General features: G+C 35.8%; 3 protein-coding genes and 1 pseudogene across 3 annotated transcripts; 2 read left to right on the forward strand and 2 right to left on the reverse strand.

The window, feature by feature from the left end:
• The first annotated feature begins 16,547 nt into the window (after nt 1–16,547).
• On the forward strand, nt 16,548–25,752 carry LOC120199811 (annotated as a pseudogene).
• A 1,380-nt stretch (nt 25,753–27,132) lies between these two features.
• Nucleotides 27,133–27,982, forward strand: LOC120199807. Its single transcript, XM_039200812.1, has one exon. It carries the CDS (start codon nt 27,520–27,522, stop codon nt 27,856–27,858), a length of 339 nt encoding a protein of 112 aa, XP_039056743.1. The 5' UTR covers nt 27,133–27,519; the 3' UTR covers nt 27,859–27,982.
• A 1,121-nt stretch (nt 27,983–29,103) lies between these two features.
• On the reverse strand, nt 29,104–34,389 carry LOC120199813 (protein DEFECTIVE IN EXINE FORMATION 1-like). The gene is made up of 13 exons (XM_039200816.1): nt 34,029–34,389; nt 33,813–33,923; nt 33,558–33,640; nt 33,335–33,452; nt 33,066–33,226; nt 32,212–32,708; nt 32,026–32,096; nt 31,556–31,812; nt 30,872–31,053; nt 30,255–30,538; nt 30,046–30,163; nt 29,784–29,966; nt 29,104–29,654 (listed from the first exon to the last, which is right to left on the reverse strand). Exons 1-13 carry the CDS (start codon nt 34,340–34,342, stop codon nt 29,337–29,339), a joined length of 2,697 nt encoding a protein of 898 aa, XP_039056747.1. The 5' UTR covers nt 34,343–34,389; the 3' UTR covers nt 29,104–29,336.
• Nucleotides 34,390–35,356: 967 nt separating this feature from the next.
• Nucleotides 35,357–37,537, reverse strand: LOC120199814 (E3 ubiquitin-protein ligase HAKAI homolog). Its single transcript, XM_039200817.1, has 3 exons — nt 37,205–37,537; nt 36,859–36,917; nt 35,357–36,555 (listed from the first exon to the last, which is right to left on the reverse strand). The coding sequence occupies exons 1-3, from the start codon at nt 37,457–37,459 to the stop codon at nt 35,439–35,441; spliced, it is 1,431 nt and encodes a 476-aa protein (XP_039056748.1). The 5' UTR covers nt 37,460–37,537; the 3' UTR covers nt 35,357–35,438.
• Nucleotides 37,538–72,089: the final 34,552 nt, after the last annotated feature.

Raw genomic sequence — 72,089 nt, forward strand, 5'->3', positions numbered from 1 at the left:
GTATTTTCGTAATTTTACCCTACCGGAGTATTCTCATAATTTCTCATCCAAGTACCTTTAACATTTAACCTTTGATGAAATAAATTATAAGTTGCAGATACAGGGCTGATTTCTTTATCAATAATCACAAACTTGTAATTTAATCTAATAATTCCTCAATCTCTTATATTAGTCATTCGATCCGTAATCAGTTACAGAATTTCTACCACATCATATCGAGTGTTTAAATTATTCAACTTCACCAAAGTGACCAACATTATCTTGTTCATGCATTTATCAATATAAACATGTTCCATAAAACATAAAGAGGTAGTAAAGTATTACCTCGATTTCCTTGTCATATTGCTCGACCATTTAAATTAAATTCGAACGCCCTCAATCTTGAAATCAACTTCCAATAATTCCTCAGATACATATTAACAAAAAATTTTATCAAAAACGGAACTTAATTCCAAAAAACGGATAATTTATCGTACAAAAACGACTTCCAATAATTTTCCTTTCCATAAAAAAATAACTTATTAGAATCTAATTAATAATTTGGAAACCCAATTTGCATAACTAAAAACTTGAAGAGCTAGTAATATTTAATTACTAACATCATGGACTAAATTGATCTTGTAAAAACAATTATGTCATAACTATAAACACTTGGAAATTAAGAGGCAAAGTAAAGATCTCACCAAACTTGGATGACATACCTTATGGTTTACCCCTTTATTTTCCTAGACAACACCAACGTGAATTTTCATGTTGGAATCATAACCCCATTTTCCCTTTGTCTTCATATGATATTCCTTTTTGTTTTCCCTTAATTTTTGAATTTCCAAGAATCTCTTGGATCTCATTCTGTCTCTCTTAAAAAGGCAAACTGCCTTTTCTTTCTTGGTTTTAACGGGGCAGTAGTAGTAACCATAGTAGAGCCATCATTAGCTGCTTCATCTTCTTCCTCTGTAGTTTGAACCCCTCGGTTTGCTTGCTGGTAACTATGACCACCACAGAACTTAAAGCTGCTACAAATAGTAAGATCCGAAGAGCAACATCGACTAGCGAATAATTAAAAGTGAACTTAATCGGCGCTGCGACTGCTTCTTCTTCCGGCACTTCTTTACCAACAACATTTTCTCCGATAAAACCTTGAAAATAGTAAGTTTTTTTTTCTGAACAAGGTCGACAATACCCTTAAAGTTTTCTTCTAAGCCAATCGGAGCTTACACAGCTGCAGCATGATGCCGGAGCTTGGACGTAAACTGGTTGAGAACTTTCCATGGTTCAGCAGAGCTCGTAGAGAACAACGAATCATGAGAACGTGTGAAGATAAGGATAAGTTTGGGTTTGTATTTTGTCCTCCAAAATGATTTCCTCCATTACGTATATACACTATATAAAAGAGAGACTTTCAAAATATCTCAATTGTATGGTTCATGGAAATCTAAATAAAATAATAATATATAAAAAATAATAAAATTCTCATCTCACCCAACAATTTGTCCACATTCAACCTAATTCTTAACCAACCACGTGAATGTTATAATTAACTAAAAATTGAGGTGTTACATAAAGATTCTCTTAATAGCTAGTAAATGTGATTCCTTAGGACATGATTGAAATCTAGCACATAAGCAAACACTAAACATAATGTACGGTCTACTTGCAATTAGATAGAGCAAAGAGTTAATCATTGACATATATAATTTAACATCCACATATTTACCTCATTCATCTATGTCAAGCTTTGTTGATGAGCTCATTGGAGTGTCATGAGGTTTCCCATTTTCCAGTCCAAACTTCTTGAGCATATTTTTAACGTACTTAGCTTGATTGATGAAGATGTCATCTTTTCTTTGCTTGATTTAGAGTCCCAAGAAAAATGAAAGCTCTCCCATCATGCTCATCTCGAATTCACTTTGCATTAGCTTAGAAAATTCTTGGCAAAGAACATCATTAGTAGACCCAAATATTATATCATCAACATAAATTTAAACTACTAATAAATCTTTACCTCTATGCCTTAAAAACAATGTAATGTCAACCTTCCCTTTTGAAAAATCTTCTTCAATTAAAAAATTTGACAATCTTTCATACCAAGCTCTTGGAGCTTATTTTAAACCATAAAGTGTTTTTGTCAATTTAAGAACATGATTAGGAAATTTTGAATCTTCAAAACCAAGAGGTTGTTCCACATACAGTTCTTCTTTTATAAAATTATTTAAAAATACACTTTTAACATTCATTTGATATAATTTAAATTCATTGAAGTATGCAAATGCTAATAACATTCTAATTGCTTCCATCCTAGCTATGGGAGCGTATGTTTCATCATAGTCTATGCCTTCTTCTTAAGTATAACCTTGAGCAACAAATCTAGCCTTGTTTCTCACTATATTACCACTTTCATTAAGCTTATTTTTAAATACACATCTAGTACCTACAGTAGATTTATTACTAGGCCTTTCAATTAATGTTCATACTTTACTTCTCTCAAATTGATTTAACTCTTCTTGCATAACCATAATCCAATGTTCTTTATTTAATGCTTCTTTAATATTCTTAGGCTCTATGTATGAGATAAATGCAACATAATTACAAATATTTCTAAGAGAAGATCAAGTTGTTACCTCTTTGGATGGATCACCTATAATCTCACAATCCTTGACATAGTTGTACTCTCTTGGGTAAGATATTTCCCTTTCTTCAATGGTTGGATTCTCGAGAAGATCTTGAGTTTCCTCATCTTTCGTTTCTTCCTTTGATGGTGGTTCTCCAACGTCATGTTCAACGTCATTTACATTTATAATACCTACATCATCATTCACACAAGAATCCTTCCTCAAAAGGGGATTATCATCGAAAACAACATGTATATACTCTTCTACAACTAAATTTCTTTTATTAAATACTCGATAAGCTTTAGAATTTAAAGAATATCCCAGAAAAATTTTCTCATCACTTTTAGCATCAAATTTGCCAAGATTGACTTTACTGTTATTTAAAACAAAACATTTACATCCAAAAGGATAAAAATAGCTAATGTTAGGCTTTTTATTTTTAAAAAATTAATATTGAGTTTTCTTCAAAATAGGTATAATCATTACTCGATTAATAACATAACAAGCTGTATTTGTGGCTTCCGCCCAAAAATATTTTGGCAAATTGTTTTCACAAAGCATTGTTCTAGCCATTTCTTCTAAAGTTCGATTTTTCCTCTCAACAACTCTATTTTGTTGAGGGGTTCTAGATGCTGAAAAATTATGGCTAATACCATTAGAATTAGAAAATTTAGTAAATCCAAGATTTTTAAATTCAATTACATGATCACTCTAATGCTTCATCTTTAGTACTTAAAAATAGAACACATGTATATCTAGAATAATCATCTACCAAAATAAATGCATATTATTTTCTACCCAAGCTAGTAGTTCTAGATGGCCCAAAAAGATTTAAATGGATTAATTGTAATACTATACTAGTGGATACTTCATTAATGGATTTAAAAGAAACTCGCTTTTGTTTTCTTTTAGCATAAGCATCAAAGATTTTATCATTATCAAATTTTATCTTAGGCAACCCTCGAACTAAATTTTCTTGAATTAGCCGTTGCAAAACACTCATACTAGCATGTCCTAGTCTCCTATGTCATAACCAACTATCATGCTCATCCTTAGTAACTAAGCATAAATTAGTCATATCTATGAATCTAAATGCATCATGTATATGTTTCCTATTCTATGACCAACAAGCATAATCTGATTAGATGCAATGTTAATAACTTTACAACCATTAATTTCAAACATGACATTGAATCCCTTATCACAAAATTGACTAATACTCAAAAGATTATGCTTTAATCTATTCACATATAAAACATTCTTAATTTGTATGGAAGAGGTATTACATATAGTTTCTATACCTTCAATATGACCTTTTGAGTTATCACCAAAAGTCACATCTTCTTCATTTTTGGCGTTGAGCTCTATGAACCGACTTTTGTCTTCGGTCATGTGTCTTGAGCATCCACTATCAAGATACCATGAGTTTGAGTTTGTTTCTTGTGCTTTGTAGCAATGCTCCTTTTCCTACAAACATAGATTAATTTTATATTTTTGGTACCCAAATTCTTTGGGGTTTATATTCATTAGTTTCCAAAATCATAGTCCCCTTAGGTGTCCATTTGAATAGGATATCCTTATTTTTAGTAGTAATGGGTTCTTTAAGAACCCATATACTTCTAACGATTTTTTCATTAGAGGTTCTTTGGGGACCTCTATGATTGTAGTTTTTAAAACTTTTACTAACAAAGTTGAATTTTGAATTTTCTCCTTTTTCAAAACGTTTTGTTCCAACTTTATCAAAAAAACTTTAAGATCATCAATTTTCTTTTGATGATCTCCATTGACCTTTGAAAGTAAATTTTGTAAATCCGAATTTTTCTTTTCAGACTCTTCTAGTTTGATTTACAAATCTTTGATTTTACTTTCAAGATCGTTGTTGGTTTTGAATATGAGTTTATTTTCATTTTTCAATTTTGAAACATCATTTTTTTATTTTAAAAACAATTTCTCATAATCCGAAGCCAACCCATTATATTCCTCTAATAACTCATCATAAGATAAATCGTCTAATTCAAATTAGTTAGAGGTTACCTTAGAATCTTCCCAGAATGCCATCAAGCACAAGTTTGCTACTTCTTGTTCCTCTTCATCGCTCCATGTAGCCACATGAGCCTTATGCAAATGATCAGGTCCTTCTCTTTTGGTTCATTTTTGAAGCCTTCATTTCGTTTGAATTTTCTTCCTCGGTGCCTCATCATTTTTCTGAACCGCTTGGCAAACAATGTCATCTCCTCGTCATCTTCATCCGAATCACTCTCATCTCTTGTTGATTTGAGAGCAACTCCCATGTTCTTCTTTTTCTCCGTCTCCTTTTTTGGCTCGTTTCTTTTCTCATGGTCTTCCTCTTCTTTAAGCATCATTTCATGCGTGAAGAGAGAGCCAATAAATTCATCGAGGGTCAAGGATTTTAAGTTCTTAGCCTTGATGATCGTCGTCTTCTTTGATTGCCAAGCTTTTGGAAGAGTAAACTAACTTCCTTAAAAGCTTGTCATTTGGAATGATTTCTCCATATGATTTGAGACTATTGACAATCGTGGAAAAATCTATCCTTAATAGCTTTAACATCTTCATCCGGTTTCATTCTGAAATTTTCATAGCTACGAGTTAGAAGACTAATTTTAGATTCTTTTACCTCGTTTGTGCCTTCATAAGTGACTTGTAGTTTGTCTCATATCTCCTTGGTGGTTGTACAAGATGAAACTCTCCCATATTCATCCGGTCCAAGAGCATAAAAGATAATATGGATAGCTTTGGAATTGAGCTGGAACATTCTTGTCTCTCCTTCACTCCACAATATTGGGTGAGTGGAGGGTTTGATGTATCTGTCTTCTATAATATTCCATGCTCCCATGTAACTTGCTTGAATGAAATACGCCATCCTATTCTTCCAATAAGCATAATTTGCTCCATTGAAGAAAAGAAGCTTGTTGACGGGCAATGAATCAAGACCAAAGTCGGAGTTTGAAGTAGAGGTCATTGATGACTTAATTATCGATGTAACTCTTCCCGAATCGACTCAAGAGGTGATTAAACCTTCAAATGAGTAAGGCTTTGATACCAATTATTGAGTTAATCGATCGATGGAATCGGCCAAGAGGGGGTGAATTGGCAATTAAAAAGTTGGTAGAAGCTTTTGCAGAAATTTGAAAGAAGTTGCACAGTAATTTAGAGTGGTTCGACTTTCTCAACAAAAGTCTACGTCCACTACCTTAGCTATCCACACTAAATATTTTCCAACAAATTCACTAATTTGTTCTTTCTTTTGAGGCCAAAGAGATGACCTTACAACTCACTCAAGAATATACCCCAATTCTTGAGAACACTCTTTCTCAAAGAGAAGATTACAAATTCGCAAACTTAATGAAAAACCTCACAAGGCAAATGTGTTTGCACAATTCTAAAACAAAGAAAAGAACACTCAAGAATGAATACAATTGAGTACAAGTAGTGTTCTTGAAAGCAAAATGAATATTGAATGAAAAATAGGCTTGAAGTGCTCAAACAATGAGTTTGATGCTTTCTATTTGATTCTCACTTGATTCTAGTTTCTTGTTTTTGATCAATGGCTTCTAAGCTTCTTTAAATACTCCTTCAATTGATTCTGAACGTTGGGGATTATTAGTGGAGTCAATAGAGCCGTTTAAGTGTGAAAACAATTAATAAAATCAGTTAGGAGCGTCAGTGCATCGATGCATACACAAGGTGTATCGGTGCATCAAGTGTAAAATTCAAATATTTTAACCGTTGGAACACTTAATGCATCGATGCACTAAGTGTGCATCGATGCATTAAATGCATTCGATGTTTCAAAATAGCCTTAGTGCATCGATGCATGTCTTGTGCATCGATGCATCAAATGCATTTGATGTTTTCATAAAACCCTGAGTACATCGATGCATAAAATGCATTCGATGTCCATTTTTATCAATGATGCATCGATGCATGGATTGGTGCATCTGTGCATCCCTTTGAAAAATTGATTTTAGGCTTAATTTTGGTTCAAAATACTTTGTGAAAATTGTTTCAAAAATATAGTAAGTATAAAACACAATTTTACACATTTAGCAAGATTGGTGCATCGGTGCATCCCTTTGAATATACTTATAAAAATCTTGTGTAAAATCTTAAAATTCATTTATACTTAGTTTGTTATATTGTAACATCAAAATGTTTTCATCACTTTTGTAATCATTAATTTCAAATATGAATCATAATTTTTTTAAAATAGTACAAGGTAATAATAACGCAATATTTGTTTAAAAGTTTATTAGTTTATTGAGAATGTACAAAGTACATACACTCTGTAAAAATAACTATTCATCCTCAAATAAAAATGAGAGGATAATATTCTCTCTAAAGATTTTTCCATTCCATGAGTTCAATTGTAAAATAAATTTAAACGGTATAAGAAACAAAATAATTTAATTATATTTGATTAGCATAAAACGCTTCATTTTACAACCAAATGTCAACCCCAATTCAATATAGATTTCCTTATTGAGCTAAAAGATGAGAAAATAAATTCCAAAGATAACAAGAAAAATCAAAATGTTTAACTAGAAACAGATTCTTTACGAAATTATAATCCTACAAATAATTACAAATGTAACTTTTTTTTTGACGTTTTGCTTAATTTTGGAAAAGTTTCCACTTTTAAGATTGCCATTAACTCGTCCAGATAGTCAACCTATATTGGGAATATTCAGGTTTAATAACCCAATTACAGGAAATGCCACCTAATCAGTATTTATTGTTTTTCACACTAGTCCCCTAAGAATCTGGCTAAACTATTTGTTTAGTCCCCTATTCATTGGATTATGGTCAATAGTTTTATAATGAAACTTTTGATCGACCATGATTTTCGATAATAAAATGATAATACATCAAGAATATAGAATTAAATTTTATAATATTTTTTGGATATAATCAAGTGGTTTTAATGATAAAAAGGAAATGTTATTTTTAAGAAATTCTGAATAAATATTACCTTATTTATTTTTTTAATGGCAGATGATTAAAATATAACATTTAATATGAATAAAAATAGTTGAATTATCAAAACATAACCATAAAAATAGGTGAGTGATTAAATACGTAAATTGTTGTAATTACTATGATGTGGGACGAGAATGCAAAGAATCTGAACAAGAGTCATAATCAATGATAATCAGCCTTTGGCTGGTGTCAAAGTACACCATAACCAAGAGGTGCAAATAATTCTACTCACTAATATAATTATTGTTCTAGGATCGACGAAGAGTTGAAGATTAATCATCTTCTAAATTAGGAAAATAATAATGAACAATCAGATGAAAAATGGAATATGAATCATGTTAAAAATGAAAGTTACCTCGGAAAATTAAGTGTAAAGAAATCAATAATGATAGAAGCAAAATCAATGATTCAACCTTAGTGAATGATAATACATGTGAGATAGATATAAAAAAAATATTTTTTTAGAATAATCATAACTAAAAATTTCTAGTAGATTCATTACAATAGGCTCAACTAAATCACTTCACCTATAACAATGATATTTTTATATTTACGATCATTTTCTTTCTTAAATTTTAGATTCGATGATGAATCCTTTTGAGGATTAAAACGATTATACGAGACTAACAGAAACTAAATGCTCATTCGATATATTAATGAAGTAATTTATTCAAGTTAAAACATCTGAAAACTAACAACACTTGTTCAAATCATAAACTCTATTAATATTTTCTCTTCTTTTTCTTCCCTTTTCTTTTTGCTCAATTAAGTATATTTGTGGATATTTCTTTTAACGTCATTACCAGTGCATTGAACATTAACCTTTTCAAGAATCATATATTATTAATGCATCAAATATTATTGTTTCTAATATAGGATAAGAACAAATGATAGCTTCATAATTATGTTTGTAGAATTTTTTTAAACTACTGTTAAAACACATTATAACCTAAAGTTTTTTAATTTTATTAAAAATTAATTCTAAAAGCACACCCACTAAATGTGACTGCATTTGGAAAAAAGATAAATCCAAGTAAAAATTGTAGATCCCTGACCAATTGATTATATAGTTTTCGAAACATGCTAATAATTAACGAAAATGAAGAAATTCACACCAAGAAGTTAGATGCATTAAGCTCCAAATACCAACGAAATAAAAAGCATGAGAATGGGTTGATGGTATCTTATGAGGCAAGAAAATGAAAGGTTGAGAAATGGCTTTCAAGATGGGAATCAAACAAATTAAGTGTATAATGGCTTATTTGAAAGCCAATACCTAAAGCAAGCAAAGATCACCGCACCGGCCGCGGGAAAACCCAAACTAACCCCAAAAATTCACCGATCACAATTCAAGCCTCCTAAAGTCTATCCTAAGGCTTAAAACACCAAAAAAACGACCCCAAATCACGCTAAATCCGGCCAAAACCATTCGGCTCCAATGGACTACAGCAACGCTCCGACTACCCAGGTAAGACCGATTTACCTTTTTTATTTTTTTATATTATTGTTGAATGGTTTATTTATCTGATTTGGTCGATTATATTCGAAATAAAATATTAATATATATATATATATATATCTTGGTTGCTTTCTTTTTATTCGATACATGCACGTTGTTCGAAACAATGTTTTTAGGGGAAAATAAAGCCATGTTTGTTTCGAGAAAAAGAAAGAAAAAAGTTCTACTTCGGAGGCAGTATCGAAAACAAACGCTGAGGAAAGAAAAAAACAAAACAAATAGGGCACTATTCGAATATATAAAAAAAAATACCAAAAACAAACAAAAGAGCCTGAATGTGATTAGCAGTGAGTGAGGAAGTGAGGAGAGTTGAAAGATCATACCTTTGAAGGAGTTAATATAAGAGAAACAAGGAGAAGCAAGGAGTCCGGTTCCAACTCCAGTAACCAACAAAAGAGTAGAACATTTGTTTCTTTTTTTTTCTCGAAACACTTGATTTAGGAGCAATAACAACAACGATTGAAAGGTTATCTTATTTCTGGTATTTTTTTTTATATTTGAATAGTACCCTATTTAGTGGGTGCACTTTTAAAATTAATTTTCAATAAAGTTAAAAAACTTTAGGTTATAATGTGTTTTAGTAGTAGTTTAAAAAAAGTTTACAAATATAATTATGAAGTTATCATTTGTTCTTATCCTATATTAGAAACAATAATATCTGATGCATTAATAATATATGATTCTTGAAAAGGTTAATGTTCAATGCACTGGCAATGGTATTAAAAGAAATATCCACAAATATACTTAATTGAGCGGAAAGAAAAGGGAAGAAAAAAAAGAGAAAAATATTAATAGAGTTTATAATTTGAACAAGTGTCGTTAGTTTTCGGATGTTTTAACTTGAATAAATCACTTCACTAATATATCGACTGAGCATTTAATTTCTATTAGTCTTTTATAATCGTTTTAATCCTCAAAAGGATTCATCATCGAATCTAAAATTTAAGAAAAAAAATGATCGTAAATATAAAAATATCATTGTTATAGGTGAAGTGACTTAGTTGAGCCTATTGTAATGAATCTACTAGAAAATTTTGAGTTATGATTATTCCAAAAAATATTTCTTTTATATACATCTCACATATATTATCAATCACTAAGGTTGGACCATTGATTTAGCTTCTATAATTATTGATTTCTTTACACTCGATCTTCTGAGGTAACTTTCATTTTAACATGATTTATATGTCCTTTTTCATCTGATGGTTCATTATTATTTTTCTAATTTAGAAGATGATTAATCTTCAACTCTTAGTCGATGCTAGAACAATAATTATATTAGTGGGTATAATTATTAGTACCTCTTGGTTATGATGTACTTTGACACCAGCCGACGGTCGATTATCATTGATTATGACTCTTGTTCAGATTCTTTGCATTCTCGTCCCACACCATAGTAATTACAACAATTTACATATTCAATCACTCACCTATTTTTATGGTTATGTTTTGATAATTCAACTATTTGTATTCATATTAAATGTTATATTTTAATCATCCACCGTTAAAAAAATAAACAAGATAGTATTTATTCAGAATTTTTTTAAAAATAACATTTTCGTTTTACTCATATTTGAAATATTTTGATTATAAATAATATAATATTATTTTAAAGATTTTAAAGATTCAAATCAATCTACCTCATCATTATACTCAAAACTTATTTATTATATGAGTAAATCACAAACTTAATATCCCAACTATTATTTTTATTTTGTTTTTGTCACTAAATTATTTTTTGTTTTAAAATTATACATGATATTACGTCTTGGTTTTAATTTAGTCACCCACCTCTAAAAAATTAACAGTGTGCTGACATATCACTATAAGGTAATACCACGTCAGTAGTTTTGTTAATTTTTAACATCAAATGACCAAAATGAAACCAAAATATAACATTATGTATAATGATCCAAAAATAATTTTGAGGGTTGACACATATATGTTAACGATATAAATTTTTTGAACGAGGTAGGCATAAATAAAAATTTAGAGTGGACACCATCAATAAAATAGGTCATTATCGAAGAAAATTCAGATTTCAAGGTGAGTACCATCAATAAAATATGTTACTAATTGAAACAAATTTAAATTTTATGGTGGGCACGTCCGCCACTGATTTGTATGATTTTGAAAATAATCTTAACAGGATTAAGTGTTTGCAAACTTAAGCTCACAACCAAGAACAAGAACACTTGGAAAAAAATATAGTGAAAGATCACACGTGTTTAATAAAAAATATAACAAAAAGAACTAAAGATGAAAATTGATTTTATGAGAATATCTTAATTTAAATTCACTCTCACAAATATATTGTAACAATCTAAATTTTTAGATATGAATGTTGAACTGGTTCGAAAGTATGATTAGATTCATTACTCAAGGCTTCAATCTAATCACATGAGAATTGAGTTCAATTAACTATAAAAGAAGAGTTTTTAAGTTGAAATTAAAAGAAGAGATTAAAAGTATAAGGGTGTGTTTTGGTTTTAAAAAATAGAAAACGTTGAAGAAAATTTGTGTGGTTGTAAGATTGAAAAATGATTTTTAAAAAATGAAAACAAAAATGAGTGAAAATATGAAAACGTAAAAAAGATATTTTCAATATTTTCATTAAAATTGTTTTTAAAATTTAGAAAAATAGGGAAATATAATATCTAGATTTTTAACTTAACTTATACAAGTTTAAATCATTCTAACAATAATTTTTTGATTTAATGATAATTGAAACTCCCAAACTTTTGTAAAAAAATAAATATAATCCCTAAACTTTTTTACAGTCAATATAATCCTTAAATTAGATTTTTTTAATAATTTAATTTTGTAGTATTTTTATATTTAATGTATTGAATATCTAAAAATTTGTTTATATTTTTTAAGCTAAATAAATCTTTTTAATTTTTTAAAATTTAAATAAGTCCTCAAACTTTCTAAAATAATCAATTAAGTATATCTATCACATCGTCGTCCATTGAGTATTACCCCAACAGTATCATGAACTATCACATTAATATTTTGGATTTTCATGTAAGTTTGTGAACTGTCATATAAGCTTCATACGGTCAATGTTTGATTCTGCTATTATAAAGGATTAGATTAATTTTTTCTAAGTTTAAGGATCATATTTGGTACAAAAAAATATTCAGGAACTACACTAATTATTTTTCTCAAAAGTTTGAGGGTCTCAATTATCACTAAACATATTTTGTACGTTAATGAAACTTTTGTATTCTATTGCTTATAACAATATTTTTGTGTATTTTTTAAAGTTAATTGATGTCCAATATGTATTAATATTATATTCTTATTATAAATTAAAATAAATTTTCCGTTATGAAATTTCTTATCAATTTTTTTTTTATATTTACATAACTCACATGTTAAATTTATGTAATGAATTTTTTAATAATTATAGTTTAATTTAATTATTTAATAATTATTTGTTTATTTTTATATTTTAAAAAATTAGATACCACATACATTTTTACTATTGTAGTTTTAAACTCAAGTTTTCATTTATATAAACCAAACATGTTTACCCTAGGAGCTGGACTTATATTTAAAAAAAATCAAGACAGAACAGTGAAGGTTTATACGGATGCAAGCTGGGGAGGTGAATTAACTGATAGAAGGTCAGTTACTGACTATTGTACCTACGTTTGGGGTAATTTGGTGACTTGGAGAAGTAAGAAACAAGCCGTTGTCTCTCGAAGTAGTGTTGAATCAGAGTTTAGAACAATGGCTCTTGGAATATGTAAAGGAATGTAGATTAAAAGACCACTCACAGAACTGGACTTAGATGACAATAAGAATTTTGAGATTTTTTGTGACAGATAATCAGCTATGATTATAGCAAAAAACCCAGTGCAGCATGAGAGAATGAAACACATTGAAATAGACAGACATTTTATTTACGAGAAGGTCAACAATGGAGTTGCAAAACTGCAGTACATTTCGACGAAGAAACAGCTGGCAGATATCTTCACCAAAGTCCTTCCACGAGTGACTTTTGATGAGTTGTCATTCAAACTGGGTATATACAACATATATACACCAGTTTGAGGGGGAGTGTAGGTTATGTAAGTGTAAGGTTTTAGGAATTATAGAAATGAGTTGTTCAATTCCTTAAGTTAAGAGATTCTATAATTATTCTTTGTTTTTCAATCCCTTGTTTCAAGGGATTACATCTCCTAGGATTAGTATCTTTCTTAACTTAGAGTTTCCTAGTTTAGAGACATAATTTGTATATAAATATGTAATATGATTCTACTGAATGAAATAAGAATAAAAATAACAGACTTACTCTGTTTTCTACAGTATCCCCGGTGGTGATATCTCAAAACTTCCAGCAGTCACTGCATCAAATAAGAGAAATAAATAAAATCCAAAAGTTTTGAGGTGGAAAATACAAATATAAATCAACTTACTGAAACACATTTAGCAGAAAGAACATGAAAAACTCGCTATAAATCAGTTCATAATAAATCCAAAAGAAATAAAGTGCCTGGAATGAAAACTAAATAAATCTGTACATTTTAACATGATTCCAACTTATGTTGGGACCTATTATATCTTAGGCCTTTACCTATATTAATGCCCTCTGATTCAGTGATCAAATAATTATTTTCAGCAGTATCCCTTGATAAATCGGGTTGGGAGACAAGATCCCATAACCTAACTGCGCCATCAGCTGAACAGGTTGCGAAGGAGACTCCTCCAGAACATCCCTTTGCAGTACACGTTAGAGATGGATCGTGCATTTTTTCACAACAGAGATTCTTGCTGTCCCATATACAAACTGAATGAGAAATAAGAGCAAATGAGCTGGTAGCCTGGAATGATGCCAATAAAAGTTCGCTTAATCAAGTTCTAATCTAATAATAAGCTCAAAATACAAACTTAAGGAGAAGAATTTAGTTTGTAACTAATTTTGTTATAGAATTCGGATAACAGTTTAAGCTTTCTTCCATGGTACAAATCAAAAACTGAATATCACTAATCTTATATGGAAAAATCACCTCATTCTCTTGATGGAAGTTCCATATATGGAGACTATGATCTCCATAGACAACAACCGCAAAAGAAAAAGATAGAAAATTGGCCGTTATGTGTACAACAAAGATGGAATATCAAGAGCCAGAAGAACTAATTGAATTAAAAGCTCACCAAGCATTTCTGAGATGAACTGACAAGCAACTGCATCAGGAAGAGTATAAGTCTACAAATCTTGGCTTAGTATAAACAAAATTTAGGATCCACTGGCATCAAACCGCTACTTACCTTGGAGGACGATGGATCTGATTTCTTGAGCTTTCAATTAGTTTTCATATTGAACTTGAAAGGAAAAAAAGGGTGCCAAAAAACAAAATGCTAGTAAAGGAAAGTTGCTTATGTTTTGTCGGTAACGTTCGAAACTTCGAATGACTTTGGGGCGGGAAATCTTTGCAAATCAAAACAAAAACATTTATCACTTTTTAAAAGAAATAAAAATTATGCGTCATGAAAATGTAACACGTGTGACCGGATATACATATGGATCAACTGCACTTATGGTCACTAAAGTTACCGTAAAAAAAATAAATTTATCTTCCACGTTAATAAAAATGATTAATATCCAATTTAATTTCAAAATTCTAATTAAAATATCAATTTGATATTTAATAAAAAATTAAATCTATCTTTTTTTAAAAAATCTACATTTTATCGACAAACTCATCATCAGCCCTCGTCATTGAATCATCAAATCACTATAAATGAAATTAGATAGATCGTGAGCAACTAAAGCTTAACTTAGTTAAAATTCGATAAATACTCAACTCGAATGTATTGGATTCGAGATCGAACTCCACTCGAATTCTTAGTTAGCCAAAACGAGCTTCTTGATATTCAACTCGAAAAGCTCGTGAGCAACTCGAAAAATAACATATCAAAATTTTATTTTTAAAAAAATTAAATTATTAATTATAATAATATTTATGTATTCATTTAAAAAAATACAGTTTAAGATTTTAATGTACTTAAGGAGTTAAGGTTTAAGTTCAGTTTGAGTTTCAACCGAATTAAGTTTAAGAATTTTTCTATTTAAAACTTTTTCTAGCTTTTTTAATCTTCAAATCATGATTTCAAATTTAAATCGATAAGAATTTTAAGCTCGCGAATTTTCGAGTCAAGTTGAACTTTATTCTAAAATTTTTGAGTCGAGTTGAAATCGACCCTACTGTATCTCAAGCCAACTCGTTTACGTCCCTATTCCCAACCCTATATATAAAACAAAGGAGAAGCAACCATGGCACAAGAAATAGATAAATTTCTTTGTAAATCCCTCATTTTTTATAGAAATGCACAAATTCCCCATTTAACCCAAATGGGCCTAAAACCCAACTGGACAAAAGCCTATTCCTTAATCTAACAAGTCAGTAATTCATGAAGATAGGGTCAAAAAATAATTTGACTAAATTGGGGCAAAACCCAATCAAAGTACTAGAGAGAGATGAGGAGTAGAGGAAGGAGATTGGGATACTGATAAACGAAGAAGAAAAAATAATTTGATTCAAGAATAACGACGGAATTGATAGAATTTTTAAATTTAAAAATTAATTTAAATTATGACTAAATTGATAAAATATAAAAAGTTAGAGGACTACAATTATTATTATACGAGATTTTGTCAAGCGACCATTTTATTTTTAATAGAGGATTGATTCAATTGCAACAAATTTTAAATTAAATGATTCAATTATAACGTTTTTGAAATTAAATGATATTTTCATAACTTGATTAATAATTAGTGACCTAAAATGTATTTTAGACTCGATGATGGAAACAAATGTGTCTTCATGGACGGAGTCAAGATTTTAGTTCAATTGGACAAAATATAATTAACACTAAAATATAGGGACAAAATCAAAATAAATCAAAATTTAAAGGCCTAATCATTCATATATTTTTAATGGTAAAAAAAATTGAGAGGACAATGCCCCCCCTCCATGGCCTACATGGCTCCATTCCTGTTTGTCTCAAGCTTATTTTGATAATGATTGAATTCAAAGTTGAGACTGTAATCAGTAATATTATTCGAAGAAAAACAAAAGTGGAACTTAATCATGTGATTGGAAGCACGACTAACTTAGAGGACGACACCATTACCACGACCACCAACTACAAAAGGAAAATAAATTCCAAGGGGCCGGCAAATCCCAACGCCACATGAAAGCGCACGGGGTTGTTGGAGAAGTAGGTTGAGTTAGGTACCAAATGCCATTGTGCATTTGTGCACCACACATTGCCCTTCGCCCGTCAAAAACACAAGCAACCCTACACAAACACATCTATATTTAATGCACCATAATATATTTTACCAAAAGTTGAAATGTTTTAAATTAAGCCGACGGATTTTGTAGCTGTGCATGTCTCTCCCACCAATGGCTGCTCAATCTCTACTACTTCAATCTTCCCAACCCACCAAATCTTGTTGTTCTTTGAGCAGTCCTCGATCACGTTGGACCAAAACCAACCTCGGGTTGCAGACTACAGTTGTAAAGCAGGTCAAATGGGAGAGCTTGGGGTTGGCATCAAGAAGAAGATCGGAGGGTTCGGTTTCGAAGAAGAAAGAGAGAGGAACGGTGGTGAGGTGTACGGCGGAGGGGATTGAAAGAAGGACGTTGATCCCACTTGAAGCCGTCGTGAGGGTGCCGGAAAGGTTCAAGGTGGTGGCTTTAGTGGCGTTTGTCATGTGTTTGTGTAATGCTGATCGAGTTGTCATGTCGGTTGCCGTTGTTCCACTCGCTGATCAGTTTGGTTGGTCGAGTTCTTTCCTCGGCGTTGTTCAGGTAAATCCAAGATCATAAGATCATCTCTCTTCTTCTTCTTCTTTTCTCGTTTATGACGACTTCTAAAACGGATATATCAAAATTGTTAATTTGTTTCATGTAAAATTCAGAAGAAAAGTAAATTAAAAACAGAATGTGGTGGTAGGTGAGAAAATTCGGCGGTGGTTGAGAGCGGTACAAGGACAAAAACTAAAATTTAACCTAAAATATTTCTGGTTTGGACTATGAACCAAACCCAGTGAAACATGTTTCTTCAAAACCTTTCCTTTAACATCATCGTGTTTTCTTCCACCGGTAAAAGCTTACGAGTGAATTTTAATTGTTTGAAGTCATCTTTTCTATGGGGATACATATTCTCTTCCGTGATCGGAGGAGCTTTGGTCGACAAATATGGAGGCAAACTAGTGATGGCATGGGGTGCAGCCTTATGGTCTTTAGCCACACTTCTCACTCCTTGGGCAGCCAATCACTCCACCGTCGCTCTATTGGCCGTTCGATCCTTCTTCGGTCTAGCTCAAGGCGTCGCCCTTCCGTCCATGAGCACCATCTTATCATGGTAATACCAACATCACGAGTCATATAATATACAGCAATGGATAAAGAAACTAAGCCTTGATTTGTTGTATAGATGGTTTCCGGGACACGAAAGAGCAAGTGCGGTCGGGATATCGATGGCAGGATTCCATCTCGGAAACGTTGCGGGCCTAATCTTGGCACCGATCATGTTGTCAAGCATCGGAATCTCTGCGCCTTTCGTTCTGTTTTCGTCACTCGGGCTGCTGTGGTTGTCATCATGGGTTTATAAGGTTACTTGTGATCCAAGCGACAGTTCATTCATCAGCAAATCCGAGTTAAGATCGATCCAGGCTGGGAACACTTCCGAGTTAAGATCGATCCAGGCTGGGAACACTGATCCTCCTACAACTACTACTACAGCCAAGCTTTCACCTATAGCCCTCCTATTGAAGTTGGGCAATCATATTTGCTAATATAACCAACAATTGGGTGAGCCTTTGCATTAGCTTCATTTGTTCCTTTTGTAACATACTAAAGCTGTGCTTTTTTTTCTTTTTAATTTCAGGGATACTTTGTTCTCCTCTCATGGATGCCAGTTTATTTCAAGACTGTGTTCGATGTTGATGCAGGGAGATCCGAGACAGATGATGCTGAGCTGTCAGATTGCACGTTGATGGCGCTGAGATACCATGAGTTGGCAGATCAGCGCAAAGGCGGGAATTGATTGTGACATGTTCCTCATTGGGGTCGTTTTGAGTATGTTTCAGTCTTTTGGCCATAACTTTGGCTACAGGTGTCAGAATCGCGCATAAGACCCATTGTGCATTCCAGATTGTTCATTGAGGCAGCAAATTATAAGTGAACTCCATAATGAGGGACACTTTGGCCGAGATAAGACATTGGCCCTTATCTCTTCTGAATTTTATTGGCCCAAGTTGACTAGTGATGTGGCCCATTATGTGGACCGTTGTTATGTGTGCCAGCGGTCTAAGGGAGTTCTCACCAATGCGGGATTGTACACTCCCTTACCTGTTCCTGAAGCTCCTTGGTTCGATGTCAGCATGGATTTTGTACTAGGCTTACCCCGCACCCAAAGGGCCTCTGATTCTATCTTTGTTGTGGTTGACAGGTTTTCCAAGATGGCTCATTTTGTAGCTTGCAGAAAGACTATGGATGCTGACCGGATTGCCCATCTCTATTTCAAGGAGATTGTGCGTTTACATGGTGTTCCTCGATCCATCACTTCAGATCGTGATACTAAGTTCATCAGCCATTTCTGGAAGAGCCTGTGGGGGAAACTGGGAACACATTTGAATTTCAGTAGCGCCTACCACCCCCAGACGGATGGCCAGACTGAGGTGGTGAACCGAAGTTTGGAAACCTTTTAAGGTGTTTGGCAGGAACGAAGCCGAAGCAGTGGGATTTGGCATTGCCTCAGGCAGAATTTGCCTACACAGATCAAAAAACAGAACCACAGGTTTAAGCCCATTTGAGATTGTCTATGGTCAGAACCCATCCGGGGTGTTGGACTTAGCCCCTATTCCACGTATAGGACGTTTCAGTCCTAAAGCAGATGAGATGCAAAGTATCTTCGGGGTATCCATGAGCAGGTGAAACAGACCATTCATGAAAGCAATACCAAGTACAAGACTCGGGTCGACAATCATCGTCGTCAGGTACTTTTTGATGTTGGTGATTTTGTTTGGGCTGTATTAACTCGTGATCGTTTTCCTGTTGGTGAGTATAATAAGCTTAAGGATCGGAAGATTGGACCTTGTGAGGTCGTGCAGAAGATCAATGATAATGCTTACAGGTTGCGACTTCCCAGTCACTTGAAGACTTCTGATGTCTTTAATGTGAAGCACCTGAGTCATTGTTTTGTGGATCCTGATGACACTACTCTGAACTCGAGGACGAGTTCTTTCCAACCCGGGGCGACTGATGCAGGGAGATCCGAGACAGATGATGCTGAGCTGTCAGATTGCACGTTGATGGCGCTGAGATACCATGAGTTGGCAGATCAGCGCAAAGGCGGGAATTGATTGTGACATGTTCCTCATTGGGGTCGTTTTGAGTATGTTTCAGTCTTTTGGCCATAACTTTGGCTACAGGTGTCAGAATCGCGCATAAGACCCCAATCCGGAAAGCTCTTTTCGACGCGCACGCTCTCCACATTGAGCTATGCTCCATGTGGCCTTTTTTTCAACCTCAAATTCTTCCGTTTTCCCCTCCGAATCACTAGATTTAGTTATTTTTTACTATTTATGGTAATATTTCGATTGTTAATTAGGAAGTCAATTTAAATCCGATTTAGGCCGGATTTTTGGGAGATTGCTTATTTTATTTCGAATTTTAATTTAGAGTGATTTTCGGGATTTTGCTATTTTTGGCAAAATTCTAATAAAGACGATTTTTGGCTATAACAGTCCGGCTTGTGGACTGCTTTTTGGCATTATTGATTTTATAATATTTTATTAAACCCTAGAGACTTTTTTCTCTGGTTTTTGGGCGAATTTTCTCTTGTGAATCGTCTGTCGGAGCTAGCCTACAGGATAATCACTATTCTGTCTGGCGTCAGTTGGTATCAGAGCTTCAACATCTTCTTGGGAAATTTCACCAGTTTCAATGGCTGGAGGTCGTGGTCATGGTCGTCGTGAGCAGGTTCCGAATGAGGAAGCCCAACGCCGTGATCGCAGCGTTCAGGATGTGATGATTGCGGATTTGCAGAGGCAAGTCGCAGAATTAACCCAGCGCCTGACGGCGCAGGATTTCGAGGATCGTGAGGCCTCTGATCACGATACCAATTCCACTTTCGAAAACCCATATCACAATCGCGCAGGATTCCGGGGCGCAGGATTCCGGGAGCACCGTGGTCGGGAGGAGCGTCATAGAGACCTCGGTTTTCGGGTCGATCTCCCTGAGTTTTCTGGTACGTTACAGGCCGAGGGATTCGTGGATTGGATTAATGAAGTGGAGCGTATTTTTGAATATAAGGAAGTCCCCGATCGTGTGAAAGTGAAACTGATCGCCATCAAACTCAAGGGCAGAGCATCTGCGTGGTGGGAACAGTTACGACGTTCACGAGAAAGACAGGGCAAAGCCAAGATCACTGATTGGGAGAAGATGAAAAGAAGATGAAGGGCCACTTCCTTCCCTTCGGCTACACGCAAACCTTATTTCAGCGACTTCATGCGTTGAGGCAGGGCGCGCGATCAGTCGATGATTACACGGAGGAGTTTTACCAATTGATCGCCCGGAACGATTTATCTGAGACGGAGGAGCAGATGGTGGCGCGATATTTGGGGGGTTTACGCCAGCCCTTGCAAGATGTCCTCAGCCTTCATTCATTGTGGAGTGTTTCGGAAGCATACCAGCGTGCACTTGCTGTTGAAAAACAGCAAAACAGGAGACCAGTGATCAGGAGCGATCACAACAGTCGACCAGTTCGCCCTCAAGAGTCCCGTCCTGCTCAGCAGCCACCGCAGGGTAATTCTAACCCTACTATTAGATGTTTTCGTTGTGGTGAACAAGGGCATAGGGCGACTGATTGCAGGAAGCCTGCTAGTCAAAAGGGCAAAAATTTGTTGATTGAGGAAAACGTGGAAGACGAGACTGAGGAGATTGGCGAACCCGTGTATGACGATGATGAGATCGATGATGTGCTGTATGGAGATGGTCATGAGACTCTGGTCGTTCGCAAGAGTCTACTTACCCCCAAGGGCGATTCAGGGACGATTGGTTGAGAACCAATATTTTCCACACGACTTGCACAGTTGCAGATAAAGTCTGCAAAATGATCATTGACAGCGGCAGTTGTGAGAATGTAGTGTCCGAGGAGGTTGTCCAGAAATTGCAGTTGAAGACGGACCGTCATCCTAAGCCATACAAGTTGTCATGGCTAAATAAAGACAGTGAGGTAACAGTTGATAGGCGATGCCTCGTGTCTTTTTCAATTGGTAGAAAATATTTTGATAATGCCTGGTGTGATGTTGTGTCTATGGATGCGTGTCATATATTGTTGGGTCGACCTTGGCAGTATGATCGCAGTGTCATTCATGATGGACGGAAGAATACATATTCCCTTAGCATCAAGGGAAAAAAGATTGTGTTAGCACCCCGGCGGGAAGGACTTACTCCTACCCCAGTAACCCATAATACTAATCTGCTTTCTATGTCCAGGTTTTTAGATGAGATTGAGCATGGCGGCGTGGTCTATGCCTTGCTACCTTGCGAGAACAATGCAGTAGACGTGGATACAGATTTACCAGTAGAGGTGCAGCGGCTGCTAGCAGAATTCTCTAACTTGATGCCAGAGGATCTTCCTCCTGGACTACCACCTATGAGGGATATTCAGCATCAAATTGACCTTGTTCCTGGGTCAAGTTTGCCAAATCGACCAGCATATCGCCTCAGTCCCAAGGAGGCCGAAGAGTTGCAGCGACAGGTGGAAGAGTTATTGGAGAGGGGCTATATCCGAGAGAGTATGAGCCCATGTGCAGTCCCTGCTCTGTTAGTGCCAAAGAAAGATGGTTCTTGGCGTATGTGTGTTGACAGCCGAGCGATCAACAGAATTACAGTGAAGTACCGGTTTCCAATTCCCCGTCTAGATGATATGTTGGATCAGCTATCTGGTTCTAAGATCTTCTCAAAAATTGACCTTAAGAGCGGTTACCACCAAATCAGAATAAGGCCTGGAGATGAGTGGAAGACGGCATTTAAAACGCCACAAGGGTTGTATGAGTGGATGGTCATGCCTTTTGGTTATCCAATGCGCCCAGTACATTCATGAGATTTATGCATCAGGTCTTGCGGCCTTTTATGGGGAAATTTGTTGTAGTTTACTTCGATGATATCCTCGTTTATAGTCCGACATGGACTTCACACTTCGATCACCTCCGTGCTGTTTTTGAGATGCTGAAAACGGAGTGCTTGTTTGTCAATCAAAAGAAGTGTTCTTTCTTCACTACTTCTGTGACTTTTCTTGGTTTTGTTGTGTCTACTGATGGTGTTCATGCAGATCAGTCAAAGATAGATGCAGTCTTGGAGTGGCCCAGACCAAGAACCTTACATGACATCCGAAGTTTCCATGGCTTGGCGTCTTTTTACCGTCGATTCATTAGAAATTTCAGTACTCTGATCGCCCCTATCACAGAGTGCCTCAAGGGGCGTGATTTCCAGTGGTCTGAGGAGGCAGAGGCCAGTTTTCAACTGGTCAAGCAGAAGATGACCGAGGCTCCAGTTTTGGCACTTCCAGATTTTGACAAAGTGTTCGAGGTAAATTGTGATGCATCTGGCGTTGGCATTGGTGGTGTTCTGAGTCAGGCAGGTCGTCCGGTTGCTTTTTTTCAGTGAGAAGCTATCGGGATCAAAGAAAAATTATTCCACTTATGATCTGGAGTTCTATGCCATAGTTCAGTCCCTGAAGCATTGGCGTCACTACCTAGTACAGAAGGAGTTTATTCTGTTTACCGATCATGAGGCCTTGAAGTACATCAATGGCCAACACAAGCTGAGTAGACGTCATGCCAAGTGGGTAGCATACTTGCAAGAATTCACTTTTACGCTGAGGCACCAAGCAGGAGTTTGAACCGCGTCGCAGATGCCCTGAGCCGTCGTACCTTACTTCTCACCACCATGAGTACTAAAGTTGCAGGATTTGAGACGTTCACAGATATGTATGCAGCTGATCCTTCCTTTGGAAGGATATTTCAGGAGGTAACTGAGGGTCACCGTCATGATTTTGTTTTGCATAATGGGTATCTGTTTCGTGGATTACAATTGTGCATTCCAGATTGTTCATTGAGGCAGCAAATTATAAGTGAACTCCATAATGAGGGACACTTTGGCCGAGATAAGACATTGGCCCTTATCTCTTCTGAATTTTATTGGCCCAAGTTGACTAGTGATGTGGCCCATTATGTGGACCGTTGTTATGTGTGCCAGCGGTCTAAGGGAGTTCTCACCAATGCGGGATTGTACACTCCCTTACCTGTTCCTGAAGCTCCTTGGTTCGATGTCAGCATGGATTTTGTACTAGGCTTACCCCGCACCCAAAGGGCCTCTGATTCTATCTTTGTTGTGGTTGACAGGTTTTCCAAGATGGCTCATTTTGTAGCTTGCAGAAAGACTATGGATGCTGACCGGATTGCCCATCTCTATTTCAAGGAGATTGTGCGTTTACATGGTGTTCCTCGATCCATCACTTCAGATCGTGATACTAAGTTCATCAGCCATTTCTGGAAGAGCCTGTGGGGGAAACTGGGAACACATTTGAATTTCAGTAGCGCCTACCACCCCCAGACGGATGGCCAGACTGAGGTGGTGAACCGAAGTTTGGGAAACCTTTTAAGGTGTTTGGCAGGAACGAAGCCGAAGCAGTGGGATTTGGCATTGCCTCAGGCAGAATTTGCCTACAACAGATCAAAAAACAGAACCACAGGTTTAAGCCCATTTGAGATTGTCTATGGTCAGAACCCATCCGGGTGTTGGACTTAGCCCCTATTCCACGTATAGGACGTTTCAGTCCTAAAGCAGATGAGATGGCAAAGTATCTTCGGGGTATCCATGAGCAGGTGAAACAGACCATTCATGAAAGCAATACCAAGTACAAGACTCGGGTCGACAATCATCGTCGTCAGGTACTTTTTGATGTTGGTGATTTTGTTTGGCTGTATTAACTCGTGATCGTTTTCCTGTTGGTGAGTATAATAAGCTTAAGGATCGAAGATTGGACCTTGTGAGGTCGTGCAGAAGATCAATGATAATGCTTACAGGTTGCGACTTCCCAGTCACTTGAAGACTTCTGATGTCTTTAATGTGAAGCACCTGAGTCATTGTTTTGTGGATCCTGATGACACTACTCTGAACTCGAGGACGAGTTCTTTCCAACCCGGGGCGACTGATGCAGGGAGATCCGAGACAGATGATGCTGAGCTGTCAGATTGCACGTTGATGGCGCTGAGATACCATGAGTTGGCAGATCAGCGCAAAGGCGGGAATTGATTGTGACATGTTCCTCATTGGGGTCGTTTTGAGTATGTTTCAGTCTTTTGGCCATAACTTTGGCTACAGGTGTCAGAATCGCGCATAAGACCCCAATCCGGAAAGCTCTTTTCGACGCGCACGCTCTCCACATTGAGCTATGCTCCATGTGGCCTTTTTTTCAACCTCAAATTCTTCCGTTTTCCCCTCCGAATCACTAGATTTAGTTATTTTTTACTATTTATGGTAATATTTCGATTGTTAATTAGGAAGTCAATTTAAATCCGATTTAGGCCGGATTTTTGGGAGATTGCTTATTTTATTTCGAATTTTAATTTAGAGTGATTTTCGGGATTTTGCTATTTTTGGCAAAATTCTAATAAAGACGATTTTTGGCTATAACAGTCCGGCTTGTGGACTGCTTTTTGGCATTATTGATTTTATAATATTTTATTAAACCCTAGAGACTTTTTTTCTCTGGTTTTTGGGCGAATTTTCTCTTGTGAATCGTCTGTCGGAGCTAGCCTACAGGATAATCACTATTCTGTCTGGCGTCAGATGTGAACTTGAAACAAGCAGCTTGGTTTAGCGCAGTCCCATGGGGGACGATGGCCGTTTCGAGTTACGTCGCGGGAGCAATATTAGATTCTCTAATCAAGGCCGGCTACTCCATAACATCGGTTCGCAAGATCATGCAGGTACATACATCCAATCCAAAGCTACTTAAACATCACACTGTTTTGAAAAATGGCAAACGGTTGATGTGCAAGTGTAAATGTTAACAGTCCACAGGCTTCATCGGCCCCGGGGTGTCCCTGCTCTGCTTGAACTTCTCAAAGTCACCCGAAATCGCTTCCGTATTGATGACAGCAGCTCTGAGCTTGAGTTCTTTCAGCCAAGCTGGTTTCCTTCTCAACATAGAAGTAAGTTCTCAACCATGAAACAATATATAAATTTGTCCGAACGAAGGGATCTACCGACGACCATTAAACTGAACGCTATTTGTTCGGTTTATTTCATCAGGATATTGCACCTCAGTATGCAGGATTTCTGCATGGTGTATCAAATTCAGCAGGGACAGTGGCGGCCATTATCAGCACCATTGGGACCGGCTATTTTGTAGAGTGGTTAGGATCATTCCAAGCATTCCTCTCGGTCACGGCTTGCCTCTATTTCATCACAACCATTTTCTGGAATCTGTTTGCAACTGGGGACCAAGTTCTCTAGTGTCGTCGATGATGAACATAAATCATCACAAATACAGGGTTCCTGCAGTTTTGGTGGTGTAAACTTATATAGGCTTGATTGATATAGCGAGTGTATTTATCTGTTTCGAGTTTACATCTTTCTCCATTATACTTGATGTATTTATCCATAAGAAATTTCTTCAGATCTTAGTAGAATGAATATAAGATTTGCTAGATAGTTATTTTAAATTTTAATCCTTATTATTATTATTATTAAATATTTTGACTTACAACATCTTATTTTAAGATAAAAAAACGTTTAATATTTGACTAAATAATTATTTTAGTCCTTATTCTTATTTTTGGAATATTTTAATCCCGACGTTTCATTTTGGGGGCAACAAGACTTATTTTGAAGCATTAGCAATTTATTGACTAAGAGGGACTTTTGATTATCTCAAAATGAAATATTAAGCATCAGAATGATAATTTAATCGAATGTTAAGGGTCATAATTCCATTTTTTTCTTACACCTTGCTCATATATTTGATTGATTTCCTGCTACTGGAACTTGGTAATGAAATCATGAAAATGAAATAAAACCAAATTTCATTCTCTCTCTTTGTTTTTCCTTCTTTCATGTCGACAAACAAGTTGGACAAGTTGGGACCATTGACCAGAGTTTAAGTCAACTGTGCAACTTTATAAAAAATGAGGCATTTACCTGTCATTAATGAAACTAAAGAGTAAGATGCCAAGAAAAAGGTGATTCTAGATCAAATTTTTTTTCAATGAATTCTTCCCCTCCAAAAGAAAATTCATCCATAGCATCTATGGGCTATGACTTCTGAAAAAAATTAATAATAATTTAATATAAAATATTTCAACTTTTTGTTAAATGAAAAACTTAGATTTTTAATATTAAAACATCATCCTATGATGAATTTTCAAATGAAATTCAAACATTTTTAGGTTAAAATGTTTGTTGTCTATTATTTTTAATACATTTTAAACTACCTCAATCGAACATTTTAAATATACGATAATTTTATTTAAAAAAGGACAGTACAACAAAATTTTTCTACAAAAAATAAGATAAAAGTTGAAAATTTGGTTAATAATATAACATATTGAACTTTGAAAACAAAGACAGATGATTATTTAAATATCAAAGTCTCCTTTACACGAAATTAAACATGTTATGGTAATTTACTCCACCAAAACTCTATCAGCTTCGTAAACGGCAAAAAGAAATTATTTTGTATATTTGAAATTCAATACTCTTATTAAATTAAAATCGAGATAATTTTAAAATTCAGCATAGTTAATATTACTAAAAGTTAAAAACCAGAATTTAAGCACAAAATGTATGCATATTATTAACTAAAAAATAACAAAAAATAAAGTGGAAAACCATAAAAAGAAAAGTCCAAATTCTTATCCATCACGTATCTCAGCTGACAAAACCAATTATAATTGTTGCAGAAGACCCTCCAAACCTACTTTGATTCCTCCACCTCCATAGACAACAACTCTTCACTCTTCTTATTTTGCAACTCAGGATTCCACCTTTCTTCTTCATTTTATTACATCCTTATTTACATCAAAATCCACCCAAAGTTTCATCCTTTTTTATGAGCGGGGGTGACGGGTTCCTTTTATCTGAAACAATCCCATCGTCTTTATAGTTTTTCTCGATTTGGGTTTGGGAAAATCCCAGTCGAACTCTGTTTATTTTTTGTTATTTTTAACCGAAACCTATCAGCCAAACCAAATCGAGACTGGATTTTTCTTTGCTTAATTTCTTGTGAAGTCCCTTCTTTTTTTCTTATCAGGTGCTTTCGAGGGGTCAACTATCTCGATTGGGGGTTTCCAAGGAGATGAATTTCAGGAGCTTGGAGGATTTTTGGGCCTTTTACGTGAATCAGCACTCCAAACCATCGACAAGACGCTGGCACTTTGCCGGCACGCTCTTGAGCATCGTGTTGTTTGTGTATTCTTTGTTGTTTAACTGGTGGTTCTTGGTGTTTGTGCCTATATGTGGCTATGGATTGGCCTGGTACAGTCATTTCTTCGTGGAAGGGAATGTGCCCGTCACTTTTGGGCACCCGTTTTGGTCCCTTTTATGTGATTTCAGGATGTTTGGATTGATGCTTACTGGGAAAATGGATAGGGAGATCAAGAGGCTCGGGAAGAGACCTATATTACAGGGCTTCTAAAGGGTTCTTCCTTGTGTAAAACTTTTTTTTTCCCCTTCTGTTTAATTCATATGATACACTTCACTTATATTTTTCATATGTTTGCTATAGGCATGGTGTCAGCTATAACTAAACTCTTGTTTTACATCTTGCTTCTGACAATGTTTAATTTGGGTTTCTCTTGGGTTTATGAAAAGAATAATTGAGTAGAATACATTGATGGACAGCAATCATTTGAAACTCAGCTGGATTATTGTTGGTGTAGAATCTGTAGATATAATTAAGGTATCCGAGTGATAGGTTGGACATGTTGGGTTAAGTTTTCTGCTGTTAATGCTTTAGCTAAAGAATCATTTTATTCAAATCAAATTCAGGTTTGGTTCAGCTTTAGGTATGTAAAAATCAAGAGGAAACCTTTGGATTGTTAAATATGAGGTATATGATCACTTTTGTAGAACACCCTCACTCCCACAGCCATGATGAATGAAATGATACCAAGACAAGAGTAAGCTTAGTGGTCAGCCATGGTGTATGGTTAAAGGTTATATATTTGATGAGCATTTGGTAATCATGGCATCACCCCATTGTCTGAAAATAGGCAGTGGTATAGTTTGTATATGGTTTGGTTGAATCCCAATAAGAACACTTTTGCTGACAATTGGGCATGGAAACCTCATTCAGTACCCTTTTCATGTATTTTGCAGGGCAAAAATTGTAAGATACGTAATAATTAATTGGATAAGAAAACGTTTATAGGTATTGAAGTAAGCATCAACCCTGCCAGCCAGCCAGCCAGGACACTTTCCTCGGTGTGGGAGTGTGGCTGATGGCCGATGCTTGTAAATGAAAACTAAAACAAATTATTGTAAATGAAAACAAAAACAAATTATTGCAAATGAAAACAGAAACATGCAATTGTTTTCCCTCAAGCAAAGGTCAAAATCAGTACCCATTTAAGTCTGAATTTTCACCCTCTATCTGCATTAGCTTTTGTTTCAATTATTATTTCTTTTTCTCAAGGGATAGGAGTTGAACTTGACATTTTTCCCCACCCTTGGTCCTTGAACATTATTAGGCCCATGGCGATTCTAAACCGAAACGACTTGAATCCAAAACAATACAACCTAAAATAGCCTTAACCCAAAATTTTAAGTCAAAAACCAATCTCAATCCGCTGAATTAACAAATCAAAGCAAGAAGTGGTTGACACTTGACAGTTATTCACTGTAGATAAATCTGTGTACTTAAATTCCAGAAAGCATCGTGTCAAAATTAACTATCTCATCTCAAAAGTGATTCAAATTTGACAACAATTCTACAATTTTTCACATACTTGATCATAATGTTATAAAGGCCAACACTGTATATGCAACAAAATAGCAAATTTGAGCTAGTCTGTCTTCTCTCGTTTTAACAGACTTAAAGACATCTTGGGTCAGTGGCCTTGATTTAAGTAACGTAAACTATAGAATGTGTTGAGATCCATTATGGGGCAGCGGTCACAAGTCGGTGTTTCGGGAGAATGATGGCAAAGGCCTGGCCTCCTGTGGACGAAGGATGACAAGCACACCAAACATCCCAAGCATTGGGATGACGAGAAGCCACTTCAGAAGTTTGAAGTAATACATGTGGAAAGTGAGGGAGAAGTCATCTGAGAAATAGAGTCCATTCTTGTCAACCATCTCCACGACAACAGTCCCTGTAGTCCTAACCCCTACCGTTGGAAGTTTAATCCGATATTTTCCTGGATGCTCAAAGATCTGGCTTTGCTTTATCCTTCTTTCTCCCTGGTAATTACCCGGGACTAATAATGTTGTCTGCATTGTTGCAGCACAGTATCAAGAGGGAAAAAAGGAATGAAAAGGTAAACTACTTTAGAAAGGTAAAGGAACAAACATTTGAATTGCTTTTATCAATTTTCATTTGTGTATGAAATGGTGGCTTACTGTGACATTGTAAGGTGCTTGGGACCCAGTAGGATATCTATGTTTATCCACAATCTCAATCTCCACCCAAAAGTTTTTGCCCTCCTCATCACGGAAAGCTCGGGATGAATGAGTGACATAAACTCCCTCACGGTTGTACCTGTTAGCAACATTGTTTCTTCCTTGATTATTTGATCTCCATGCCTGAAACAAATTACAATTAATTAATATAATTCTTAATGCACAGTAAATCAATTGTATGCCAGGTTAAGTTCTATCCTGCCTTGAGGGGATGATGTGGGGCGGGGGTTGAAAAGCAAAACACATTTCCATTCATAGTTGTAACGATAAGATCTAGATCATCACCACCATCAACATTGTCAGCTAACACCATGCTATATCTGTCAAGAAATGGTTCAAATATAAGAAAAGAAACATGAAAGAACATTAGGAAAGGTACGAAACCATAGGGCATATGCACAATCTACTTACGAAGTTTCACCAATATCTACAACATCAGCACATGATGTAGGTCCATCTATCAGGTACAAATAACCATCAAATGATGTTGTCACGATAGTGAGCCCCTTGCTTTTCTCCCCTCGTTTACTTAAATCAACTAGAAGAACTTGATTCATAACTCTCCCGTGAGTTCTATATGGATATGGACGAACCACTGAACCATCCTTTCCACTCAAAACATAAATATTCCCAGATAATGTGGGAACAACAAGATCTGTGTGTCCATCTCCATCAACATCGCCAACAGCAGGACCCTGAGGATAGAGATGATATTCAAACAATGATCTCAAAGTACTTCAAACAGGTATAAATCTTGACGTGTATCGGCTCAGCACTAGTTTCTCAATGCATTATTTAGTTCAAGTTAGAGTTCAAACTCAGAGGTGGATGCTTGGAAAATGGCTAATCTGATGCAATAATAAAAAGTGGCAATAACAAACTATGACATTTGTCAGGAATGAAAAGAATCAGTAGCGGAAAAATACCAGATTGTAAATGCATACAGAGAAACTAGCTACATATTTAATTAATCATACTATCCATGTATCATGTATGGACAAAGATACAGAAAGTGTACCACAACTCACCTGGGGAATCAGACTCTTTACATGAGCTTCCCAAATTTCTTCTCCTTGTGCAGTCCATGCCGCAACATTCCCATGTGTATCTGTTGTCACTAGTTCAATCTTGCCATCATCATTGATATCAGCTGCAATTAAAGTACTCTGAATTTCCGCCATTTCAAGAGGAAACTTTTGTCTGACATTTCCTGAATGAAATGAATGATTCAATTGGATTGAATGGAGAAAATAATTGCTTATAATTAAAGCCATTAAACAAGAAAAACAAAGATGGAAGATCTTTGCATGGAAAGTTATTTCTAAAGCAAAACACCAAGCATCACGAGGACAAAAACTTCAAAAGAAGAAACACAAAACAGAGCACTATAATAATGAAGGTTCCACGTAGAAAATTCCAGTGTTAACATTTTCAACAAATTCAAATATGAAACCCACATAATTTAACCAAAATAATGTATACTGAAATAAATTGATGTAGAAAAAGAATAATCCTAATGCAGATTTGGTAAAAATATGTATATAAGCTAAAGTAGTTTCAACATCGGGATAAAGTAGACAACTACTTGAATTTGCACAGGCAGGGAAATATTGATTAGCTATGTTCTAGAGTATGGATCACACATATAAGACCAACTGTAAGAAATCTAAAATAATAATACAGGAAAAAGCTCATCAATCTAAACGGATTACCATGGTGATCCAATACATAGAATAAGCCATATGAAGTTCCCACAAGGATGTCCAAGTTTCCATCACCATCCAAATCAACAACATTTGGTGAAGAATATATATGTGCACGGAAGTTGGCCGTATCTGTACTCAAATCCAAGTCTTTTGCCCACTTAACCTGCTTTGTATCAAGATTGAATATAACAATGCCTCCGGCGACATATTTTCCAATATCGATACCTCCAAGTTCCTTCATATGTTCAGGGTTGTCATAGTACCTTACAAATAATTTTCAGTTTTTCAGCCACTTAATGTAAAAGAACATCCCTCATCCCTCCTTCCACAAAATATAAACTAGCTTAGAACAGATTGAAAAAGTAAAATATGAAAGGGGAACAAAACGCTACAATTTTCTTTAAATGAATTTCAAGTGGCATTTGAGAGTAAATTAGACTACGGAGTCAAATTGAAACATAAGGAAGGGAACTTACTCGTGATCAAAAAAGTAGGAAACAGAAACAATCATTTCTGATACCCCATCGTTATCGATGTCTGCTATGACCTGATGACAATAGGGAAAAAGTTCTGTGACTTTTGTAGTAGAATTCCACTAGAGTCTATCAATGTTGTTCTTTCACTATAAAGAAACACATTATCACATTGAAATTTATACTCACTGGAGTGGACAAGATGTGTGAGTCAATATTCACATAATCCTCCAATTTCTCATGTTGTCCTTCAGTCCATTCCTCATCTCCCCACATGGATTCATCGACATAATCATCATAATCATAATTATATTCATCAGCCAATTCATCAGTATCACGGAATAACTCAAAAGATTGATCTGCATCTGCTTCTAACCCTTTATCATTTTCCACAGTAGCTTCCTGAGCATTCTCTTTCGAATCAGAGCTACCTTCCTGGGAATCTTTTGAGGTCTTATCTTCTAGAAGCCGTCTCCTAGAACTTGTTTTTGTACGTGTTTCATTGCTTCCCACTGATCCACTGTTTACAGAAGCATTAACACCAGTAGGCAGCTTGATGGTATCTTCTATTTGACTTCCACTCATTTTCGTTTCATTTTCTGCCTTGGACAAGTTAACTTCGCTAGAGTGATTTGCTATAGTTGTTGAACCAGTAAGGTTAGATTTAGGTATACTTTCATTTGTTTCTGCAAGGATACCCATTACGTAATGGTGTGAGTCATTTCATGGAAAAAGAATTGTCCAAAATATTAATAAAACCATGCTCTTGTAAAGTTGCTTCAAATTTCCCTTTTAAAGATGAAACCAATGTAACAGAAAAAATAAATAAAATCAGAAACAGGGTGCTGCAACTTAGAGGCAGAATAAGGAAAGAACCAGTTCATTGTCTGCATAATATTATTAGAGTGGAGTGCAGTGAAGCTACCTTAGAAACTAATATAATCTAAGAGGTTAAGAAAGAAGTAAAAAAGGTATAAAACTATTGAAATTTAGAGAAAGAAGTAACAACAGTATTAAACTATTGAAATTTGGGAATAGCTTACGATTCATAGCATTTATTTTAGAAGCCTCCTCGATGAGTGAATCATCATGGACATCTGGATGAGAACGGTCCACTGGATCAGGATGCAAGCCCACGTACCAATCTTTACGAACTTTTCTACGTGGTACCTCCAATTTATCAGTCATCAAGTACCCTGAAGCCCTAAAAAAGACAACCTTCGGACAAATTAGTATTCCAACACCACAATAATGAGTTCCTCTACCAAATAAAGAGCATTTTCTCTAAAGAGCCATAATTAAGAAAAACAACCTGAAAAAAAGCACTTCACCATTGTAGGTGGCTAAAACGATTTCCCTCACACCATCTTTATCAATATCATACAAGAGAGGACTAGAATGCACGGTTGACTGGTGAAAAGCAGGCCAACCTGACAAATTATTGAAAACTCAATGACATCAACTTCGATCGGATTGCTCTAGATTCATCGATAAGTTCGATTTAACGTGATCAGGGGAAAACAAAGCACTTGTACCTGGCATTTTATCGCCATCAGAACCTTCTAAAACTTCAAGGTAGTGAAGAAATGAGGGAACCACTATGTCAAGCTTCCCATCACTGAAAATTATACAATCACGCGGAAGTCAGTTAAATTACTCGGTATGATGAGTTCACTCAAAAAAGATGAGCAGATTTTCGAAAGGGGAAATGAAAAGAATTGAGATTTTTAACATAGTCAAAGCTTAGATGCGATAAAAACACGAACTCAAAAGGAAACAGTAAACTCGACCTATTGATATCGGCGATTAAGGGAGTTGCATAAATGCTGGAGCTGACCTCCATTTGCCATCTAAGTTCTAAATTCTTAGGGCACTGTGTATTCAACAACGCATCCTCATCCCTACACATTCATATACAGAAAATTTGTTTTCAAATAACAATAACTCCTGTGATAAAATCCAAAATGAAAAATAATAAAAATAAAATTGAGATAAAAAGGACTTACAGTTCGGGATAACCAAGCTCGTCGTCGGTGGCCTTTCGTTGACGGAATTTATTATTGGAGTCATCGTCGAGAGAGAAAGTGGAGCGGCTGATGAAAAGGAAAAATATAAAGAAAACCCTAATGTCGAAGTGATTCATGGTTGTGATCTTCGTTTCAGTACAGAATTTGGCGAGGGGAAAGAAGAGGAAATATATCATAAATGGTAAATGGGTATAATCGAACCCCGGGCTTTGGGTTGTATAGATCCAGTTGCTGTCTTCTCCTCCTCTCAAAGTCTCAAGGATTTTCGAGCTGAAAACAAAAGCTCGCAACATTGACGATTTTTACGCCTTCCTTACTGCGTACAATCCACCATCTAATCCTAATCAGAAACTAAAATCGCAAATATATATAGAAAAAAATTAGAATCGTAATTATAATTATTATTTAGAAAAAATAAACGAGTGATGTTAAAAATGTAATTTTAATAAGTTAATTGTATCATATGTGCTTAAACTATAACTTTTATTTTAAATTGGTCCTTAAATTTTTGAATATTCTAATTTCATCCCTAAACTATTAATCTTAAATTAAATTAGTCAAACTATTGAACATTTCAATTTCATCCTCAAACTATAACCTTTATTCTAAATTGGTCTCCAAACTTTTTAATCATTCCAATTTCATCCCAATTTCATCCAAATATGTAATTAGTTTTAACCATAATTTAACCTAAATTTTATTTTTTTCAAACATACAATAATATAATATGGCCTAACAATTTTATTAAAAAGGAATGTAATTAGTACATATGTATAGTTTAGGATGAAATTGGATTTTTAAAAAGTTTGAAGATCAATTTAGAATGAAGGTTATAGTTTAGGGATAAAATTGAAATGTTCAAAACTTTAAAGAATAATTTAGAACCATAGTCATAGTTTAAGAATAAAATTGGAATATTTAAAATTTTAGTGACCAATTTAAAAAAAGTCATACTTTGAAGACATAATGCAATAACTCTTATTATTAGATTTAGGTATTTTTAAAATTTTAAATCATAGTATAATTTAAATATTTTTATATTTTCTATTAATAATTTATTTTATCTAATATTTATATTTCTATTAATAATTTGTTGTCTTATAAATTTTATAGGTTTTTATTCTTTAAAATTTTATAATTTTACCGCTAAAATCTTATCAACTAACCTCTCTAATATGTACTTCCCTGCCAATTAGTAAACTAAAATTTGGTCCTTGTGTTGCAACAAAGAACACCTAGACGCAGACTAATTATTAAACTTAAGTGTCATAATATAAAAGGGAGGAGACCGCACTTAAGAATTTGAGAAAATTGTCATCCAGTTACAATGCTTAATCAAATATCCGAAAACTGAAAACATCACATGTGAAAAAAAATACAAGCAATTTTCTACTTCTGGCGTCCTGCAAAGCCATCACGATTCTCTTGCTGCCAACCACCAAACCCTTGGCCATCTCGACTCATATCACCGGGGTGGAACTTGCCTCGTTTATGTTGTGACATATGATGTAGATGTGGCGGAGGCGGAACCTGCATGGATTGTGGTGCCAATACGCCGTCCCGAGGGTCTATTGCATTACCACCCTGCACAGCTTCCATTCCTTTGTTGGTTGATTGTTGGGGAGGAATCATCGGTAAACCTCCAGGATTTCGACCATAATCACCTTGATAATTTGCAAAGCCGTCTGCCATCATGTGACTACCAGGTGTAGCTTCCAATCGGACACCAGTTTGCCCACCATTCCAAGGCCGAGGATAAGCTGCAGGGTAATTTACACCCCCCATTGGACCTGGTGGGAAACTCATAAATGACCCTTGCTCAGAACCAGCACCTGGTGGAGCACCGTAAAATGGTTGAGTCCCATCAGTTGAAAATGGAGGAACGCCGTATGGAGTTAACATGGGATTTGAATTCTTTGGCATAGCAAAATTAGGTGGTTGCTGCATTGAATGCATAGGTGGGTATTCTGAAAACTGGTTCTCAGATAAATGCCCCTGCGACTTGTCTGAAAGCTGACTCGATTCTGGTTGTGGGGTGCCCTGCCTGTCAAAGCCTTGCTGAAAGTGGTGGTGAGGGCCAGTCCTGTCAAAGCCCGGGGGTTGGTTACTGTCCAGTTGGGGCTCTGATGGATAATTTTGCACTAGACCATATGCTGGTGGTCCTTTCGGCATCATTGGCCTTGGAGGCAGTTGTTCCCTCGGCTGCTGCCAACGAGCTTTGTCTTCGGCATCATGGAGCTGCAGGTTTGAACCAGGAGAAATGACAGGCCGTGGAGGACCTCGGACGGTGGAATCTGAACCTGTAGGTTGGTTACCACTATGAACCTCTGATTCTTTACCATCTTCCTTCTCAGCATTAGGCTGTAAAAGGTCAGTGTGGCTTGTATGGATATGAGATTCAAAGTCAGTCCTCTTCAAGAACGATTTAAGACAATGAGGAGCTGCACATATGAAGATCCCCTCCATTATCTTGATCGTCTGAATCCTCTGTATACGTTCATCACAACTATGCAAAAGCATAAGAAAAATTAATTTTTAAGTCAATGGCAAATTAATTATGTTTAATCTGAATAAAAGATAACTTCATGAATTAGCCGAAATTGGACTTCCACCAAAAACAAACACCATCAAAATTTCCACATCATAATGGTCTTGCTCCTATGAACTGTGAAACCCTAAGAAGCATTTTGCTCTTAGCTGTTATTACTCATGAACACCATAAAAGAAGCAAATGGATAAACTAGATATAAAATTCTACAATTCTTTGAGCACTACTTTGCATTAAAGAATTAAAAAAGTAATTACTTACAGATAGCAAATTGAATCGCTCCTTGCACAATCAAGGCAGAAGGCATGCTCACAGGGGCTCTGCAAACGAGAAAAAAGCATATATTTTCATATGTAGAAAACAAATTCCAATCAATTAAGGATCTCACAACAATAATTTTTTAACAATTGCGACCATTAGCCATTGATGAAAGTCTCCTTACTGCTAAAATTGTTTCAATTTTTCAACTTCCGTCCAAACTTGATATTCAATACCTAGAAATTACACTTCTACATCTTATACAATATACTAATAACATATTTAACAACAAATTTTCACAGATTTGGATTAAGTACTCTGATTCCAAATAGTAATTATTAAAACGTACCAAGCGGCCGTATATCGCAATAGGAAAATCGCAGCGAACGCAGAAGTGCACACGCTCGCCAAGCTGGCGGCGGGATCTCCGACCGACGGTCTTCACGAGGGAGGAGGAGGTAGCGGCGCCAATGCTCTTGGCAACCGGAAGGTCGGCGAGGACGAGATGGTTGGGGCAGGCCACCGTCACCGTGTCCACAGGCAATGACTTGACGGAACCGCCGGCATCCGAGGACGGTCCCTTGCTGAGTCTGATTTGAAGCATGTTTCTCTATACGAGTGTTTCTTGGGCTTTCCCTTCCACGAAATCAATATCGAACCACTTTGTTCCTCTCTTTTTTTTTATGCAATTTCGTCGGCTCGACTGATCGAATTTTTCTAAATAGTGGTTTGGTCCGTTTGATTCATGAAACGACGGCGTTTTAACCTTTTCGTACTTCTTCATTAAGGCTTATCTTCTTATTGGGCTTTAACTTTTATCAATTGGGGCCTTTGATTTCTTTTTACAAAGAAAAACATTGAATTATGTTCCGTGATCAAATGTTTGTTTAATTTTCCATTTTTCTTATTTTTTTCTAATACGAAGAGGTGTGTAAAATATCAAGCAGCAGTGGCTAGATCATTAAGTAGAAAGGGGCTAACAGCTTCAGGTGGTCAAGAAAATCTACTTGCACCAAACGGGAGTGTTCATGACACTCTGGCCATGGCATCAGCAGTGCGGTTATTTGTACGCTGGACATGAGTAAAGCGAAGCTGCCAATTCCGAGAGAGAAGATCAATCAAGTGAGGCACCAAGTGCGAGATCCTCGCCATATCCGTGCCTTGTTGGAGTAGATCAAAGGTTTCCTTGCGATCCGTTTCAACCACTACGTAGTGCAAACCGAGGTCCCAGGCAACCTCTAAACCCTCATAGACTCCCCATAATTATGCGTCAAGCACCGAGCAGCGGCCTAGAGTTCTCGCAAACCCACTCACCCAGCTGCCGTTAGAGTCCTGTAAAACTCCATCGTAAGCTGCTGTGCCGGTATGAGAGTTTCGGGCAGGTAAAACCCAGTTGTCTTCTGAATGCTGCGAAATAGAACATCTAGCCATATGTGAACCATGCAGATCAAGGAAATAGGGAGCTTCATCACACATTTGACGACTACGATTTGTAACACGCTCTCCACAAACTCAGGGTCAAAAATAAATTGATTCCTTCGAGTCCAAAGGCATTGTAAGATCAAACCGAAAATTATGTTGACTAGCACCGAAAGGTGCCTAAATTAATGCATCGAAAGGTGCATGACCCCTTTTGTTGAAAATATAAAAAATGAGATAATTCAATTTAGTCACTAAATTTTAGGGTATTTTCAAATTAGTCCTTAGGTTTCAACTATAAATATCATAGCTCATTTAGCTTCAAAATCATCCCAAATCATTCTAGCTTTCTTCCAATACTAGAGAGATTTTAGAGAGTTTCTTGAGAGTTGTTTTCTCCTTTTTATCTAGAGAAAATTATTATTGTTTTCTCATTGGTAGATCGTAAGAGGTTGTAATTCATATTTTCTCATAGTGAAATTCTTCTACCGTTGCCCGTGGTTTTTACCCTAAATATTTTAGGGGTTTTCCACGTAAATTTTGTGTCTCTTTTATCTTCATTTTTATTTTCTCAAATTATCAATTGCGATTTTGCTCTATCCGATAGCCGTCTTCCGCAACAATTGGTATCAGAGCTAGATTAGAGTGTGTAATATCTGCTTATTGTCTTTGTGGTTGCCACCAAAAGGTGGATCCTCCAACATAAGAAAGTAAGAAGTTATTACCCATTCTTTGAAGGTTCCAGAGAACTATTCATGATAGTGAAATAATGGGAGCTATCCGTAAAAGAAGCTATGGCAACGAAATTTGATATTGAAAAGTTCAATGGGAGAAATTTCTCATTGTGGAAATTAAAGATGAAGGCCATCCTGAGGAAAGACGGGGTGTCTAGCGGCTATCAGTGAAAGCCCGATGGATTTTGCAGATGACAGCAAATGGATCGAAATGGACGGAATGCTATGTCAAACTTTCATCTAGCATTAGCAGATGAAGTATTGTCAAGCATCGAGGAGAAAAAGACAACTAAGGAGATATGAGATCATCTCACCAAACTGTACGAGGCCACATCGCTGCACAATAAAATTTTTCTTAAGAGAAAATTGTACACTCTCCGTATGCCAGAATCTATTTCAGTGACGGAGCACTTAAATACACTGAAAACTTTATTTTCTCAGCTTACATCTTTAAGCTGTAAAATAGGAGAACAAGAACGTGCTGAACTTCTACTTCAAAGTTTACCGGATTCGTATGATCAACTCATCATCAACTTGACAAACAGTAATGTCACCAGTCTAGTCTTCGATGACGTTGCAGCTGCTGTTCTACAAGAAGAAAATCAGCGCAAGAACAAGGAAGACAGACAAGTAAATCTGCAACAAGCAGAAGCGTTAACAACGATGACAACGATGAGAGGGAGATCAACAGAACGTGGCCAAAGCAGCAGTCACAAACATGGTAGATCGAAGTCGAGGAGCAAGAAGAATTTAAAGTGTTACAACTGTGGAAAGAAGGGTCATCTGAAGAAGGATTGTTGGAGTCTAAATAAAAACTCCAATCTACAAGGCAATACCGCAAACACTTCAGATGATGGAGATGCTCTATGCTGTGAAGCGTCAACCACCGTGGAAGGAAGAAAACGATTTGCAGATATATGGCTTATTGATTCGGGAGCAACATATCACATGACCTCAAGAAGAGAATGGTTCCATCATTATGAACCTGTCTCAGGAGGATCTGTTTTAGTTGCAATGATCATGCCTTAGAGATCGTTGGCGTGGGAACCATCAAAATTGAAGATGTATGACGGAACAATTAAAGTTGTTCGAGATGTGCGGCACGTGAAAGGCCTGAAGAAAAATTTATTATCCTACGGATTGTTGGATAATAATACAAGCAAGATTGAAACACGGAAAGGAATCATGAAAGTGTTCCGTGGAGCGCTTGTGGTACTGAAAGGCGAAAAAATAGCTGCAAACTTGTACATGCTGAAGGGAGAGACTTTGGTAGAAGCAGAAGCCTCTGTTGCCTCATGTAGTTCAGATTCGGCAATGCTATGGCATCAGAAACTTGGACACATGTCAGAACAAGGAATGAAAGTCCTTGTGAAGCAAAAGTTACTTCCAGGCTTAACAAAGGTATCACTTCCTTTGTGTGAGCATTGCATAACAAGTAAGCAACACCGGTTGAAATTCAACACATCAAATTCTAGAGGCAAAAGTGTTCTAGAATTGGTTCACTCTGACGTATGGCAAGCACCAGTAACGTCCCTAGGTGGAGCAAAATACTTTGTCTCATTTATTGATGACTACTCCAAGAGATGTTGGGTGCACCCTATTAAGAAGAAGTTAGACGTGTTTTCAACTTTCAAAAAACTTCAAAGCGCGGGTGGAACTTGATTCTGGAAATAAGATCAAGTGTTTCAGAACAGATAATGGAGGAGAATACACAAGCGAAGAATTTGATGACTTTTGCAAGAAAGAAGGCATCAAAAGACAGTTCACAGTGGCGAACACTCCTCAACAAAATGGAGTGGCAGAGCGGATGAACAGAACCTTGTTAGAAAGAACAAGAGCAATGTTGAGGGACGCAGGCCTAGAAAAATCATTCTGGGCAGAAGTAGTCAATACTGCCTGTTATTTGGTGAATCGAGCTCCATCAACTGCAATAGAGCTGAAGACACCAATGGATATGTGGACTGGTAAACCAGTTGATTATTCAAACCTCCATGTATTTGGAAGTATTGTGTACGTGATGTACAACGTCCAAGAAATTTCAAAGCTCGATCCAAAATCCAGGAAATGCAAATTCTTGGGGTATGCTGATGGAGTAAAGGGGTATCGCTTGTGGGATCCCACTGCCCACAAAGTGATCATTAGCAGGGATGTTATCTTTGTAGAAGATAAACTACAAAGAAAAGAAGACGATGATAGCGCTGAAAAGTCAGAGACTACTCAGATACATGTGGAAAAAGAGTTTGAAGAAGGAGATTCTTCTGAAGCAGAACCAACACATGATGAACAAGTACCAGAGAGTTCTGAAGCTCCAACAACTCGTCAATCAGATCGTGTGAGAAGACGTCCAAATTGGCACTCGGATTATGTTATAGAAGGTAATATTGCATACTGCCTTTTAACAGAGGACGGTGAGCCATCAATATACCAGGAGGTAATAAACAGCTCAGATGCTTCACTGTGGATGATGGCGATGCAAGAAAAAATCGAAGCCCTTCATACAAATAATACATGGGACCTTGTGCCACTACCACAAGGAAGGAAGCCAATTGGTAACAAATGGGTCTTCAAAATCAAGCGAAATTGTGACGATCAAGTTGAGAGGTATTGTGTAAGACTGGTGGTCAAAGGATATGCTCAAAAGGAAGGTATTGATTTCAATGAAATATTTTCTCCTGTGGTTCGACTAACAACAGTTCGAGTAGTTTTGGCAATGTGTGCTACATTGGACTTACATCTAGAGCAGCTAGATGTTAAAACAACTTTTCTTCATGGAAATCTTGAAGAAGAGATTTATATGCTCCAACCTGGAGGTTTTGAAGAAGACGAAAAGAAGAACTTGGTTTGCAGGTTGAACAAATCTCTGTACGGTCTAAAGCAGGCGCCGAGGTGTTGGTATAAGAGATTTGATTCCTTCATTATGTGCCTTGGATACAACAGACTTAATGCAGACCCTTGTGCTTATTTCAAGAGGTCTGGTGATAACGATTTTGTTATATTGCTGTTGTATGTAGATGACATGTTGGTTGTAGGACCCAACAAAGATCATATTGAAGAATTGAAGGCACAACTGGCTAGGGAATTTGAAATGAAGGACTTGGGATCAGCAAACAAGATTCTAGGGATGCAAATTCACCGAGACAGAAGTAATAGGAAGATTTGGCTTTCACAAAAGAATTACTTGAAGAAAATCTTGTCACGATTCAACATGCAAGATTGTAAGCCAATTTCTACCCCTCTTCCTATTAACTTCAAATTATCGTCCAGTATGAGTCCTAGCAGTGAAGAAGAGAGGATGGAGATGTCTCGAGTACCGTATGCATCAGCAGTGGGAAGTTTAATGTTCGCTATGATATGCATAAGACCAGACATTGCACAAGCAGTGGGAGTGGTTAGTCGATACATGGCGAATCCAGGCAAAGAGCATTGGAATACAGTAAAGAGGATCCTAAGATACATCAAAGGGACCTCAAATATTGCATTATGTTACGGAGGATCAAACTTACTAATAAATGGGTATGTCGATTCTGACTATGCAAGAGATTTGGATAAAAGCAAATCTACTACAGGATATGTGTTCAAAGTTGCTGGTGGAGCTGTAAGCTGGGTTTCAAAATTACAGTCAGTTGTGGTTACATCCACAACAGAGGCAGAATATGTAGCAGCTACACAAGCCAGTAAAGAAGCAATTTGGTTGAAAATGCTATTGGAGGAGCTTGGGCACAATCAAGAGTTTGTCTCTCTGTTTTGTGACAGTCAAAGTGCCTTGCATCTAGCAAGGAATCCAGCATTTCATTCAAGGACAAAGCACATACGAGTTTAATACCATTTCATTCGTGAAAAGGTGGAAGAAGGGACGGTAGATATGCAGAAGATCCATACCAAAGACAATATATCAGATTTCATGACGAATGCAATCAACGTTGATAAATTTAGCTGGTGTCGATCCTCTTGTGGCCTGACAGAAACGTAAGCAACATGATGGTACAAGGTAGAAAGAATGGTGTGAAGATATGATTGTTCTAATCAAATCTTCAAGTGGGAGATTGTTGACTAGCACCGAAAGGTGCCTAAATTAATGCACCGAAAGGTGCATGGCCCCTTTTGTTGAAAATATAAAAAATGGGATAATTCAATTTAGTCACTAAATTTTAGGGTATTTACAAATTAGTCATTAGGTTTCAACTATAAATATCCTAGCTCATTTAGCTTCAAAACCATCCCAAAGCATTCTAGCTTTCTTCCAATACTAGAGAGATTTTAGAGAGTTTCTTGAGAGTTGTTTTATCCTTTTTATCTAGAGAGAATTATCATTGTTTTCTCCTTGGTAGATCGAGAGAGGTTGTAATTCCTATTTTCTCATAGTGAAATTCTTCTGCCGTTGCCCGTGGTTTTTACCCTAAATATTTTAGGGGGTTTCCACGTAAATTTTGTGTCTCTTTTATCTTCATTTTTATTTTCTCAAATTATCAGTTGCGATTTTGCTCTATCCGATAGCCGTCTTCCGCAACAAATTATGTCCCAATCTATCCCAATCCAATCAATAAAATTCATAATGCAGAATTGCATCAACTTCTCTGGCTTAATAAGATTTACCCATGTGGTATAAGCAGGCACACACTCCCGAAATATATGCGAGATGGATTCCACCCATAACCCACAAAGGTCGCAATAAGGATTATAAAAAATATGGCGACGAGACCTTTCTTCATTTCTCATCAACCGATTCTTACAGATAAGCCATATGAGCATTTTGATGCGAGGCAGACGCCTATAGCGTTTTAAACTTCTCCATAAACCTGAGTCCTGAGAATTCACTTCACCCACCCTTCGACTGTAAGCAGACGCAGTGGAAAATCTACGATTTTTATCCATTTCCAGCCGATACAGTCCTCCCCACCCGTGAGCAAAGGTGGTTGTACAGAAGCCAAAGAAAGCATGATAGAATGTGGTAAGAACGGTCGAATACTCTCCCAACGCCACTCACCATTCTCGCCTACCATGGAACACACCTTAGTTTGTAGGAAATTAACGTTCGTCATCGATAAGCAGTGATTAATTAAAGGACTATCATCTCCCAACCAATCATCTTGCCAAAAATCAACCGCTGCCAAGAATCCAGGTGAGACCATTAATAACTTCCGGCCACACTGTACATAATCCTTTCCAAAGACGAGAACAACCATTACGGTGGAGGTTGAAAAGAATACCATCCCCTACCTTGTACTTACTGCGCAGTACTCAGATCCAGAGTTGATCTTTATTAGAAAAAATACGGTAACATAATTTCATTAGAAAAGCTTTGGGCCACCATACGCCTTACTCCCAATCCACCTTGCTCAGTCTGCTTGTAAACTTGTTCCCAACACAAAAGATTAAGTCGTTTTTTCTCATCGAAATGCCCCCAAATAAACTTTCTGGTCAACCTTTCAATCTCAGTACAAATCCCTTTGGGAAGATGACATGATTGCATAGGGTAGGCCAGTATCGAATTCAGGACAGCTTTCGCAAGAGTTACTCGACCGGCAAGAGAAAGCGTCTTTGCCTTCCATCCGGTTAGCCTGTCACGAACCTTTTGGATAAGGTAACTATATGTGTCCCGGGTTACTCTTTTATGAAGTAGAGGAACCCCTAAATATTTCCCAAGATCCTCCACTTTCGAGAAGAGAAATCTGTCACTAATATCATTTGCAAGTGCTTCATCCACATTATTGGAAATGAAAATGTTAGTTTTGGCATGACTAACCTTCTGTCCTGATCTATAGCAAAAATCTCGAAGGACTCGTTGAATTACATCAAGTTGAGTCAGAGAAGCTTCGGCAAAGAGTACCAAATCATCTGCCAAGAATAGGTGAGATAAGACGGGTCCACCTCGGGATAATATCAAAGATTTCTAAAGACCATTGTTAACCTCCACTTGCATTGCCTAAGCGAGGCGTTCCATGCACAGAACATATATGGAAATAAGGGGTCTCCTTGACGGATACCCTGAGTAGGTTTAAAGGGCTCAGATGCAGTGTCATTCCATAAAACCTGAGTAGTAACCGTGGAGACACAACACATTATGAGTTGTCGGAGATCATTAGGACAACCAAAGTTATGGAGAGTGTCATCAATAAAAGACCATTCTAAGCGGTCATAGGCGTTCTCCAAATCAATCTTGTTAGTCATCCACCCCTTTCGACATTTCTTTCGTCGCATAGAATGAACCACCTCATGAGCAAGAACAATATTATTTGTTATGCTCCGACCATGGACAAAACTTGTTTGACTCTCAGAAATTAACCTGGGAAGAATATTCTTGAGCTGATTAACTATCACCTTAGTAACAAAACTATACGAACAGTGCATAAGCTTATTGGTCTAAAATGAGCAAAAGACTCCGGAGCTTCAATTTTTGAAATTAAAGCAAGAAGCGTTCTGTTCATCTCAACCGTCATAAAATTCTGCTAAAAATAATCCCGAACAAACTGGCAAATATCGGCGCCCACTACATCCCAATTTTGCTGGAAGAAACCAGCATAAAAACCATCGATCCCAGGAGCTTTCGTCGGGTTCATGCTGAACTCAACTTGCCAGATTTCCTCAGTTGAAACGGGAGCGGACAAGAAGGTTATGTCGCTATTAGAGATAGGAGGGAAAAAGCCACGGATGTTATAAGTGTAACCAGTCTCGCCAGTGCTCCAAAAAAGGGAAGAAAAGAATTTGACTGCAAGCCTACCGAGTTACATTACACCAAGATCCATCTTGGCGACGTAACGAAAGGATGGTGTTACGCCTTCGACGATTCTTGGCAAAAGAATGGTAGAACCTTGTATTCCGATCACCTTTGAGGAACCAATTGTAGCGTGCTTTTTAAAACCAAATACTCTCTTCCTGTTCAAGAGCGAGTTCCAGTTCTGCCCTTAATTTTGTTTCAAGCTCAGAGAGAAAGCTCGATTGTTTGTACACGAGAACACGCTCAATGCCCCTGAGACGGGCTAAGAGCTTGCGTTTACGCATCCCTATGGAACAAAAGACCAAAGAATTCCATTGAGTCAGCTTCTTTTTAAGTGTATCGAGCTTCATAGAAACATTACAAGTGGTGTTCCATGCATCTCGGAGCAAGTTTTTAAAATCATGGTGCTGCTGCCAAGAAAGAACAAACCTAAAAGGTTTGTGATCATGTCGTGCAACGTTCGGTTTCATTCGCAACAAGAGAGGTCGATGATCGAAACCAAGACGGTCAAGGTGAAAAACCATAGAGTTAAGAAACACTGATTGCCAACATGAATTTATTAGACATCGATCTAATTGCTAATGCAAAGATCCCCGGGACCAAGTAAAAGGTAAGCCTTAATAACCAAAATCTGTAAACGTCGTACTAACACTACTACTTCTTGAAAAGCCTCCATTTCTTTCACCAGGGCATAAAATAGCGTTAAAATCTCCTCTGAGGAGCCAAGGAGAATGAAAGCCCGAATTGAGATTCTCGAGTTCAGAGCAAAGATGGCACGGAAGAGAGATGTGAGGACTCGCATAAACACAATGTCACAACCATTCCCCCCCCCCCCACCCCCGAAAAACAATTAAATATTATTTTAAAAACGATTATGACCTTAATTTGAAAAAATTAGTGATTTTGAATTGATTTGAATAAAATGGAAAATGAGTCACCATCGACCTTTGGGTTAGGTAGGTTGAATACCTAAAAACGTCTTTTAAAAATAATTTTAAGAAAAATCATTTTTAAGACAAAAACAGTTTGCGTTTACCAGAAATTCGATTTGATGGGTCCGAGAGTCGGTTTCACGTGGGGAAGGATTAACACCCCCACAACACCCAAAATTGATATTTTGTCGCTTACACGATGTCGAAATGGCAAAAATTATAAACCGAATATAAAATTAAAATATGATCCAATTATTGAAGTTTTATTAATTTACTTCGAATTAACTATTTAAAAGAAAATCTTTTTATTCGATAAGAAATCTTGAATTTCACAATCCTCTGTTGGGAAAGCTATCTCAACCGTTTCTCATTTGTAAAAGAATATTTTGTACTCATTGATTTAAACATACGAATCGAATATAAATGAAGATTGACATTTGCATGAAAATAAAATAAATTAATAAAACACATTGAATCATTCACATAAAAATATTTAATTAATAAAATAAAATAGATTTATTTCAAGTCCCATTTTGTTTGAACGTCGTATTGGATTGTACCACTTCGATCAAGTGATACTTTCCACGCCTGTTATACAAATACATTCTTGAAAAGCATTCGAATACCATATCACTAAATAAGGAAATAATATGAGAATAAATATAATTGTAAAAATAAAAATAAAATTTACAACATAAAAAACTATTCATTTAATGTTGTACATAAAAATACATAGCATATGAAATATATATACATACATAAATAACTAAAACAAAACAATAAATTATTACACATAAATAACCACATAAACATATTTGGAAATTTAAAGGATTAAACTAGTATTAACATAAACTGGAAGTGCCTAAATAGCAAAAATAGAAATTTAAAGGACTAAATAGCAAAAACAAAAAGTTAAAGGACTAGAATAGCAAAAATAGAAACTTAAAAGACTAAAATAGCTAAAACAAAAAGTTAATGGACTACACAGTAATTATGAACAAATCAAAGCTCGAATCGAAAATATTAAATATTGCAGGTACTAGAAATATAAATAACACATTAATAACATTGGGGACTGAAATGAAATAAACCATAAACAATACAAGTCAAATAATAATTAAAATATATATATATATATATAACAGTGACTAAAATAAAAAATTTACAAATATTAGGGCCAAACTCGAACATTAACAAAAATAACAAAACAAATAATAACATTACTAAATCATGAATACTGAAACATGGGTGCTCAAAATAAAATATGGTAAATTTTCATTAAATGACTAATAACATGACATTACAAACATGGGGGACCTAAACTACAATATGCCTCTATAAATTTAAAACAAACATGTGAGATTTACAAAACAAAGGAACTAAACACGCTATTGTCCCCCAAAACATCAAAAACACAAAGAGGGAGGAAGATGAAACTATGCCATTTCCCACGTGTAATAAAACCCCAAACCCATGCTTAACCTCCTCATTTCCCTCATTTTTTATCTAGAAGCCTGAAATATAGAGAGAGAAACTGAAACTCTCTTATTTCTCTCTTCGCTCCTCCATCGTGAGGAGGCTTTTGAGAGCCCAAGGTTGCCGCAGTCGGCGGCGACACTGTAGGAAACCACCCCAAGAATCACCCTTTAGTCTTCCCTCTCACTTATCCTTCGAAACAGACCCACCCTTACTAATACCCAAAAAAACGTGCCCCACACTCGAAAACCTTAGATCTAAGAAGGGGGAAAGTTTTACCTTCGATGGTGGGCTCTTCAGCTCCGGTGATGCCACGACGACAACACCTAAGGTGAGTTTCAATTTTTTTTGTTTCTTTTTCTCTTTTCTCTTTTATTTTTTCTTTCGCTTTTCCCCCTAAACTCACTATTTTTTCTTTTCTGGTTTCCTCGAATAGTTTCCCCTCTCCCTCTTCTTCTAATCCCTCTCTGTTCTCTCTCTATCCTCCTCTTGAAACTCTTGAACCCTTTTTACATTCTTTGCATGTGTGCTTTAATGCTCGGAATTGGCAGAGTATTTCATATGAAATAATTTCCCTATATTTAGGCTTGATTGACAACCTCGATTGCTTCGAGATTTATTGTTAATTTGGTGAGATTTTTTTTATTTTTTTACTGTTGATGATTGATGGGTGCAACCTTCGGTCACTGTGGATGAAAATGGCGATGATAGGCTCTGATGGCGGCTCAAGAATGGCTCACGCGGCGGGAGGACTGAGCGGTGAAGTCAACACGCCAGAGGGAAACCGAACAGTTACAGTGGTGGTGGCTGCTAATGATAGGGGATTAGGGTGAAAACCTTAATCTGCTTAGGGTTGGGTCGGGTCGGATCTTGGCCTCGAGTCTGGATCCAGGTTTGCTGGGTATTGGGCTTGATGTCATTAGTCTGACTGGGGTCGAGTTCCAGCTGTAACTGGGCTGCTGATTTGTGATGTATTGGGGCTACTTGGGCTTCGGGTTGGCCTGCAAAATAAGTGTAATTGTAATGTTAATAATAACAATAATAACAACAAATAATAATAATCATATAATAATAATAATAATAATAATAATTTTTTGTAGACCCGGACAAAAACGGGTGTCTACAGCTGCCCAACTTTGCACATTCTTGTGTTAACAATAATAGGGAAAAGACGAAAAATACAACCAGTTGTTGTTCGGTTCTCTTTTTTGTTTGTTTTGGAATTGTATATGTTTGGTTGGTGGGGACGACATTGCTCATACGTGATGAAGAGGTCTGGTCGTCTAAGGGTGACACAGCTCCTACGAGATGAGGAGATTTGGTCGGTGGATGACACGACTCATACGTGATGAAGAGTTCTGGCCATCTTTAGCAGGGGTGATAACACGATTCCTACGCGATGAGGACAACTAGTTATCAGGGATGACACAGCTCCTACGTGATGAGGAGGTCTGGTCAGTGGATGACACAGTTCCTATGTGATGAGGATGGCATACCATCTTTAGCATGATAACATGGTTCATATATGATGAGGATGACTGGTTATCAGGGATGACACGACTCCTACGTGATGAGGAGGTTTGGTCGGGGGATGACACGGTTCCTACGCGATGTGGACGGCAAGCCATCTTTATTTATGAGGTAGATAACACGGTTCCTACGTGATGAGGACGACTGGTTATCTAAGGGTAACACGACTCCTACGTGATAAGGAGGTTTGGTCAGGGGATGACACGGTTCCTACGCGATGAGAACGGCATGCCATCTTTATTGATAAGGTAGATAACACGGTTCTTACGTGATGAGGACATCTGGTTATCTAAGGGTGACACGGCTCCTACGTGATGAGGAGATCTGGTCGGGGGATGACACGGTTCCTATGCGATGAGGACGACATGCCATCTTTAGGGATAATGGTTTCAAGAGAAACTGACTCATAGATAATGCTTCAAGAGAAGCTGTCTCAAAAGAGACAAATTCATTTCAAGGGAAACACTCAAATATGTTTGTTTTGTTTCAAGGGAAACATAATCAAAGATTTTTTTCTCAAAAGAAATTGTCTCAAGAGAGACAAAACTTTGTTTCCAGAGAAACAAACTCAAAGATTTTTTTCAAAAGAAATTGTCTCGAGAGAAAATTTGTTTCAAAATAAATAACTCAAAGGATACTGATAATTTACGTGTTCCTGCTGGTAGAGGAAATGCCTTCAGAAGATCTGATCGTTCGCATCAGGATGTTGAATCCCCAAAGATGCTCTAATATTCAATGTGGAATCTCCAAAGATGCCCCCATTATTCATTATTTCCTGCTTCAACACTGATTCTAAGCCTGAGCTTTGTGTCTGAGAGCCCAAGATCCACTCCAGAGAGATTATCTTGTTTAAAAAATGTTTTTCTTCTTCTTGTATTTTCAAAAAAGTCTGAAAATATCAATTAAAAGAATTTTGAAAAAAATTTAATCAAAAGTTTGAAAATATTACCCCTTTTGAGGTTTCATAATTGACAACTCATAAAACAAGAGTTCATTGGATATCAAAGAATTAATTACATTGTTAATCCTTCAATAAATTATAGCTATTTGTAGGAATTATAGAGATATGATTTGTTATGATTTGATATCATTCTTTTAATTAAGGGATTTTGTACATATATTTATACAATCCCTTATTTTAAGGGATCACATCCTAAGATTAGTATTTTTTCCTTTCTTAAGTGTTTCCTACTTTAGAGAGATAATTTGTATATAAATATGTAATCTGTCCTATTGAAAATAATATGAAAATACAGAGAATTACTCTGATTTCTATATGGTATCATATTAGGTTACGATTTCTTTCCAACCTAGACGATGTCCACAACTTCTTCTCATACTCCGGAGATCACTTAGAATCCAAATTTTTTTTCTAGTTCTGCTGCTCAATCAGAAGGTAATCTGGTCATGAAAGAACCATAAGGTAATCTGGTTATGAAAGAACTAGAAGGTAAACCTCATGCTACAGTTTTTTTCTCCTCCCAATCGACCCTTAATTGGATCCTCGATTCTGGTGCTATGGATCATATGACTGGTAATAAGGATTTGTTTTGCAATTTTTTCCAAATTTTGGTAAAGTTGTCAAAACGGCTAATAGTTCCTTGTGCAAAGTAGAAGGACATGACACTGTTATTCTCAATGACCAGATTGTACTTAAAAATGTCCTCTTCGTACCAAATCTGGCTTGCAATCTCGTTTCCGTTAGTAAACTTTCTACCGACTTGCACTGCTCTGCAATTTTTAATGATATTGATTGTACTTTGTAGGTACTGAACTCGAAGAATATGATTGGTAAGGCCTAGAATGGTCTCTATATTCTTCATGCCTCTACTAAAACCGAAATCTTGAAATCTTTCACTGCTTTAGAAAAAGGTTATAATGTTATGTTATGGCAATATCGTTTAGGTCATCCTAGTTTCCACTATCTTGCAAAAGTTTTTCCTGCTCTATTCATTCATAAAAGGCCAAATTCTTTTTCTTGCAAAGTTTTCTCTCTTACCAAACATACTAAATCAACTTATTCTCCTTCTATATATAAGCCTTCTCACCCTTTTGCTTTGATCCACAGTGATATTTAGGGCCCTTCTCGGGTGAAGAATGCTGATAATTGTAAGCGGTTTATCACTTTCATTGATGATCACAGTAGGACAACTTGGACTTATTTGCTAAAAGATAAATTTGAAACTGCTGGTGTTTTTACCCAATTTTATAACATGGTTGTCACTCAATTTGGGTCTAAAATTCAGCTCTTTAAATCTGATAATGGCAGTGAATTTTTTGCTAAGTCTTTGGGTGCATTTTTCAAGGAAAATGGCATAGTTTAAATTAGTTCTTGTGTTGACACCCCACAACAAAACGACATTGCCGAAAGAAAAAATAGACACCTCCTTGAAGTTACCCGTTCTCTTTTATTTACCACTAATGTTCCAAAATATTTGTGGGGAGAAGCCTTATTAACTGCCACATATTTAATCAATCGAATGCCTAGTAAGGTTTTACAATTTCAAACACCTCAATCTATATTTTTGCAATATTTTCCCCATTTTAAACCTATCTCCTCTATTCTTCCACTTAAAATATTTGGTTGTACTATTTTCATCCAAAACATTGCTCCTAATAAGTCCAAGTTAGATCCTAAATCATTAAAGTGTGTACTGGTTGGCTATTCTTCACTTAAGAAGGGTTATAAATGCTATCATCCTCATTCTAAACGATTTTTTACCACTATGGATATAACATTTTATGAGAAGGATCCCTATTTCACTCAGGTTGAAATTCAGGGGGAGACATGGAAGGATTTTCAGCCACATCAGGTATCTACTCCTACTCTTCATTCTCAACCTTCAAAATTGCCACCGATTTTGTCTTTACCTATAGATTTGTCACCTGTAACTACTCCTATTGATTCATCTATAGTACATATCACTACTTCACCCACACCTACTTTAAACACCCTTCCTGAAAACACACCTACTCCCATTCAAAATCTTCTACAAACATCACCAATCAAATAACTTCGTGTCTATACAAGGAAAAGAAAACATATTCCTGAGGCTGTTTTGCAATATGATGCTTGCCGAGAATTGGATTTGGGTCTAGCTATCGAAATAGAAGAAGAAATCAGTAAGTCCACTTCCCCTACTCTAGATGACTTCCCTATTGCTATTAGAAAAGGGGTTAGACAGTGCACCAAGCATCCTGTTGAAAAATTTGTTGGTTATAATTCATTGATGCCGTCTTTTTAAGCATTTACAACAAACTTGGATAAAGAACAGGTTCCCACAAGCATAGCGGATTCAAAATGGAGAAGGGTTGTTGAAGAGGAAATTTATGCACTAGAGAAAAATGCTACTTGGACCGTTACGAACCTTCCTCAAGGAAAAAAGGTTGTTGGCTGTAAATGGATCTTTGCTGTAAAGTATAACTCCAATGGTAGTATTCAACGATACAAAGCTAGACTAGTGGCCAGAGGCTTTACGCAAACATATGGGATAGATTTCACAGAAACTTTTGCACCTGTGGCGAAGCTGAATACTGTTCGAGTACTCCTAAGTTTGGCTGTAAATTGCGATTGGAAATTATACCAACTTGATGTAAAAAAAATGTTTTTCTTAATGGAAAACTAGAAGAAAAAGTCTATATGAAGTTTCCACCTGGCTTAAAGTCTGTTGAAAGAAGTAACAAGGTGTGTATCTATACGGATTAAAACAATCACCCAGAGCTTGGTTCGAGAGGTTCACTAAAGTCATTATGAAAAACGGAGACGATATAATTCTTACCGGAGATGATGAAGAAGAGATTTGCAATTTGAAGAAGTTGTTAAATGAGGAATTCGAAACCAAGGAATTGGGAAAGCTAAGGTATTTCCTTGGAATGGAGGTGGCAAGGTCAAAAGAAGGACTTGTAATCAACAAAAAAAATATGTGCTTGATTTACTCAAAGAAACTGGTTTTCTTGGTTGTAAGTCGATTGATGCACCAATGGAGGCAAGCTTGAAATTTAGCAAAGAAGATGAGCCCTTAGTAGACAAAGAGAAATTTCAAAGATTAGTTGGGAAACTAATTTATTTATCCTTGATAAGACCATATATAACCTTTCCCGTAAATGTGATAAGTCAACACATGACTAATCCTACTGAAGAGCATATGACAGCAGCAAATAGAATTCTCAAGTACTTGAAGAAAACTCCAAGACACAACTTAATGTTTAAGAAGACACAAGACAAAACTGTTAAAATTTTTACAAACTCTAGTTGGGCCGGAGACCTTACTGAAAGGAGATCCACTAGTGGCTACTGCACATTTGTTTGGGGTAACCTTATAACTTGGAGAAGCAAGAAACAATCTATCGTTTCAAGAAGTAGTGTTGAAGCTGAATTCAGAGCACTAGCATTAGGAATATGCGAAGGAATTTGGCTACTTAAACTACTGAAAGAACTTGACACTAATCAAGAGTATCACTTTGAAGTCTTGTGTAATAATCAATCTGCTATTCAAACTGCCAAGAACCCAATTCAACATTAACGAACAAAGCATTTTGAGATTGATAGGCATTTTATAGCTGACCAAGTTAACAAAAAGACAGTCACACTTTTATACATTCCTTCAGAAGAACAAGTTGCAGACATTCTTACTAAGGCTTTGCCAAAGCCTGTTTTCAATAAATTCCTATTCAAGCTGGGATTATACAATGTATATTCTCCAGCTTGAGGGGGAGTGTAGGAATTATAGAGATATGATTTGTAATAATTTGATATCATTCCTTTAATTAAGGGATTTTGTACATATATTTATATAATCCCTTATTTTAAAGGATCACATCCTAGGATTAGTATTTTTCCTTTCTTAAGTGTTTTCTACTTTAGAGAGATAATTTGTATATAAATATGTAATATGTCCTATTGAAAATAATATAAAAATACACAGAATTACTCTGATTTCACTATTTGACAAGTGTCAAGATCAATGTTATCTTTGAGAAATGGTTGAGTAAGGAAAGGATAAAAAAGTCTCAAGTTATTGTGTTTGGTCAAAGGTTTGGTATTCTCATTTATTTGCTGTTCACTGATCTAATGGAGTAGCTTCTGTACTCATTTATTGGAAGTGTTCTCCGACTCCCAGTTCTCTGGGTCTTATTCGAATTGTGCAATGCCTTATCAAGGGATTTATGCGATCGCCTCCTATGCAATAGTTGCACCGTCTTCATATTCGAGTTGTCTTTTTAGGTTTTCAACTCGAATCCTCCTTTGGTTTCAAGACGTTATTCAGAATTTACGTCTTGAACCCCTCTTTGTTATTTTTCATCTATCATGCATTAAATATTTTAGAAAACCTTATTGTAAAGAAGATTAATCCTGATGGGCGGGATGAAATCTTAAGATAGTCTCTTCTGCTTAGAAATCCATGTATGATTAGAAGGGACTTTTTAAGCACTTACTGTAGGCCATGGTTCACGGTTATGAAAGAAAGGGATAAAAGGCCCAAACAAGTGTTTGCGGGTAATTAAACCAAGGATCAATTCAATTTGATGCCTTCAATCATGTCTTGCTTGATTTGAATATGCCCGTATGTGTATTTCTTTTGATGCTCTATGATCTTTGAGTGAAGTTATTCTGGAATGATTGTACTTGATCAATCTCATAGTTTGAAGATTGATACGTCATTTGACTCAAGAGAATCCTTGTATGTGCTTCTTATCTTTTTTTCTTTCTTTTGTTCTTTTTCTTTGATATTTGTTTTTTTCTTCTTCTTTTCTCTTTGTTTTGATTTGATCTTTGCACTTGGCATTTGGTTCACCTTTCGGTATCTCATCTGAATTGATGGTCTTCACTCATGCAAGTAGATTTCCTCTACCTTGCCCCCCAGTATGGAGGGTGATCCTTGGTTAGGGTTGAATCAGAAGAAAATATCATTTAGGCTCAAAGGGACATAAGGGATAAATTTTCTCCTTTTGTGAAGAGATAATGAAAAAATGTCGTTCATCATTTCATACATAAAAGTCTTTTCATAAGAGGTATCCTAGGGGGATAGATTTTCATGATTAATTCTATTCACATGAAAAAAATGTAATTGTTGAGTTAATCGATCGATGGAATAGGCCAAGAGGGGGTGAATTGGCAATAAAAATTTCGGTGGAAGCTTTTGCATAAAATTGAAAATATTTGCACAGCGATTTAGAGTGGTTCGACTTTCTCAACCAAAATCTACGTCCACTACCTTATCTATCCACACTAAGGATTTTCCACAAATTCACTAATTTGTCTTTCTTTTGAGGACAAAGAGTAACCTTACAAATCCCTCAAGAATTATACCTCAAATTCTTGAGAACACTCTCTCCCAAAGAGAACAATACAAATTTTGCAAACTTACAAGAAAATCCTCACAAGGCAAGATGTTTTCACAATTCTAGAAAAAAGAAAGAACACTCAAGAATAATACAATTGAGCACAATAAGCGTTCTTGAAAGCAAAAATGAATATTGAATGGAATAGGCTTGAAAATGCTCAAACTTGAGGTTTGATGCTTTCTCTTTGATTCTCTCTTGATTCTTGTTGATTCTTGTTTCTTGTTTTTTTATCAATGGCTTCTAAGCTTGTTTAAATACTCATTCAATTGATTCTGAACATTGGGGATGATTAGTGGAGTAAATGGAGCCGTTTAAGTGTGAAAACAATTAATAAAATTGCTTGGAGCATGGGGGAATCGGTACCCCCTCATAGGGAATCGATTCCCTTAGTGTAAAATTCAAATATTTCGACCGTTGAATAGAGGGAATCGGTTCCCTCCGAGCATTCTGTTATTTCTTGGAGCCAAACCATTCAGGGGGAATCAGTACCCCCTTGGGGGGGAATCGGTTCCCTCTGGGTAATCTGCCCATTTTGGTTTGATTTTAATTAAGAAATGATTTTTGACTCGATTAAGGCTCGAAATATTTTGTAAATTTGTTTAACATATTTTTACACTTTAGTAAGGATTAAAATGAACTTTGAAAGACTTGGAGTAATATTTTGATATTCGAATAATTATATCGAATATACTTTAGAAAACCTTTTGTAAAATTTTAAAATTCATTTAACTTAGTTTGTTATATCAAAACATCAAAATGCACTACAACAAAACTAATATGTAGCAGCGTTTGGAGAGAAAACACCACAAAAGTTAAACATATAGCAGCGTTTACAATCGTAGCGCCACAAATTGATACTTTAGCGGCGTTTGTTGTAAAAACGCTGCAATAGAGTTGACATATAGCAGCATTTTTACAAAATATGCCACAATAGGGTGGTTTATTACGTCGTTTTTTAACAAACGCCACAATAGAGTGGTAAATTAGTGGTCGTTTATACCACAAACGCCGTAATAGATTAATATATAGTGGCGTTTTAGCCAAAACGCCGTAGTAGATCGGTAAATTAGCGGCGTTTATAACACAAACGCCGTAATAGATTACACATATAGTGGCATTTATTCTTAAAAAGCCTCAATAGTTATAATAAATAGTGGCATTTTTAGACAAACGCCGCAATAATGTTAATCAATAGTGGCGTTTTTATAAAAACGCCGCAATAGTTTTAATCAATAGTGGCGTTTTTTAACAAACGCCACAATAGTGTAATCAATAGTGGCGTTTTTTTGTATAAACACCGTAAAATGTTAAATATATAGTCCTCTTTTTCTCCTACCCAAACCCTAAAATCATTTAAACTCTTCTTCCATCAAAGCTTCTTCTCTGGAACAACAATAGCTCTCAAACGATTCCTACCGACGTCGTCGTTTGTATGTCCCGGCGACCAAATCGGGCCTCTCACCGACGAACTATAACACAATTGCACGGTTTGATCCCTCTTATCAATAATGATTTATTTCATTTTTTTGGTCTTCTGAAAATTGGGAAAACCCAAAATCTAACGTATTTGAGAAAAAAAAGAGCAGGTGTTGCCTTGAATAAGAGAAATTATCGTCGACGGAATGTCTAAGTGGCGTATTTGCTCTGATGATAGATCAAATTATTATTGGGAGGATATCGGTTCGGTCTCGCCGTCAAAACTGGATGATGACCCGAAAGGAACTCCTATTACTCCATACCCTTCCATGGTCGATCTCCTTCTTGAAGGTAATAATCTATGAATCTTTCAGCCTCTATAATTTGTTTTTCTACGCTCAGGAAAATTTCATAGATTGTATGCATATAGGATCTTCGAAGCTTATTGAGAACGATAATAGAGGAGTGGATAAATACCCGATGTTTAGAACTGAATTTGGTAACTCTGTCGTTGAAAGAATCTTCAATTGCAAAAGAAGTATCTATCCTCAATGAAGATGAAGTTGCCTCTACTGTTACTCCAAGTAAATATTTATATCATCTATTTAAATTTATTTTAATTTTTATTTAGTTTGCAAGCCACCTACAATCAAGTTTCATACTGTAGGTGGAAGGTCGTTATCTGTTTCAAGTGAAGCACTGAAGCGTGCAAGGACTCTTCTTGGTGAACCGGAGGTAGGAGATTTATTTAGTGAAATGGATGAAGAGTTTCTCCATATAGATTTTACACGGAGGAAAAACTTAACGATACGTCGTCAAACAAGGAAAACAACTTTCATACGTCCTTTCCCCACGAATGAGCACAACTAAATCAACTAATATTATCTAAATAAAAGGTAATTAGCGGTGTTTGTATCTAGAAACGCCGCTATAGATATGACATTTTGTGGCGTTTATATCCAAAAACGCCGCTATAAACTCATACTTTAGTGGCGTTTTGAATGCAAATGCCACTAAAGACTTGTACTTTAGTGGCGTTTTTATACAAATGTCGTTATAGACTCGTACTTTAGTGGCGTTTGTATTTACAAACACCGCAATTTTACAGTTTCTAAGTCCCACGCCCCTTTAACCCTTTTCCATTTTTTTCTCCCACTTATTTTTCATTCCTGCCGTTATCTGATTCAAAACTCTAATTCAATACGCCTTTTCTCATTCTCTTCCCCGATTTACTGGTCCTCTCGTGGCTTATTGAGAATGATGTTTATTGAGTGGATAAATACCCGATGTTTAGAACCGAATTTGGTAACTCTGTGGCGTTGAAAGAATCTTCAATTGCAAAAGCAGTATCTATCCTCAATGAAGACGATGTTGCCTCTACTGTTACTTCAAGTAAACATTTATATCATCTATTTAAATTTATTTTAATGTTTGATTCATTTCCCAAGCCACTTCCAATCAAGTTTCATAGTGTAGGTGGAAGTTCGTTATCTGTTTTAAGTGAAGCACTGAAGTGTGCAAAGAGTCTTCTTGGTGAACCGGAGGTAGGGGATTTATTTGGTGAAATGGATGAAGAATTTCTCCATATAGAGTTTATAGGGAGGAAAAACTTAATGATGCGTCATCAAAGAAGGAAAACAACTTTCCTACGTCCTTTCCCCACGAAGGAGCAAAATTAAATATATTCTAGTGAACAATATGATGAAGATTGTTTATCCATAACTTTAATGCTTCTAAATTTTAATGTATTTTGTTGTTAAGTATATTTATGCATAACTTATGGCTTAATTGAAATGTATGGATGTTGGTAATTAGGTTAAACTACAAGATAGTAAATTTATGTTATGTAGAGCATAAATTAAATATTTAAAAAATGTTAATCTTATATAAATCAATGTATTTAGCAGCGTTTGTATCAAGAAACGCCGCTATAGGTTCATCTATAGTGGCGTTTTTTACAACACACGGCGCAAAAGAGTTGGATATTAGTACTTTAACGGTGTTTTTACAAAAATACCGCAATAGGGTTCACATATAGTGGCATTTTGGTAACAAACGCTGCAAATGATTCGTAAATTAGTGGCATTTTGACAAAAAAATGCCACAAATGTTTTTAACATTAGTTGCATTTTTAATTAAAAACGCCACAATTGGTTACCCCTCTGTGGCGTTTGTACCACAAAGTCTGTTTTAATTCAACATTCGTCCTAGCCATTTTTCAATCACGATTTTCCTTTCCCTCCTGTCGATAACAACATCCATCTCCTTCACTGCGCCCAGCATCCTTCACCTCCAACGTCATCGCTTCTAACAATCTTCGGTCGATAACTAAAATCCCAAATCCAACCTACCTTTTTCTTAACCCTTCTTCCCTTGTTAAGCTTTCTTCCTTGAGACTCGGATCAAAAATTTCGCGACGAAAACGAGAAGCTTTTCGCGATACCCAGGTTAGGCTTTCTTTGTCTTCAATCTTGTTTTGGCTGAGTTGTTTATAAGCTTTTGGCGATACCCAACTTGTTTTGAGTAGTATTTATGACTTCCTTGAAACTATATGGGATTTGGTTGAAGATGAGTGTTGGCCTTGGTCAGGATAGAGGCAGTGATGCTGATCTCATTTTACTTCTATTAAAAAAATCCATTTTTTATGTTTGTTTGTATTGAGGATCATTGCTTATGTTGATGAATAAGCTGGCTGGGCTTTCTAGAGTTGGATACGTTTATCATATATAAGTAAGTTATGGTTCATTGTTGTATCGTGTTCTATTTATTGGAATTTTCAATAATATACATCGTAACCTAAACCTAAAGAGTTTATGATTAATAGAATTTTCAATTTGTGTGAGAGACAACCATGTAAATTTGTTTTTCTGTTATTATCACATAAAATCGCAAGGTTTAGATATTAGGAAAGGAAGTAGCTCATTGGTTTTTGCATATGATTGCAAGGTAAGTAAATCCAGAAGATCTTATGCCTATGACCATGTAATGGAAAATGGAACTTCCCAGATCTAGTGATTTTGGACTGTCACATGAAACATTGAAATTGAACTGCTTGAATTGCGAATGTAAGTTCTTTTTGTTTGTGATTTAACAAGAAAATATGTTGTGATGCATGAGAAGTTGCCAAACTATGTTGCCCCTATTTTGGAAAATTAATGCTTGAATGGCTAAAGCGCACATGTAGTAAAGCCGGTTTGTTTCCATTAAGAGCTTTTATATATGGCTTTAATTAGTTAATATTGAGTACAGATTCAAGGAACGCCCAATTTTTGGCTTTTCCATTTGCCTTCTCAATGGAATTATGTTGTTGTAGGTTCATTATATATAAATTGCTCTTCACATAAGCAAATCCATGTATCTTGTAAAATTGTAATATAATGTACGACTTGTATAACATATTAACATATGGTTAGTTTTTTATCAACATAAAATTAGCTAACAAGAAAATGAGTATTAACTAAACTGACAGAGTTATATGCTGACATTCTGGGAGCCATTCTCCCCTGCATATCTAATAAAGAACAGAAAATTAGTGTGGTTAACTTATTTCTTCTATAGTCTCCTTAATGCATCTTCAATAACCAGCTGCAATTCCTTTTATAAACTCGACTGGAGTTTTCTGTGTCATTTTGTGTGTTTGTTTTCATATTCTTATATTAGGTTGCTCGTGAAACCAAAGAATCACTTCGTGCAATTGAGGCTAATCCGACAGAAAACTTTGATGTGGGTGCCATTCTCCCATTGTGAGGAGGTGTAGTCTTTGTTACCTAGGGAAAATGCTATATTTAAAATGTTACTGGTTGTTTGCACTTTGGGAATATTTAGCTCTACTGAATTATGAAGAGCTATAGAAAAGTGTTTTAAATGAGTTTCTAATTCTTTTTAAATTATTTCACTTTGCAATTATCTTTTAGTAATTACCATCTGTTTTGACTGATCAGGCAACTAAATAGTCAGTGGGAGGCCACTAGAATTGAAGCATTGAACTGGATATTAACCCTTTTAAATAGATACCGTGCTGAGGTGAGGAAGTAATTATTTTCTCTCTTTTTTAATTATGTTCTTACTGTTCATGTGTTTTTCTCATAATTTGTTTTTCTTTTTACTATCAGTTTTGACTGTTCATGTGCATACTGGATATTTTAGCATTTTTGGTGGAAGAACATCTGATGCTTCCTAAAATCTTATCATGTAAAAAAATGTAAACCTTAAATGATTCTTCCATGTTTACTGCTTGAAATATAATGATTTAAATTTTACAGTCCGGTTTTGGGACTGTCTCGAATTCTTTTGGACACTATAATTTATAAATAAGGATTGTGCAAAAGATCCAGTATTAGTTATTCTCTTGGCTATCTTGCGGTGATCCTTTTGGATAGAACAACTCTTCAGAACTATTATGCCATCACTATCGTGGATAAGGATATTAGTATAATAAACAAATTAGTCTTGTTTAATGGATACTAACCCTAAACTTTTCATCACTAAAACTACATGTTCTGGTCCTGATGAATCAGGTTCATGTTTAGATTTTTTTTCACCTCTTCTCTCTGGTAGCAACTATTGATTGCAAAGGAATCTGTACCAAGTTCCTTAAGACTTCTTAATAAATATTTACTTATTAAATAAAATTAATCACCAATTAATCTTCGATAATTAGAATTACATCAAACTGTAAGTTATTTGCTTAATAAAATTTGGGCCAATACATAACATAGAGTAACATTATAACCATCAGAAAAGTGAACTATGAATGATATAAGTTCAATTTGAGGGAGTAAAAGTGATGAGCTCACCGCTATTATGGGAATTCGCTTTGTTGGAGGTATACGACCTGGTTGTGATGAATCTTGTTCTATTCCAGCCTTTACTGCTGTATCCCAATTACCAGTTTCTTCGAAGGAACGTATTAGTCTTGTTGCTTGAAGGCCATCCATGACTGGCATGCAGACATCCTGCAAGATATATGAAGTAAACTAACTTTTAGAATTTAAATGCACGCAAGATATTTCATCTCTAAATATGGAATTTAACCGTTCATTTTTGTTTTCAGATTAAGGAACTACAAGATTCTGAAAGAATTACCATCAGGACGAGATCATAACTACGTTTCTGAACTACGCAGACAGCTTCGACGCCTTTGTTCACGACATCTATTATGTGGCCTAACTGCTTCAACATTGACTGTGCCACCATTACATTAATCTTACTATCTTCCACAAGTAGGATATTAGGCATTGAGGTAAAGTTTTTTGATACATCTTGACGCTATTGTGATGCTTTATATGTGATTACCATATATCTTTTGAAGCTTATTGTGGATGAAAGTTACTTATATTGAACTGATTTTTAATTAAAGCTGAAATGATTATAGCTCTTATTGCTGGTTGTTTGTATATATCTTTGTACATGTGACCAAGGGAGGTGTTAGAATGTTTTGATTGTGGGGTTAATTTGTTAATGTTAGTCCTGTACTGATGTTAGATAATCATTTGTGTTTGTGAATTCAGGATTTTTAAAGCTCCAAATCAGTGAATATTACATTTGTGGACCCTTTGTTTGCACTTGTATACTGTTTTTTTCTTGAAAGGTTGATTCTCAGAGAGTTTTAGTGAACATTACCCAGGTAACAATTAAATTTGAATTTGAAACTCCATAAATACAAAATGGATAAGAGTTGGATGAAGATATTTATGAACAACTGACATTATATAAGACTTTTGTACGATTTTATATCTTCATTTATTTATTTATAATGTTATAACCTTTAACATGTTATCTTTCAATATATTCATTAATTAATTCATTTTTTATTACTCATGTTTGTTTATTATATATATCATGCCGAAGAGAAAAATAAATAATTTGTGGGTTGTTCGAGCTTCTGAAGACCATGAAGAAAGAAATAACGAGGAATCGAATGCACCTGAGTCTTCCGAAGTTCCGGAAACTGTTGAAGAAGACGCAGAAATTTAAAGTATTCTTTGAAACATTATTTACTACTTTGTTCATTTTCAAAACTAGCATTTAATAATTTCTTACATAGTTGAAAATGCTGGAACGTGCAAGACTCGAGGACGTACAACTTTGAAGGAATTATACCAACTTCCTCCTGAGCATCGTGTCAAAGTTTCAAGAAATGATGCCGGTCAACCTATTGGCCCAGAATCACGTCTTCTAGCAGGTTACTTAGGCATAGTTAGATGTAATGTGAATCTGTTACCGATCAATTACGAGTCATGGCGCGAAATGCCTAATAGTAACAAAAATCAAGCGTTGGATTTTGTTAAGGTAATAATGTCATTATAATACATACTCTATAGAAATTCAATACTAATTTATACTTACGGTGCACACTTATATGTTGTATAGGAGAAATTTTCTTTAGAGGTCTCTGACGATTATGTGAAGCAAACGTTAGGGAAGACATGGAGGGATCACAAGAGCTCCTTAAAGAAGAAATACTTCAAGAATAATCTCAGCCTTGAAGAGAAGTTGTAAACAGTCCCACCAGGAATGCTCAGGTACCAATGGGAAGATGCTGTCAGATTTTGGAGTTCACAAAAAGGACAGGTATGATGTATTTTTCAGAAATAATTGTAATGAATTGTAAATCATAATTAAAAGTGGTTGTTTGACATTGTAGACCCGAGAGCATATTGGTGTTGCTAGCAGGCAACAACAAAAGTTTACGCATACGGCTGGATCAAAGAGTTTTGCTTGTATAGCTCATGAGGAGGTATTATAGATTATTGAAATAGTTTTTTTTGTATTCCATGTACATACTAACTCATAGTAATTATATTATGGTACATTGTAGGAAAATACATCCGGTTCTAAAGTTGGTCGAATCCAACTCTTCGACATGACACATACGAAGAAAGATGGCACTCCTATGACTGCTGACGCTGCAGAAATTACGGTACGTTTTTTGGGTAGATGTTTTAAATTTACCTGACTTTATTTATATTTGTACCATGACATTTTTTATTTTAATTAATTATTCACTTTATTAGGAAAAATTGAGGGAGAAAAAGGCAGAGTATCATGTTACTGCTTCGAGTCAAGGTATTGTTAATGATGATGACATTGAAAACCAAGCTATTAAACACGTTTTTGGGTCCTGAAAGATATGGTCAGGTGCGCTATCAAGGATCATTCGTTACTCCCACCAAATATTTTGGATTCAGTTTATCACAGTACATGTCATCACAGTCTTGATCTTCCCACCAAGAAGTTTATCGTTTAAAAGAAAAGTTGGCTGAGATGGATCAACAAATGGCTAACTTGAAAGCGGAAAATGAAGCAAGGGAAGCAGCAGAAGCAGCCAGAGCAGCAGGGGAAGTAGAGAAAGAAGCAACGACAGCACAGAGAGAAGCAGCGGCAGCACAGAGAGAAGCAGCATATCAGCAAATATGTGAAGAATTTGAAAAATGACTCAATGATATGATGTTGATGATTCAGAAAGCGTAACCTCAGAATCCATCATTGTAGTCTCATTTATGTTATGAGCATTCTACTGAACCTTCTGTAACTGAACTTATATTACGTTAATGAAAACTTTTATTTATTATATTGGATTTGATGTTGTTTGTTATGGATATAGAGTTTGATATTATTATTGTTTTGTTTGTTGGATAATGGAACAGGTTGAAAAAATAGTTTTGGGGTAATCAAGCATAATTTTTAGGATTGTTAAATTCTGTGTTATTTAGCGGCGTTTGTAAAAAAAATGCCTTAATATACCATACATTTAGCGGCGCTTTTATCCTAGAAACGCCGCTATATACAGACTTGTACCGGCATTTTTAGTAGAAACGCCGCAAAACATCAATACCTACTGTGGCGTTTGTGAAAAAAACGCCGTAAGACATCAACACCTACTACGGCGTTTTAGCGAAAAACGCCGCTAAACATCATAACCTATTGCGACGTTTGTCTGAAAAACGCTGCTAAATATTAACACCTATTGCGGCATTTTTATGACAAACGCCGCTAAATATCAACACCTATTGCGGCGTTTGTCTGAAAAACACTGCTAAATATCAACACCTATTGCGGCATTTTTATGACAAACGCCGCTAAATATCAATACCTATTGTGGCGTTTTTATGACAAACGCCGCTAAATAGCAACACCTATTACGCCGTTTATCACACAAACGCCTCTAAATATCAATACCTATTGCGGAATTTTTTTTGTGAAAAAACGCCGCGAACTTTAACGGCACTATTTTCAACGGAGATTTTTGCGGCGTTTGTCTTAACGCCGTATGTGTTTTTAGCAGCGCTTATAAACGCCGCTAAAGGTTAAAAAAACGCCGCAAAAAGCCTGTTTTGCTATGTTTTCAACAATCTCACCCTTTTTGATATAACAAAACATTTTAGTAATTTTATGATTTTCTAAAACTTTTGAAATCAAGTTTTCAAGTTTTGAAATTACTCCCCCTTACTATAACATTTCTCCCCCTTTTTGGTAAATAAAAAAATTGAAACGTTTGTAAACAAGGTTTTGAAAAATTAGCCAATTGATATTTAGAAATTTAAAGATTAAGCTGCTAAGAACACGATCAAAAGAGATATTAGCCATTAGTTTCATAATCAATATTCATAAACGAAAGTGAAATGGTAAAATTGGTCATATATCTAAAATGATGTACAAAATTAAAATTTAAGCAAATCCACATATAAGTTCAAATAATCCATAACACCCAAAACATAAATCCAAACATATAAGCATTCAAAGTCAAACAATCCACAAATTCAATCAAACATCCAAAATGATAAAACAATACTTTCTAAGTCCTATTTAAGAGTACTAAAGCATGACAAAGAATCAAACATCCGTAAGTGGATCGGGAGGAGGAAAATGAGCTCGCATAGCGGCCATCTCATGTATGAGCGCATCAATACGTTCATTCATAGTTGCGTTGTTCGCATGCATCTCCCGAAGAATTTCCAATTATTGAGCTCCCATTGTGAATAAATAAGACTCTATGGAAGTGAAGCGCGAATCCATGGATGCATACCGAAAATCAAATGTCTCCAAAAATGATTGAAAATATGGAGGCATTTGATTCTCTGGTCGTGCTTGTTCCTCATGCTGCTCCGGCTCATCGTCAGTGTCGTCAGCTTCTGGAGGTTGCTCCCTAGTACGAACCCATATACCAGTCTCTTCATTGATCTTCCATCCCGATTTAGTTAAACAAAAGAGATTGATTTGGTTTTTGAGTGAAAAAGCGGCATCAAGACCAACACTAAGCTTGTCTTTAGAAAATAGATTACTTATTAGTAACAAGATTTACGGTTTCAACAATTTCAGCAAAAATAATCTGAGGTAGGTTGATTTTAAGATTATTTTGGACACAATGTAGCCAAAAGAGATCCAAAGCTCGAAGAGTGGAGTATCGGCCTCCGGATGGTCGAAACCACCAAGAGATCATTAAATGAAGGAAACGATCATAGAGATCTAAGACACTCGCACTATCCCTTCGTTTATACTGAGAACCTACCGTTTGTTTTTCATTTTCTAAGCCATCGTTATCTAATCCTAATGCGAAGGCTATGTATTCCGGGTCAATATAAAAGAATCGTCTTAGAAGATAGGAACGAATTCCTATGGTTGCGGTTTTATCCCGGTTTTGGACGCAAACGATATTAAAGTAGAAGATACGAACAAGTTGGTGATAAACTATTGGTTCAAGTTCACAAAGTTTATCAAATTTCCACTCTCTAAGAGTATGAATATATCTAAAATTAATGTCTAACATGGCTTGAATAGATGGGATTCATTCTTCCTGGATTTTGTAAGACTCAGAGTAATGAGAATACCTAAAGAGTAGATTTTGTCTACGACCTGGTTCATTGATGACGAATTAAGAATAGTCATAAAAGGGTCATCGGGATTGGGATTAGGAATTTGATGAATAGGAGGTGGATTTTGAGATTGGTTTAGTGGTTGGCTAGATCGACTAGAGGAAGGTCTAGAACGTTTGTGAGACATGACGTAAGATAATCGGAATGGAAAGAGTAACCTGCAATTTTAAAAACACATGTATGCAACAAATATCAATCCCAAAACTCAATTGAGCCCGCAATACTTCAAGGTTCTCTAAACCGAATCCTAATGGGCAAAGTTTTGAAAAATTATGTTAGAAAAATAAGTTTTAAAAATTAATATGCGTATAGATTTCATAGTAACAACTTAATTAAATCAAAAACAAAAATTTTGAAATTAAATAAAGATTTTTCATTTTTTTTAATTTCGAAAATTCAAAAAAAATCAATTGAAAAATTGTGAGATTTTGATGAAATTAGTTGTAAACTTTAGTTTAGAAACATCAAATAATCAATGTCCGATATATAGTTCAACTTGGAACTAATTAAAACTAGTCCTAAAATCAAAATTTGATAAAATAGAAGTTTTAGAAAAATACCTTGAAGATTTTTGGATTTGAGTGAGATTAGATGAAGTTATACGATTTTAATGATTCTACCAGGTTTAAGAGATGAAATATGATGAAATTTTGACTTGAAAAGGTTGTTTTGAAGCAAAGTAGAGATTTAGTGAGACAGAGAGAGTAAATGGCGACAAAGGGAAGAATAGAGGGTTTGAGAAAATAATGTATTCTGGCCGTGTAATATCCAGAACCCGTGGGGGTATCGATTCCCTCTAGGGGGTATCGATTCCCTCTAGGGGGAATCGGTTCCCCTTCAAAAGGGGAATCGGTTCCTCTTTAAGGGGGTATCGATTCCCTCTGCACCAAAATGCTAAAAATATGATTTTAAACACTCAAAATGCTAAATTAATTTGCTCTAGTGGTATTGGAAACTCATATATTGAAAATTAATCATGTTCAATCAATCAATTTTATCCTTGAACTACATTTGAACATTAATTTTCACTAAGAATCATAAACTCCCCCTAACTAAAAGTAAAGAATGCAATCAAAAATTATTTATTATTATAAGCAATTTTCATTTATTCTTAAAAGTTCTAAAATTTATTTAAACACTAAGTGAAGATAGGTCAGTTAAACCTAATTCTCTCATAAGTGTCCAAAATCTTTCTTTGTCTAAAGGTTTTGTAAAAAAATCTTCTAATTGGTGCAAAGTATCAGCATATTCTAGAACTATATCTTCTTTAGTGACATGATCTCTAATGAAATGATGTCTAATTTCAATGTGCTTAGTTATAGAGTGTTGGATGGGATTTTTAGTGAGACAAATAGCACTAGTATTGTCACACTTGATAGGAATGATACGTACTTCAATTCCATAATCAAAAAGTTGTTGTTTCATCACTATAACTTGTGCATAACAACTACCGACTGAAATGTATTCCGCTTCAGTGGTAGATAATGCAACACAATTTTGTTTCTTTGAAAACCAAGAAGTCAACATATTTCCAAGGAATTGGCAAGTATCGGAGGTGCTTTTCCTATCTAATTTGCATCCTCCATAATCTGCATCAAAGAAGGCATGCAAGCTAAAGCTAAAGTCTCTAGGATACCAAAGTCCTAAACTAAGAGTGTCCTTAAAGCATCTAAAGATTCTCTTAACAGCTAGTAAATGTGATTCCTTAGGACATGATTGAAATCTTGCACATAAGCAAACACTAAACATAATGTCCGGTTTACTTGTGGTTAAATAAAGCAAGGATCCAATCATTGACCTATATAATTTAAAATCCACACATTTACCTCCTTCATCTTTGTCAAGCTTTGTAGATGAGCTCATTGGAGTGTCATGAGGATTCCCATTTTCCAGTCCAAACTTCTTGAGCATATCCTTGATGTACTTAGCTTGATTGATGAAGACGCCATCTTTTCTTTGCTTGATTTGGAGTCCCAATAAAAATGAGATCTCCCCCATTATGCTCATCTCGAATTCACTTTGCATTAGCTTAGAAAATTCTTGGCAAAGAACATCATTAGTAGAACCAAATATTATATCATCAACATAAATTTGAACTACTAATAAATCTTTACCTTTATGCTTTAAAAACAATGTAGTGTCAACCTTCCCTTTTGAAAAACCTTTTTCAATTAAAAAGTTTGACAATCTTTCATACCAAGCTCTAGGAGCTTGTTTTAAACCATAAAGCGCTTTTGTCAATTTAAGAACATGATTTGGAAATTTTGAATCTTAAAAACCAGGAGGTTGTTCCACATACACTTATTCTTTTATAAAACCATTTAAAAATGCACTTTAAACATCCATTTGATATAATTTAAAGTCATTGAAACATGCAAATGCTAATAACATTCTAATTGCTTCCATCCTAGATACATGAGCATATGTTTCATCATAGTCTATGCCTTCTTCTTGAGTATACCCTTGAGTAACAAGTCTAGCCTTGTTTCTCACTATATTACAACTTTCATCAAGCTTATTTCTAAATACCCATCTAGTACCTACAGTAGACTTATTACTAGGCCTTTCAACTAATGTCCATACTTTACTTCTCTCAAATTGATTTAACTCTTATTGCATAGCCATAATCCAATGTTCATCATTTAATGCTTCTTTAATATTCTTAGGCTCTATGCATGAGATAAATGCAACATAATTACAAATATTTCTAAGAGAAGATCGAGTTGTTACCCTTTTGGATGGATCACCTATTATTTCACCATCCTTGACAAAGTTGTATTCCCTTGGGTAAGAGACTTCCCTTTCTTCAATGATTGGATTCTCGAGAGGATCTTAAGTTTCCTCATCTTTTGTTTCTTCATTTGATGATGGTTCTCCAACGTCATGTATGTTTATAATACCTACATCATCATTTACACAAGAATCCTTCCTCGGAAGGGGATTATCATCGAAAATAACATGTATAGACTCTTCTACAACTAAAGTTCTTTTATTAAATACCCGATAAGCTTTAGAATTTAAGGAATAACCTAGAAAAATCCCTTTATCATTTTTAGCATCAAATTTGCCAAGATTATCTTTACCATTGTGTAACATCCTCCATACCGGGTTAGTGGTTAAATTGTGAGATTTAAAAATTCAGTGACTAAATTGAAAGGTTCAAAGAATTGATTGAAATGTTTGGTGTAGGATCAATTAGCAAAGAAGGGGGAATTAAAGGGGAAAATGAGTCTTTTGACAAGGAAAATAATTAAATCTTAGTGGATTATATTTATACCCACGTGGAAGCCAGTGTGAAAGACCAAAGTTCCAGATTTCTCTTCTTCTCCACCTGAAGCCAAGCTAAAGGTAAGTTTTCTTGTTGATTAAATTCTTGATGAATTTAGGGTTGCTTATTGATCATTAGATGATAACTAAGCTTAAGGAAAGCTTAGGTTATCTTAAAATCAAAAGATGATGGAGTTAGGAAGGATTAAAGAAAGGAAGTAGAAAAGTGAAATTTTGGAATAGAGTTCATAATAAGAATGAGAAGTTGAATTTGACTTGTCATCAAACTAATTAAGGAATAGGAAGTGTTAGAATTAGATTAAGAACATGTTGGATTTTGAGTGAGATTCTTAAACTCTATATGGAGAATTGGATTTCTAATTTTTAGAGGTATTGAATGGATAATAATTAGTTTAAGTAAGTGGATGCAAGTTAGGGATATAAAAGGAGGTAAATTATGTAGTGTTTAAAGGATTATTAAGTGATTTTCAAGCTTAAAACATGAATTATGGGCTAGGGGTATCGGTACCCATTCAATAGGTACCGATACCCTCTCAAATGAGAAATTCCAGAATGTTATGGGGGTATCGATTTCCCTCAGAGGGGTATCGATACCCCCATTGATGAAAAAATTACAGAATGTCATAGGGGTACCGATACCCCCCTAAAAGAAAAAAAATGAAACATTAATTCCTTAAATTTGTTTAAGCTATTATAAGTTAATTAAAAGGTTTAGGCATCTGATAATCAGTTTAAAAATTTTATTTATGTAGATTCAGAGCCTAAACAAGTTCCAAAACAGTTGCCCAGTAGGATCGATCGAGGGAAAAGCAAAGAAATATAGGTGAGGGCATATGCATAACATGATTATAGCGATATAGTCAGTTATAGACTTGTGATAAGTCTAGATTCAATACATTGATGCATGATTCATTTCATATTGTGAAGCATGATATGAATTCATACTATGTGCATTGTGTAACATGTTTTAAATGAATATGTATGCAAAGTTATATGAGTCTTGTGATGAAGGTAAGTAAATGATATGTCTATGTGATATACTATGTAATTTGAGAAAAGCCCATGTTGTGTAAATGAGAACAATAGGTATAGTTGGCATGCCAAGAGTAGAGGGTCTACTCGGTCCTTCAGGATATATATGTATTCTTTGGAACATGTGTGAGGTCTTTTGAGACACATACTTGATCTTTGGCATATGTATATGATTCTTAAGGAATTTTCTACGTGGTCCTTAGGGACAATCTTATATGGCACTACGGTGCAATTCTACGCAGCACTTCGGTGCAATTCTACGTGACACTTCGGTACATTTATACTAGGGGTGTTCAAATCCAATCCGATCCAAAAAAATAACCGAAAACTGATCCAAAAAACTGATAACCGAAAAAAATTGAAACCGATTTAGTGTGTTTGGTTTTTTTTTTAAAAAATCGATCAGTTCGGTTCGGTTTCGGTTTGGAAATCTGAAACCGATCCAAACCGAACCGAACCGATATATATTACA

Source organism: Hibiscus syriacus, unplaced genomic scaffold, assembly GCF_006381635.1.
Source record: "Hibiscus syriacus cultivar Baekdansim isolate YM2019G1 unplaced genomic scaffold, ASM638163v2 tig00005566_pilon, whole genome shotgun sequence".
Lineage (NCBI taxonomy): Eukaryota > Viridiplantae > Streptophyta > Magnoliopsida > Malvales > Malvaceae > Hibiscus > Hibiscus syriacus.

Excerpts from the sequence above, each read along its gene's own strand:
- LOC120199807 (XM_039200812.1), top strand. The coding sequence starts at position 27,520 with ATGAATTTCAGGAGCTTGGAGGATTTTTGGGCCTTTTACGTGAATCAG.
- LOC120199813 (XM_039200816.1), bottom strand. The coding sequence starts at position 34,342 with ATGTTGCGAGCTTTTGTTTTCAGCTCGAAAATCCTTGAGACTTTGAGA. Across the intron at positions 33,924-34,028 it reads GAGCTTGGTTATCCCGAACT|GGATGAGGATGCGTTGTTGA; the intron begins GTAAGTCCTTTT and ends ATGAATGTGTAG. Across the intron at positions 33,453-33,557 it reads TGATGGCGATAAAATGCCAG|GTTGGCCTGCTTTTCACCAG; the intron begins GTACAAGTGCTT and ends ATAATTTGTCAG.
- LOC120199814 (XM_039200817.1), bottom strand. The coding sequence starts at position 37,459 with ATGCTTCAAATCAGACTCAGCAAGGGACCGTCCTCGGATGCCGGCGGT. Across the intron at positions 36,918-37,204 it reads TTGCGATATACGGCCGCTTG|AGCCCCTGTGAGCATGCCTT; the intron begins GTACGTTTTAAT and ends TCTCGTTTGCAG. Across the intron at positions 36,556-36,858 it reads AGCGATTCAATTTGCTATCT|TTGTGATGAACGTATACAGA; the intron begins GTAAGTAATTAC and ends GCTTTTGCATAG.